The 72,089-nt window shown below is 31.8% G+C and overlaps 1 protein-coding gene and 3 pseudogenes across 1 annotated transcript; 1 reads left to right on the top strand and 3 right to left on the bottom strand.

Annotated features, from left to right (window-relative positions):
* The first annotated feature begins 33,863 nt into the window (after positions 1–33,863).
* LOC111291610 (uncharacterized) lies at positions 33,864–37,816 on the top strand. The gene is made up of 3 exons (XM_089748207.1): positions 33,864–35,640; positions 35,782–36,699; positions 37,136–37,816. Exons 1-3 carry the CDS (start codon positions 34,071–34,073, stop codon positions 37,537–37,539), a joined length of 2,892 nt encoding a protein of 963 aa, XP_089604333.1. The 5' UTR covers positions 33,864–34,070; the 3' UTR covers positions 37,540–37,816.
* Positions 37,817–39,833: 2,017 nt separating this feature from the next.
* Positions 39,834–41,091, bottom strand: LOC111275489 (DNA-directed RNA polymerase V subunit 7 pseudogene; annotated as a pseudogene).
* A 10,826-nt stretch (positions 41,092–51,917) lies between these two features.
* Positions 51,918–68,497, bottom strand: LOC111284096 (adenosylhomocysteinase 1 pseudogene; annotated as a pseudogene).
* A 1,119-nt stretch (positions 68,498–69,616) lies between these two features.
* The window catches only part of LOC111284097 (adenosylhomocysteinase 1 pseudogene), a 5,021-nt pseudogene continuing 2,548 nt past the window's right edge, over positions 69,617–72,089 (bottom strand).

Below are 72,089 nucleotides of genomic sequence, written 5' to 3'. Positions count from 1 at the left end.
TAATCTCCTAAAATTCCTTCAAACACAACTTTCAACTCCTTTGGACATGATTGTCAATGAGTAATTTATTTTCCAAAGTTTCGTTGCCTCTGTTTAGAGGAGCAATTTATTTTTCAAAGTCGTGGTGCATCTATTTAGAGGAGCAATTTACTTTCCAAAGTCATGGTACCTCTGTTTAGGGAGCAATTTACTTTTCCAAAGTTTCATTGCCTCTGTTTAGATGAGCAATTTACTTTCCAAAGTCGTGGTGCCTCTGTTTAGAGGAGCAATTTACTTTCCCAAAGTTTCGTTGCCTCTGTTTAAAGGAGCAATTTACTTTCCAAAGTCGTGGTGCCTTTGTTTAGAGGAGCAATTTATTTTCCAAAGTCATTGAGCCTCTGATTAGAGGAGCCATTTATGTTTTTCAAAGTCGTTGAGCCTCTGCTTAGAGGAGCTTTAGTCAAAAACAAAAAAACAAACAAAAAAAAAACAAAAACAAAAAATGAAAATGTTGAATTGAGTCTTGATTGGGTGTCTACGTCTTTGCGCAATTTCTGTTTCACAGAAAATGTGCAAAGAGGGGCAGCTGTAGACACCCAATTTGGTCTGAGCCCGGATCAATTGGACCTGGTCCAAATGGGTAAGCCCAATTTTATTTTATATTTTTGTTATTTTTATTTTATATTTTATGTATATATTTTCCTTTATATCCTATGTATTTATTATTTATTATTACTATTTATTAATATATATATATTTATTTTATTTTTTTCCTTTTTTCCTTTTATTTTTTATTTTATATGTATTTTTATTTATCTAATTATATATTTATTTATCTGTTATTATTATTATTATTATTATTATTATTATTATTATTATTTTATTTATCTTATAATATTATTGTTGATTTATCTTATTATTATTTTTCTAATTATCTATTATTTTTTTATCTGATTTTTATTTTGGAAGGCTAGGATTGAATTCTGTTGAAGAATCTTATTGAGAATGGGGATTCAATCAGAATCCAGATTGTATTCAAAGATTGAATCCCCATCCAAAGAGGAATTGGGATTGATCAGAAACTCCTGATCAATCCCTATAAAAAGGACCCTCCGGAATAGAAGCAATACATAGATAGAAAACTAGTGAGCAAAAAGCTACTGATTTGAGAGAAAAAAGGCATATAGAAGAGTATAGAAGGCTAAGAAAATGTTTAGAAGTGTACTGGGAGTTAGCAAAAATTTTTTGAAAATTTTTGGTGATTTTTTTTTTGGAAATTTCTGAAAAATTTTAGATTTCGGTTGAATTTTTCGGTGAAAGTTGCATTTTTCGGTGAAGATTCTGGCCAACTTTGAAGTTTTCGACGAGCTGCCCAGTTTTCGATGAAGGATCCAGAAACCGACCAACTTTTCGATGAACTTCCGGTGAACTACTGACGAAAAACTTAGATTTCGGTGAAAAATCTCAGAATCTGGTGAATATTCAATTGGAGTTCTTCGACCGTTTAGAGAGAAGCGAGAGGAAAAAGAAAGAAGAGAGAGAGAAGGGAAGAGCTTTTTGTCAAAAAACAGAGGGAAGAGCCTTATATACCTTCTCAAAATGACGTCGTTTTTGCCTTAAATAACCTAGAGGATCCGCGTGTTTTGCCGAGATCCGACCCGACCCGAGCGTCGACCCGTTTCCTGACCCGCACGTCTCTCCCCCTCTGAGCCGATAGCCAAGCTGAGGTTCCAAGCCGTTTCTCATAGCCGTTTTCTCTTCCTTGAGTCGAGCTGAGCCGAGCCGTACTCCGAGCCGCTCCAGTTTTTTTTTTTTTTTTAATTTATTTATTTATTTATTAGATTGGGTTTATTTAATATTATTTTTATCTTTATTTTATTTTTATTTTTATTTTTATTTACTTTTCTTTTTATTTTTTTTATTTTCACTTTTATTTTGTTTTATTATTCTATTTTCTTTAAATAAAAAAAAATATTTTTGGGGAAAAGTTGAAAGTATCAATTTTTCTTAAAAATAAATTTTTTAAAAAGGATTTTTGAGAAAAAGTTGAAAGTATCAATTTTTCTTAAAAAATAAATTTTCAAAAAAATATATTTTTGAGGAAAAGTTGAAAGTATCAATTTTCCTCGAAATTAAAGCTTCAAAAGAATATTTTTGGGGAAAAGTTGAAAGTATCAATTTTCCCTGTACAAAAACAATCATTCTTTTCTTTCTTTTTATTTTGATTTTGATTTTGATTTTTCTTTAAATAATCCGACGATGGAGCCTCTGTAAGTGAAATAATAGTTTTCCTTGCATACTCTTGAGGTGAGGGAATTTTCTCAATTTTCTGCTAAAAGTATTAGAGTTAATTGAGAATAATTTCCAATAACTAATTACTTGGTAAAATTTTAAGGCTCATTGGATAACATAAATTTCAGCTGGTACTATCTTTTGATGGGCGTTGTGAGGGTGCTATAACCTTCCTCACACGTAACCGAACTCCTGAACCCTGTTCTGGTTAGTAGACCTGAACCTATTCTTTTAGGGACCCTTAAACTTAGGTGTCCCCTGAAAGGATAGATTCTTTAGGTGGCCAATCGCACCTAAATAAAAAAGATTGTTGGCGACTCCCTTAAGTCAATGTCTAGCGATAGATCTTCGGATCTAGACGTTATGACACACCCTGATACTAACTTACTACATATTGAATGTGCATATTTGTATTTATAAGCTAAGCTCATATAAGTAATGATTTTCAGCAGTTGATAATTCATCCATTTCACAAAAATCTTTCACGTATTGTTTATCAAATAAGTCTTCCTCAGACTTAATGGATATGAAGTTTTCGTCGGTACAATTCTTCAGCAAATATTTTGTTAACTCATCCATGAAAGCCTAGGCAAGGGTCAGACTTTGAGTCTGAACATCCTTTTACAATATTTAATGAAATATAAGTATTAAAACCAAATCAATCAATATAATAAACAAATTAATATTCAAATTATAAACAATATCATACTTCTTGGGTGGTAGCGGATGATGGGATGACTTCCTTACTTACAACGAAAGCTTTTCGTACGGGGACAATGCTATTAGGCTGGGGTATTGGCATTACTTGCTGTATTGCTACCAACATGGACTCCAAAGCAGCGAGTTTTTGCTATTGGTCATTAAGGTATTGCTCTTGGTCATTAATTTGTTACCGTTGTTGCTTAATTATTGCTTTATATTGTGCATTTCTTATTTATGGGATTTTTGGTTGTCTACAAAAATAAGTTAATGGTAAGACAAATTTACCAACCTTACGAACTTGACCAAGCCTTTTTTTAGTGCCTAATACTAAAGACAAAGGATCTTCACCATACTGGGTTACTAGTTCACCAGATTTTACTTTAGCAGATAATCATCCTGAAAGACAATAATAAGTTAGGCTATTAGAATAAATCTACACAAGCTAGTATACATTCATGCATACAACCATAATGCCAATCATACATTATATCAAAAAAGTAGTTATACATACAATCTTTTTTGTCATTTCCTCGGTTGTTTTATCTATAAAGGATCCATCATTTCGTAGATGTCCTTGTTTCTAGACATCCCATCTGGAAACTTTTATGTTTAAGCTCACCGATTCCTATTAAATTACCACAATAAAAGAATCAAAATGTATGAAATTAATGTTCATAAATATTCATTAATGAGTATAAAACAAGTGTGCGAATATATACAAGCTCATACTTCACAGTTGCATATCCTTTTCTTGCTATCCGATGGTGATATTGTTGTTTGGCCCGAATGTCCCGATGTTGTTCTTTGATTTTCTAAAAAATCAAGAAATTACGTCAATCACATATGAAGATCAAAAGCTATATTACATAAAGACTTATAAACTTGGACTAATTTGGTAATGGGTTTGCATACCAAAAAATCTTCTAAAAGCTGATATTGAACAAAATTTGTCCAATCTTCAACATTTATGACATCTGTATATGCTGTAGGTGGAACAACCAAAACATCATATTCACCAGCCATCGATAAAATATATTGGATTGTCAATATGCTTTTAAAGTCTCTAAAACCTTTCCTAACAGATTGCAACATAATCTTTTTACACTCAATTGGGATGTCGAACTGTTCTTAAATAAGTTAACACAAATAGTATCAACACATTGAATTTCAATTAAATGACCATATAACAAATTTTACAAAATAGTTATATAAACATATTACAACGGACTGCCATATCTCATTCTTTAGATCATCAGGAACTTGTTGTCAATTGGTGTATGTAATTGAAATCCTTTGACAGACGATGGCTCCAATATGAGTAGCCATCTTGGTATCTCCTTCCGACATAGATTGCCCATTTTGATTGAAGTCAACATGAATTTTTTTGTCAGTCACTTTGATTTATTTATTTGGGCCCTTTCCCTTTCTTTTTTGGCCTACACTTCTTTCTTTTGCATGTTTATTAGAAAGAGAATGATGTTGTTTGGAGTCCATATTACCTGTAATATTGATCATAATTATACGAATTATATAATATGACCATTTAAATTGATCATTGTACTTAATTTAATACAACCAATACCATACTATGTACAAAAATAGCATTTAGCACACCATTCAGCAATGTGCTCATACACACCCTTCAGCAAACCACTCAGAAATACCATTCAGCCCTCATTCAAACCCATTCAGCAAAATAATATCAGACAATAAGTTTCAGCAAGCCATTCAGCATGAAATATTATTTAGACCTCCAATATCATACAATACCATTCGGTAATACAATATCAGTCAACAAGGTTCAACAAACCATAATTTTAATGCATACTACATAGAAATAATATATTTGCAATATGAATAGAATCTTGGATAACTGTATTGACGGTGATGTTAATGAAAATATAAAAACGCATATGTCAATATTAAGGAATTGAAAAAACAAAAATTCTCTATTGAAGGGTAAATAATACGCAAACTAAAAAAAAAAGGACTTACCAGTTAAAATAGAAGTTTGCATCGGTGATTTGTGGAAGGTCGATGGTGAGGAATGGGAGAAAGAAAGCAATGGTCTACTAGAAATGTGTTTAAGGGTTTAGTTTGTTTAGGTGAATAACACAGCTTTTAATCATTCTATGTGCCAGACCTCTGCAAATTCTATGTTCAAGGCAAGGAAATGAATATAAAATTAATCATTAAAGGCATTTCCATGGAATAACGCCTTCAATAATTACCTTAAAATTTTATTAGAGATTATTGAAAATGTTTTTTACAAAAAGATGCCTTTAATTATAAGCCTTTAAAATTGTTCAACCAACTTATTAAAGGCATTTTTATTAAAAAAATGCCTTTTCTATTTCTTAAAAATTATAAAAGGCATTTTTAGTAAAAAATTGGCTTCAATAATTATGGATTTCCAAAGTTTATAACAAATTATTGAAGGTGGTTTATAATAAAAGACGCCTTTAATAATCCGAAAAAAATTTTTTTAGGGAAATTATTAAAGGCGTTGTTATTTGAAATCGCATTCAGTAATTATATACAAACTATGATAAAAATTATTAAAGGCATCTATCTTAAATATACGCCTTCAATAATAGTGTTACAATTTGTGTGGTGGTATATAGAAGGTATTTTACGGTAAAAGACACCTTTAATAACTACCAAAATATTTAGTGGGAAAATTTTGAAGGCATATATTATTAACAAATGCTTTCAGTAATGGATTACTAAGTTTAAACGTATATTGAAAGTGCTTCTTCTAATAAATGCCTTTCATTACCATCGTGGTATATTGAAGGCATGTCATAATAAAAGACACCTTTAATAATCCGAGAAAATTTTTGTAGGGAAATTATTGAAGGCATTGTTTTCTGTAACCGCCTTCAGTAATTAACTACAAACTGTGAAAAGAATTATTAAAGGCATCTTTCTTGGATATACGCCTTCAATAACAGTGTTAGAATTTGTGTGGCAGTATATAGAAAGCATTTTACAATAGAAGACACCTTTAATAATTCCTAAAATATTTAGTGGAAAATTTTTGAAGGCGTTTGTTATTAACAAATGCCTGCAATAATGGATTACTAAGTTTAAAGGTATATTGAAGGTGCCTTTTCTAATAAACGCCTTCCATTACCATTGTGATATATTGAAGGTGTTTTATAATAAAAGATGCCTTTAATAATCTGAAAAATTTTTTTTAGGAAAATTATTGAAGGTGTTGTTTGCCAAAACTGCCTTCAGTAATTATATATAAACTGTGATAAGAATTGTTAAAGGCATCTATCTTAAATATACGCCTTCAATAATAGTGTTACAATTTGTGTAGCGATATATAGAAGACATTTTACAATAAAAGATGCCTTTAATAATTCTCAAACTATTTAGTGAGAAAATTTTGAAGGCGTTTGTTATTAACAAATGCCTTCAGTAATGGATTACTAAGTTTAAAGGTATATTGAAGGCACCTTTTCTAATAAACACCTTCCATTAACATCATGGTATATTGAAGACGCTTTATAATAAAAAACGCCTTCAATAATTCAAAAAAAATTTTTTAGGAAAATTATTAAAGATGTTGTTTTCTAAAATTACCTTCAGTAATTGTATACAAACTGTGATAGGAATTATTAAAGGCATCTATCTTAAATATAGGCCTTCAATAATGGTATTAAAATTTATGTGACGGTATATAGAAAGTATTTTACAATAAAAAATGCTTTTAATAATTCCCAAAATATTTAGTGGGAAAATTTTGAAGGCGTCTATTATTAACAAACGCCTTTAGTAATGATTACTAAGTTTAAAGGTATATTAAAGGCACCTTTTCTAATAAACACCTTTCATTACCATCGTGGTATATTGAGGTGTGTCATAATAAAAGATGCTTTTAATAATCTGAGAAAATTTTTTTAGAGAAATTATTAAAAGCGTTGTTTTTTGCAACTGCCTTCAGTAATTAACTACAAACTGTGATAGGAATTATTAAAGGTGTCTTTCTTGGATAAATGCTTTCAATAATGGTGTTAGAATTTATGTGGCAATATTTTCAAGGTGCCTATAATATATTCAAAAAATATTTATGAGGGAATTATTGTTGGTGTTTATTGTTAGTAGATGCCTTCTATAATCCTATCTGTAGACACCCAATTGGGTCCGGGCCCAGATCAATTGGGCTTGGCCCAAACGGGTAAGGTCCAATTCAATCCTGTATTTTTTTTTTTTCTTCTTTCTTCTTTTTCTTCTTTTGTATTTTATGTATTTTATTATTATTATTATTATGTATATATTTATTTATTTTTTTATTAGATTAGATTTATATGTATATAGTTATATATTTATTATTATTATTATTTTTTTTTTTGTAATATATACTTGGGTTTATCTTATTTTATTATTATTTTTTTTTAAATTATCTGTTCTGATTTTTTCCTGATTATCAGATATTTTTTTTACTATAATATCTTTTTATTTATCTGTTCTAATTATCTATTATTTTTTTATATTTATTTGATTTTTTTTGGAAGGTTGAGATTGAAGCTGAAGAATCCTACTGGGAGTGGGGATTCAATCTAAAGAGTCCAATTGGATTCAAAGACTGAATCCCCATCCAAGGAGGAGTTGGGATTGATCAGAAACTCCTGATCAATCCCTATATAAAGCACCTCCTAGAACAGTTCAAACAGACAAAAAACAGTAAGCTAGAGCTACTGATTTGAGAAGCAAAGGCGTAGGAAAGAGTATAGAAGGCTAGGAAAAGGTTTAGGAGAGTTCCAGAAATTATCAGAAATTTTTTGGGGATTTTTCAAAATTTTTTTTCTGGGAATTTCTGGAAAATTCCAGTTTCCGGTTGAATTTTCCGGCCAATCTTGAAGTTTCCGGCCAAAATTCCGGCCAACATTGAAGTTTCCGGCGACCTGCCCAGTTTCCGGCGAAGAATCCCAGAAACCGGCGAAGAATCCCAGAAACCGTCAAATTTCCGGCCAACTTCCGGCGAAAAAACCCAGATTCCGGCGAAAATTTCCAGAATCCGGTGAATCTTCCACCGGAGTTCTTCGGTTTTTTAGAGAGAAGGGAGAGGAAAAAAGAAGAAGAGAGAGAGAGGGGGAGAGCGATCTGCCGAAAAACAGAGGTTAGTGCCTTTTATACCCTCCCAAAACGACGTCGTTTTGGCTTTAAGTTAATAAGAGGATCCGCGCGTTTTGCCGAACCCGACCCGACCCGAGCGTCGACCCGATTCTGACCCGCGCGTGCCCAGCCCCCCTCCGAGCCGAGCCGAGCCGAGCCGGTCTTCCCAAGCCGCTCCTCCGAGCCGTTTTTTCTTCCTTGAGCCGAGCCGAGCCGAGCCGATAGCCGAGCCGCTCCAGGTTTTTTTTTTTTTTTTTTTTTTTGAATTTTTTTGAATTTTTTTTATTTGACTTTGATTTTGATCTTGATTTTTTTTTCTTTTTTCTTTAATCAATCCGACGACGGAGCCTCTACAAGTAAAAACAGTAGTTTTTCTTGCATACTCCTGAGGTGAGGGAATTTTCTCAATTTTCTGCTAAAAGTATTAGAGTCAATTGAGAATAATTTCTGATAATTAATTACTTTGCTGATTTTGATTTTTTTTTTCTTTAATTAATCCGACGACGGAGCCTCTGCAAGTGAAACAGTAGTTTTTCTTGCATACTCTTGAGGTGAGGGAATTTTCTCAATTTTCTGCTAAAAGTATTAGAGTTAATTGAGAATAATTTCCAATAATTAATTGGATGATTTTGTTTTTTTCTTTAATAAATCCGACGACGGAGCCCCTGCAAGTGAAACAGTAGTTTTTCTTGCATACTCCTGAGGTGAGGGAATTTTCTCAATTTTCTGCTAAAAGTATTAGAGTCAATTGAGAATCATTTCCAACAACTAATTACTTGGTAAAATTTTAAGGCTTTTGGATAACACAAATTTAAGCTGGTACCATCTTTTGATGGGCGTTGTGAGGGTGCTACAACCTTCCTCACACGTAACCGAACTCCCGAACTTTGTTCTGGTTAGCAGACCTGAACCTATTCTTTTAGGGACCCTCAAGCTTAGGTGTTCCCTAAAAGGGCAGATTCTTTAGGTGGCCAATCGCACCTAGATAAAAAAGATTGGTGGCGACTCCCTTAAGTCAATGTCTAGCGATAGATCCCCGGATCTAGACGTTATGACAGCTTGGCGACTCCACTGGGGAATTTGAGAGTCAGGCCAGCAAATAATTTGTGTTATCCAAAAGCCTAATAAAATTGAACCATTTTTGTATATATGTGTATTATTCATTCATGTTTTATTTACCTTGTTAATTATGTCATTCATGTGCATGTGCATAACATGAGCTCTACACCCGAGCTCCGTCCCTCTAGGAGGGAGTAAAGTACCTATTGCTTTCGTGAGGTCTAATGCCTCCGCAGTGGCTAGCGAAATACTCCCACTCAAATTGAACCTTTTCCGCTTGTAGCCTGTAATGGGTGAGGATTAGGGTGCCTTACTAGTCTGTGATGGACAAGGATGTAAGGAACAATTTGAGGACCTTTAGACTCTGACTTTAAAACCACATGTAGTGAACCTTAAGAGTGCCTAACCCTAGGATAGAGCCCTTTCTACCCAATGATAGATATACCCTGAAATTAGGACACAAAAAAGGTGTTTATCTAATCATTTTGATTGCTTAACTTTGTGTATTATTTTTTGTAATGTTATGCATCAGCATCACTTTCATTTCATTCATGAAACTAACTATGTTGTTTGTCTGATTGTATGCATCCGCATTACTTTCATGATCATGTTGTAACACAATCATTTGCATCCATACCATATTAGATTTCATTTAGAAAAATGTACATTTCATTCATGCATCAAAGTATCATACATAAACCATAGCATGACATTTCTAATCATAAGTATGGTACTCAAGGATCAAGGATAGCTCCATCTAGTGAGAACCCTGCTCATCCATACAACACAAGATCCAGAGCAAGGCAAATGGAGGAAGAAAGTTCTCATAGATTTGAAAAGCTAGAAAAAGCACAAGAGAAGATTGAAAGTGAGCTAAGCAAGATTCTGGAGGCTCTAAATAGCATGAATAAGGGGAAAGGAGTTGAAGGAAATACAAGCCAGCAAATTCCCCCATTACAAGAAATGGCTGACCCTTTATACCCCTCAGGTTTTGGCCCACCTCAAGCCCAGTCTGCTCAAGAGGTCCCGCCACAACACTTTGCATATCCCGGAATGCCATCATCCTTCAACCCAGGGCAGTATAACAGCTATATAAATCCTGTCTTCACTGAAAAGGCAGCAGAACCAATTCCTGACCTAGATGCCTTAAAGGAGAAGGAAAAAGAAAAGATGAAAGTGGAAGCTGAGGAGAGTTCCAAGATTAGCATGCTAGAGCAGAGGCTACGGGCTGTGGAAGGATTTAGCTTTTATGGGTCAGTAGATGCTGCTGGGCTCTGCCTAGTCCCTGATGTGGTTATCCCCTATAAGTTCAAAGTACCGAAATTTGAAAAATATGACGGTACAAAGTGCCCCAAAACCCACATCACCATGTATTGCAGAAAGATGGCAGCTCATGCACATGATGAAAAACTCTTGATGCATGTTTTTCAGGACAGTCTTACTGGCTCTGCCGCCAGATGGTATGTTCAGTTGGATAGGACTCGTATTCGCTCTTGGAGTGATATGGCACATGACTTCATCAGTCAATATCGACACATCATCGATTTGGCTCCTGATCGTTTGTCTTTGCAGAATCTGGAGAAAAAGTCAAACGAGTCTTTTAAAGAGTACGCCCAGAGATGGAGAGATATAGCTTCACAGGTACAACCCCCTCTGACAGAAAAAGAGACCACAGTGCTGTTTGTCAGCACTTTGAAACCTCCCTATTATGAAAAGATGATAGGGAATGCAACAAAGAATTTTGCTGACATGGTGATCTCTGGAGAAATTATTGAAAGTGCCATAAAAAATGGCAAATTGAAAGGAGGAGAAACCAAGAAGGTATCAGAAAAGAAAGAAGCTGAAGCTCAAGCTGTGAGCTTTGATAGACAACAATTCAGGGGTTATCAACCCTATCCATCCCAAGGCTACTCTCCATACTATCCTGCTGTGAACAATGCCTCATCCTACCCATACCAGCTAGCTCCTCAACCATCTTATTCATCCACTTATCGCCTTAACATTCAAGCTCCTGTAAGAACCCAAATCCGCCCTACTAACCTAACCAGTGGCTCGCGAGAACAACGGACTGCTCAAGAAAAACCTGTATTTGATCCAATCCCTATGACTTATACAGAGTTATATCGAGAGCTTTATAATAGCCACTTGATTGCCCCCAGCCATGTGGAACCTCTTAAACCACCCTACCCAAAGTGGTATGATCCTACAGCCCACTGCGACTATCACTATGGAATTACTGGCCATTCTACTGAAAATTGCACTGCTTTAAAGTATAAGGTGCAACGGTTGATCAATGATGGAATGGTAAGTTTTGATCAAGAAAAAGCAACAACATCCAATGTCAGTGCCCGGAGTGAAAGTCAAGAACAGAAAGGGTCCGGAGAGTCACAATGAATTGAGGGGCAAGATGTCAATGGGGATTTCTTCACCTGATCATATAGGGGGCTAATTTTTAATGGAGATAAGGCGGGTTGAAGGTTTTTTTTGTCACTTTAAGATTTCTTTTCAAGTAATGTTGGATTTCTTTTTGCAATATGACTTTACTTGTTATCATTTTAATAAAGGCAAGTCAATGCATTTCATTACATTTTTTTCTTTCATTTGACCATTACTCCATGCCCTGTTACCTTTCATAACTTTACATTCCCATTCTTAAATTTCAGATGATGAATATTTAGACAATTATAACAATAATTCTGGGATTTAATTTTGAGAACTCATCCACATTTAATATGAGAAGATGATTTGAGCAAAAGTAAGCTATCACCAGAAGAGAAAGAGATATGTCTTGAAGGTGTGCAATCTTTTATACAAGTTCATGAGCTTTGTTCAATAGATGATGTTCAAGAAAGGTATTCACAATTGAGATGAAAAATGGCCATCTTTCTTTTACCATTTGAAAAACCATTTATTGTTACCCCTTTGAGCTTATCATTTTTTTTTTTTTTTGGAAGAACCCTAACCAAGGATCACCCTCTACACTGGAGGGTAAATTTTGAAAAAAAAAAAAAAAAAAAAAAAGAAAAAAAAAAACACCACAAAAGGTCTCAAAAATGAAAAGAGAAAGAAAAGCAAAAAAAATGCCACACATGACTTGGGGCAAAGTAATGAGAATCCTTTGTGTGAGGAAAGAGAAAAGTAGTGAAACGATGTGGGGGCAAAATGCCAAGTTGTATCAAATGATCCTTTGGTTTTGAACCTTTTTAATACATATTTTGAGCCTATTCTATCCATTTTTTTTATGACCCTTCACCTTGGCCTACATTACAACCTTGAAAAGTCCATTTAGATCAAGTGTGAATACTCAACTTGAATGATCATATGTTGAATGAAGGTATGCTCACGAGAAAGCAATGAAATCATGCTCTAAAGTTGGACGTATGAAAGATATCAACAATGGATGAAAAAAAAGATGATGAAAAAAAAAATGAAAAAAAAAAAAATGAAAAAATGAAAAAAAAAAGAAGGAAAAAATGAGAAAATGAAAAAAAGAGATCCAAATTGAAAACCTGAAAGGGTGATTTTGGTACCCAAAAAAAAAAAAACAAAAAAAAAACAAAAAAAAAAGATTCAGGTCAAATGGCTCACATGAATGAAAGATCAAAGACATCTGAAGATCCCTTAAAGACTGGGGCAGAGTTCGCCAAGCCCAAGATGACTTCAACAGTAAATGAATGAGTTTTTGAAAAAGAATCCGAGATTAATGTTGAAAATTGTCTAAATATTCATCATTTGGACATACCATTTACCTCAATGACATCCAATTTATTTCCTTTCCCATTTATTTTCTACCAAAATAGATCTCCATTGATTATCTTTACCATAATTCACTTTCTGTCCTCTTATTGTTACACCCTTAGAATGAATTGAGAAAATGCTTGATTGCATTGTATTTGTCAAAATTTGAAATGATAATGAATGAATGAATATGTGCTTAAAAGAATCTTACATTCATTTGAAAAGAAATCTAAGATGATGAAGAAATGATAGAAACCTAAAAGAGATGATGGGGCAAATCTTGAAAAGTGATGAATTGATCGATATGACTTGCAAGATATGATTGAATGATGAAGACAATCAGTAGACAAAGTCTGTTTTGGAATTATTGATGCTGAGACAAGGACCCAGTAATGGTGGATGAAATTTGTTTTGAAATTTGCTAGTGCTGAGAAATTCATTGAGTGATGGTCAAGGGATGATCGATTGATGAAGTTTATTCCAGAGTATTGAAAAACAGAACAAGGAAAGAATGTGAGTGGAAAGGACAATTAAGAGCTACACTGGTTCGATCTTAGAAGAGCAGTACAATTGGATCCTTGAGGAATCAAAGGGCTTGACACCCAAGAAAGAAAAAAGAGCTTGAGAAACTTGAGTACCATACATTGAACAGGAATTAATTGACCAACATTTGCACAGCATGCATTGAAATTCATATGCATTTGCATAGCATACACTACTTTCAGGAAAGTATAGTGTACAAATTCAAGAAGCAGGGGTGTTCCAACATCCCACATGAAAAAGACAGATATAAAAAGACTTTGCAAGTTTGAGAAGAAACTTGTCAGGTAAGTTCCTAATCCTCGAAATAAGATGTCTCTTGGTATCAGGGTTGATTTATAAGACCTTTGGGCATAATCTCCTGAAATCCCTTCAAACACAACTTTCAACTCCTTCGGACATGATTGTCTAGGAGTATTTACTTTTCAAAGTTCGTTGCCTCTGTTTAGAGGAGCAATTTACTTTTCCAAGTTCGTTGCCTCTGTTTAGAGGAGCAATTTATTTTTCCAAAGTCGTGGTGCCTCTGTTTAGAGGAGCAATTTACTTTTCAAAGTTCGTTGCCTCTGTTTAGAGGAGCAATTTACTTTCCAAAGTCGTGGTGCCTCTGTTTAGAGGAGCAATTTATTTTTCCAAAGTTCGTTGCCTCTGTTTAGAGGAGCAATTTACTTTTCAAAGTTCGTTGCCTCTGTTTAGAGGAGCAATTTATTTTTCCAAAGTCGTGGTGCCTCTGTTTAGAGGAGCAATTTATTTTTCCAAAGTCGTGGTGCCTCTGTTTAGAGGAGCAATTTACTTTTCAAAGTTCGTTGCCTCTATTTAGAGGAGCAATTTACTTTTCCAAGTTCGTTGCCTCTGTTTAGAGGAGCAGTTTATTTTTCCAAAGTCGTGGTGCCTCTGTTGAGAGGAGCAATTTACTTTCCAAAGTCCGTTGCCTCTGTTTAGAGGAGCAATTTACTTTCAAAAGTCGTTGAGTCTCTGTTTAGAGGAGCTTCGGCCCAAAAAAAAAAAAAAAAAAAAAACAAAAAAACAAAAATAAAAAAAACAAAAAATCAAAACAAAAATAAAAAAAAATCAAAAAAATCAAAAAAAATCAAAAAATGTTGAGTTGAGTCTTGATTGGGTGTCTACGTCTTTGCGCAATTTCTGTTTCACAGAAAATGTGCAAAGAGGGGCAGCTGTAGACACCCAATTGGGTCCGGGCCCAGATCAATTGGGCTTGGCCCAAACGGGTAAGGCCCAATTCAATCCTGTATTTTTTTTTTTTCTTCTTTCTTCTTTTTCTTCTTTTGTATTTTATGTATTTTATTATTATTATTATTATGTATATATTTATTTATTTTTTTATTAGATTAGATTTATATGTATATAGTTATATATTTATTATTATTATTATTTTTTTTTTGTAATATATACTTGGGTTTATCTTATTTTATTATTATTTTTTTTTAAATTATCTGTTCTGATTTTTTCCTGATTATCAGATATTTTTTTTACTATAATATCTTTTTATTTATCTGTTCTAATTATCTATTATTTTTTTATATTTATTTGATTTTTTTTGGAAGGTTGAGATTGAAGCTGAAGAATCCTACTGGGAGTGGGGATTCAATCTAAAGAGTCCAATTGGATTCAAAGACTGAATCCCCATCCAAGGAGGAGTTGGGATTGATCAGAAACTCCTGATCAATCCCTATATAAAGCACCTCCTGGAACAGTTCAAACAGACAAAAAATAGTAAGCTAGAGCTACTGATTTGAGAAGCAAAGGCGTAGGAAAGAGTATAGAAGGCTAGGAAAAGGTTTAGGAGAGTTCCAGAAATTATCAGAAATTTTTTGGGGATTTTTCAAAATTTTTTTTCTGGGAATTTCTGGAAAATTCCAGTTTCCGGTTGAATTTTCCGGCCAATCTTGAAGTTTCCGGCCAAAATTCCGGCCAACATTGAAGTTTCCGGCGACCTGCCCAGTTTCCGGCGAAGAATCCCAGAAACCGGCGAAGAATCCCAGAAACCGTCAAATTTCCGGCCAACTTCCGGCGAAAAAACCCAGATTCCGGCGAAAATTTCCAGAATCCGGTGAATCTTCCACCGGAGTTCTTCGGTTTTTTAGAGAGAAGGGAGAGGAAAAAAGAAGAAGAGAGAGAGAGGGGGAGAGCGATCTGCCGAAAAACAGAGGTTAGTGCCTTTTATACCCTCCCAAAACGACGTCGTTTTGGCTTTAAGTTAATAAGAGGATCCGCGCGTTTTGCCGAACCCGACCCGACCCGAGCGTCGACCCGATTCTGACCCGCGCGTGCCCAGCCCCCCTCCGAGCCGAGCCGAGCCGAGCCGGTCTTCCCAAGCCGCTCCTCCGAGCCGTTTTTTCTTCCTTGAGCCGAGCCGAGCCGAGCCGATAGCCGAGCCGCTCCAGGTTTTTTTTTTTTTTTTTTTTTTTTTTTTTTTTTGAATTTTTTTTATTTGACTTTGATTTTGATCTTGATTTTTTTTTTCTTTTTTCTTTAATCAATCCGACGACGGAGCCTCTACAAGTAAAAACAGTAGTTTTTCTTGCATACTCCTGAGGTGAGGGAATTTTCTCAATTTTCTGCTAAAAGTATTAGAGTCAATTGAGAATAATTTCTGATAATTAATTACTTTGCTGATTTTGATTTTTTTTTTCTTTAATTAATCCGACGACGGAGCCTCTGCAAGTGAAACAGTAGTTTTTCTTGCATACTCTTGAGGTGAGGGAATTTTCTCAATTTTCTGCTAAAAGTATTAGAGTTAATTGAGAATAATTTCCAATAATTAATTGGATGATTTTGTTTTTTTCTTTAATAAATCCGACGACGGAGCCCCTGCAAGTGAAACAGTAGTTTTTCTTGCATACTCCTGAGGTGAGGGAATTTTCTCAATTTTCTGCTAAAAGTATTAGAGTCAATTGAGAATCATTTCCAACAACTAATTACTTGGTAAAATTTTAAGGCTTTTGGATAACACAAATTTAAGCTGGTACCATCTTTTGATGGGCGTTGTGAGGGTGCTACAACCTTCCTCACACGTAACCGAACTCCCGAACTTTGTTCTGGTTAGCAGACCTGAACCTATTCTTTTAGGGACCCTCAAGCTTAGGTGTTCCCTAAAAGGGCAGATTCTTTAGGTGGCCAATCGCACCTAGATAAAAAAGATTGGTGGCGACTCCCTTAAGTCAATGTCTAGCGATAGATCCCCGGATCTAGACGTTATGACACTATCCAATAAAAATCTTCCCAAACTTAGCACATCCAATCACCAACTTCAAGCTTTATCTTCATTATTATACTATTTCTCTTTCCAAACCAAGTACAATTTACTTTCCCTTTCCTTCCGCTTTTAGTATTTGAGCATTGTCTTTTAAAACCCTATTTTGACTATTCATAACTTATTAACTTTAGCTTTTACTTCATTTCACTATTTTTTCAGCTCTTGCAATTCTTGATTTTTTTTTTGGTGAAATTTTTTTTTTATAAAACCCACCTTATTTCACCTTATGTCAACCCTAACTACAAATACTCTTGGGTACTATCTACGTTAGCAGCATAGTTTTAACAATTATAATATCTAGTAGCTAATAAATTACTTCACAACAAGGAGTTATCATTTTGTGTAAGTACTGTTCTTGTTATTATCTTTTGTTTAAAACATAGTAAATTATGCAATTATACATGTTCGTTTTCATATTAATTATTTATATACATTTGGTCTGATAATGTCGCAACTAATAAATGGATAAGAGTTAAATGCAAAAGTCAAGTTTAAGTCAAGAGTATAGAGATGGAGTGGAAAATTTTCTTAATTTTGCATTTGAGAATACAATTGAAGATAACATGATATTATGCCCATGTGTGAAATGTGCTAATATCAAGTGGTAAATGCATAAAGTTGTTTATGAGCATTTAATTTGTATTGGATTTCTATCAGGATATGTTAATTGGTATTTTCATGGAAAGTCTGTACCATCAAGGTCTTCCACTATAGTTCTTTCAACATCAACGGCTCCCTATCACCAACATCATACCTTTATAGTAGATGACATTAAAGGTATGTTGCAAGATGCTTTTAACATTCATAACCAAAATTTTCATAATCTTTCTCCCTAAAATAAAGGATTTAATTAGTCCAATGTTGAAATGCATGAATATGGTGAACCTTGGATAGGTGTACGTGACCAACAACCTAGAGGAAAAGCATCAAAGTTTTATAGGTTACTTGAAGAGATGAACGAAAAACTTTTTAAGGGATCAAAGCATTCAAGGTTATCTTTTTGTGTTCGTCTTTTTCACTTGAAATGCTTATGTGGATGGATGAAAAACTCTCTAACTTTATTATTACAATTTATGAAAAAAATGTTTTCTTTTGCAAAAATCCTTAAATCTTGTAAGGAATCAAAGAAGATGATCAAGGATTTAGGTCTCGGATATGAGAAAATTCATAGTTGTCCCAATGATTGCATGTTGTATTGGGGGGATAGAAAAAATCAAGAATCTTATCATTTGTGTGGTATTTTTCGTTGGGTTAACAAAAACTTGGATAAAAGATTGAATGATGATGATGATGAAATATGTGTCAAAAAAAAGCTTGTTAAGATTTTACGTTATTTTTCATTAATACAATGACTTTAATGACTCTACATGTCTTCCAAAACTACAGATTCAATGAGGTGGCATCATGAGAAGCAGATGGATGATGGATCATTGTGGCATCCTATAGATTCTTTGGCATGAAAGTCATTTCATTCTAGGTTTCTAAACTTTGCATCTGATCCTTGAAATGTTATGCTTGGACTGGCATCTGATGGATTCAACTCGTTTCAAATGATGAGTACTTTTTATAGTACTTGGCCAATTATATTGATTCCTTACAATTTGCCACCATGGATTACTATTAAGCAATAGTCATTTATATTGTCTATGATAATTTCTAGGGAAAAAGGTCTAGGTAATGATATAGACATCTACTTACAATCTCTTATTAAAGAGTTAAAGCAATTATAGAAAGAAGTTGAGACCTATAATGTATCAAAAGTAGAGAACTTTAATATGCATGCTGCTTTATTATGGACTATAAATGATTTTCTTGCTTATGCGAATTTATTTGGTTGGAGTACAAAATGTCATTATGCTTGTCCATGTTGTGCTGCACAGACATGTAAGACGTGGTTACGTAATGGTAGGAAGTTCTGTTATATGAGATATCATCGATGGTTAGATGATAATCATCGATTTAGATTCTAAAAACATCTCTTTGATGGAACTGAAAAGTTGAAGAGATCACCTTTACCCATTAGTGGGTCTAATATCTTGTTAAAGTTAAAAGATATCAATTTCACATATGAAAAAATGACTCCATCAAGGAAAAGAGTGAAGGACATCTTTGAAGGTGTCTGGCCTCGTATTACACAAGTTGGTGATAGTCATACAGAAGTTGGTGATCTTGATGTTCAAAGTGATGAAGAGGATGATGAAGGAGATGACCCCAATGAGTATGAGTTGTGAAAAAAAAAGTATATTTTTTGAGTTGCCTTATTGGGAATATAATTTATTATGTCATAACCTTGATTTGATGTACATAGAGAAAAATATTTGCGAAAATTTTATTGGGACAATTCTCAATGTGAATAGAAGGTCTAAAGATGACTTAAAAAGTCAGCTTGACCTAGTTGATATGGGGATTCGTCTATACCTTCATCCAATATTGCTTCCTAATGGCAAATATCGATTGCCTACTACTTGTTTTGGGATTTCTAAAGTAAAAAAAGATGTGTTTTGCAAGGTTTTAAAAAATGTCAAAGTTTTGGATGGCTATGCATCAAATATATCAAGATGTGTGAATATGAAAGAGCGAAAACTTTCTTCATTGAAGTCACATGATTATCACATTTTGATGTAGGATTTACTTCCAATTGCTTTACACTCATCAATGTCAAAGCAAGTGACTTCTTTAGTAATTGGATTGAGTAACATATTTAAATCTCTATGCTAGAAATGTATGAATGTGGAAGAGCTTGACAAAGTTCAAGATCAAGTCGCGATTACTTTATGCCATTTAAAGAAGATTTTTCCTCCAAACTTCTTCACTATTATGATGCATTTGGTTATCCACCTTCGATGTGAAGCAAAGGTCGATGGGCCAGTTTATTATCGATGGATGTATCCTATTGAAAGGTATTATTTGTTAATAGATTGATTACATTTTTATTGATTATCAAGCCAATCTATTTAAAATAACATATGACTAATGGTTTATGCTATAGGTTTTTGGGGAGGCTAAAGTCTTATTGTTGTAACAAACATTATCCGAAAAGTTCTATTGCTGAAGGATATATAGTAGAACAGAGTATGACATTTTGTTCTTGTTATTTGGAAGATGTTGAAATGAGATTTAATAGACCTTTGAGAAATGTTGGTATGCAACATATAGACTCGGCCTACAATTATTTTTCTCAAAGTTTTGGACAACCCATAAGCAAAGCTGAATTGGTGGAGTTAAATGATAAATCTTGTGCATAAGCACATCAATATGTTCTTTTTCATTATGACTCAATTGAATCATTTTGCATGTAAGTTGTTTAGCAAGAAAATTATTCATTACATTAGGCATAATTTATTGTGTTTTTTTAGTGTTAATACTTTATCATAATGCTTTATAGTGAGTATAGAAATAATTTGAAAGATCCTATACATTATTGACAATCAAACCCTCGAAAGGTTGATAAGTTGTTCATTGAAAATTTCATGAATGGTTAGGAGCAACTGTAAGTAATGCCATACTTTCCATTATTTTTTATCTATATAGAATGCTTACGGTAAAAATAAGATTAATAACATATATATTTATTCCACTTTTATAGGTTTAGAGTGGAAGGCTTGTTAGTGAGAAGGTGAAGTGTCTTAAACACGGTCTAAATTGGATTGTGAAATGATCCAAAGGTTTCATCATCAATGGATTTAGATTTCACACAAAATCCCATGAGAGATTTAAAAGTACACAAAATTCAAGAGTTGTTGTGACTTCATCAATTACTAGCTATGCTAATGTTAGGGATGCAAACCCTTTAGAGGGAAATGTTGACTATTATGGCATGATTAATGACATCATTGAGTTGGATTATTATGGCAAGTGAAAAGTTATCTTATTTTAGTGTGATTGGACAGATGTGAATAGTGCAAAAGGTCTTAAGAAAGATCAGTACGGATTTACACTTGTGAATTTTTCTCGATTAATTCACACTAGACAATAACTCATTGATGAACCTTATGTATTTTCATCTCAAGTCAAATAAGTATTTTACTTTGTAGATCCGAAAGAATTGGGTTGTTTGTTGTTCTTCGAAACACACCTAGAGACTTTTTTGATATGGGGTTAGATACCAAAGATGATGTTGAACATGGAACTGAATGTTATCCTTTTGCTGAACAAAACTTGGATGAGAATATCTCTAGTACCTACACTCAGTAGGTCCATAAAAATATTACTGAAGACATTTACAAACCATGATTTTGTGCACCTATAATTTGTAATTCAAGTGTTTAAGACATAATGTAGTAAATAATAGTATGTAAATAATGTCATATTCGCTATTGTATAATTATTGTCTTCTAAATCATACATTATATTTTGATTTAATTAAATCGATATGTTCTTTATATATCATAGGTTTTGATTTCTTAAATTGAAAATATCTTTATATATCTTCTGAACTAACATTTTTTTATATTCATTAATATGATGTAGGTAAACTATAATGTGGAGAAGTAGGTTGAAAGGAAAACATATCAGACATATTAGTTCAAAACCATCTACGGCATCTGTAGATATTGGCTATGGACTAAATCCTTCAGAGGTAAATGAATGTATTGTTAGATCTAACTCCATCACTTCTAAACCTTCAATTGATATTGGATCTGGCAATACGAGAGGTCCAAGTTTAGATAGTACCCCATCGATTGATTATACTTTAAATTTGAATGCATATATGTTATACTCCAATTTTAGAATTTGCGTATAATGATAAAAGTATTGCAATTTTACAAATATATTTTATATTTGTTGTAGTTGATAACAATGGTCAACGAAGGACCAGAGGCCAGACAACTTTGAAGGAATTGTTTGCACTATGTCCTAATGAGCATATTATAGTGTCTGAAACTCTAATAGGCAACCAATTGGTGAAGAGGCTCAACTATTAGCTGGATTTCTAAACATGCTAGCCCGTAATGGAATGAAATTGCCTATTCATTATAAAACATGGCATAATATTCTAGAAGAAGTTAAGGCCGATGTGTTAAACTTTATTGAGGTATTAGTATAATTAATTAGATACATTCGAATTTTTATTTTACATTTTGTTTACTTATTCAAACTTGTCTTATTGTATTATTATAGTTGAGATTTGTACTTGAAATACCAACTTCATTTGTGCTTAAGTCATTAGGAAAGAAATGGAAAGATTGTAAGCAAAGTTTGAAGAATAAGTATTTCGATCGAAATACTACTATAGAGACGATGATGCAAAATCTACCCCGTAATGTGATTAGGTGGCAATATGAACAACTTGTTAGATTTTGGTTCTCAAGAAAATGAGAGATACTAGTTTATAACTTTGTATAATAAAATGAAATGATGAAAGTGTTTAATGGTTTCAGTTGGTAATATTTATATTTCTATCATATACGCAATTATTTTTTATGACAAGAAAGAGAACGGATTGGGATAGTTGTATATGAAAAATTCACAAGAAAAAGTGAAAGAAAAAATGGCTGCTGAGATTGAAGTAGCATCTGAAGGTTCTCTCAACATGCAAGAAATGAAAAATCGAATATTTATAGAAGTAGTTGGAAAAGAAAGGCATGGACGGGTCCAAGGCCTTGGATTGGGTCCAACACTATTTGCCTACTATGGACATAACTCTCCGTAATTTACACTCTCATCAAGTCAATCTTCATGAGACATTTCAATATTGAGAGGGGAGTTGCAAACTATGCAACGACATTTTCAGCAAATGAAAGCAGAAAGAGAATAGAAGCGTGCCAAAATTGAATAAGAACGTGCTAGAATGGAGCTAGAGCATGCAAAATTTTAGCAGTTGTATGATTGATTCGATCATTTTATGAATTTTGTGCAACAATAATTTCTAGGAAATAATCTTGGTGCTCCATCAACTCAGGTATTGTATTTAGTAAATATTAAAATTTTTAAATAAAAAATAAGCATACAATGAAATGTTAAAAATTGTATGGTATTATTCAATAGATTGTTGAGCATGCTAGTGAATAAGGTGGAAAATTTTCTTCATCAATTGACAGCCAACAAAATGTATGTAGTCATCCATTTCATACATTTTAATTTTTTATTTGGTTAATGTATTTACAATATTTGAATGTTATTATACTAATTATTAAACTTTGTATTAATTAGATGTATATTTAAATGTGAATGAAGTTAATATTAATTTCAGTTTATGAATTTAAGCTCTTTACTGAAAATAAAATTTATTATAAGAAATTAAAAAAAAATACATTTTTACATAATGGCAGTGTTTGCGTTGGGCAATGCCGCTAAATGAATAATTTAGTGGCCTTTGTAGCATAAAATGCCACAATATTAGCTGTGCTCTTTCCAACAAACACTGCTAGTTAGGTGGCGTTTATTACAAAAACGTCACTAAAGCAATGATGTTTTTCTCATAACAACACCACTGAATTAGCATTGCCTAAAAAATACAAACGCTGCAAATATTGAAGCATTTTCAGATTCAAAAACCATGCAAAGTAGCAGCATTTTCTATTATAAACGCCATCAATGCGACGATGTTTTTCTTATAAAAATGCCATTGAAATAGCGGCGACTAAAAGTTACAAACACCACCAATATTAAGCCATTTTCAGATTCAAATGCCTCTAAAAGTAGCGGCATCTCAAAGATATAAATGCCGCTAAAATGACGACGCTTTAGATATAAACGCTACTAATATTGAGGCATTTTTTCTAAAACGTCGCTATTTACTGCGATGCTTATATAGGTGACACTTTGTGTGACGTTTTTTTGCAAATGCCGCAACCTGATAATGGCATCAATAAACGCCGCTAAATGGTAAAAAAAAACGCCACTAAAAACCAAAACCCCTATAGTGCTCCCACATATAATTTAATTAGCACCATGAACACGTTAGAAATGAGAGGCCAAAATCAGAGGCCAAATGAATTGGATAAGACTCCATATTAAATAAAAGATAGGCTTGAACCAAATTAAATGAATAGAAATTTATATAATTATATATTTAAGAATTGTTACTTATAAATTAATTTGACTGTTGGTTTATGGTCCGTAGGGTTGGTATCTTCATTTAATAATTAAATTATTATATATATGTAGATGATAGAGTTTTTTAAAAATTTATTAATTTTTGTAAATATATTATTATAAAATACATGTCAATTTTTTAATTTTGTACATAAAATTTTAAAAATTTATATTAGATAATTTTTAATTCATTATTTGTCTATTTACTTAATTTTTTTAATTATGACCTAATGATATGTATTAATCTTATAAACTCATTTATCTGAGTTTAAAATTTTCAATGATGTATCATATAATTTTCATTTAAAAAAATTATCATGAAAATTTTATAACCCATACTTTTTATTAAAATAAGGATGAATTAAATTAGAATATTATTTTATTACAAAAAAAAGAAAAATACAAATAATCAATATTTATGAGAATTTAAAATTTAATTTACTTAATATAAATATCAGTATTTAAAATTTTTTTATGTTGCAATTTTTTTATAAAAAAATCCAACAAAATTAATTTAAATATAAAAGACCCATCGGTATTAAAGTTGCATTTTGATATGAATGTTTCATAGAAAGTGAAATGATCTAAAATGGAAAGCGAGAGTTGACAACACCACTAAAACTTTGCTACGTTCTTTGTGGGTTGGAGACAGTCATTGCAATTGGGATAGAATTACCTGCAACAAGACTACAAGCATCACCAATCTAAGCCTTCTAGATTATGGGTCCACACACAAAATAATTAAATAAAAATATTTATTAAATTTAAAATAATATTAAATAAAATAATTAAATAAAAATATTCATTAAATTTAAAATAATATTAAATAAAATAAATAAATAAAAAGAGATGAATGCCACGTGGCACCTTAAAGAAAGGCCATACATTATCAAAATTTATTGTTTAGATACTCATTTAAGCTAATCATTTAAAAGTGATTCAAAACTTAAAAATGTATATTGTTGGTTAATTTAGAATTTTTTTAAAGAATTTTTATGCTTTTAAAGGACAATTTTATAAAATTGATCAATAATTGTTTATATGTTCATTTAAATAGTTTAAATTAATCATTTAAAATGACAGCGATTTGATAATATTTGTCACACAAACATACATGTATGAACATAACAAGTAGCAAAAATTAAACATAGAAAATTGAATCCAAAATCGAATCTATTTGTTGTGAACATCATAATTGGTATGCATATGATTTTCAAACATGAGTTTCGTTCATACCTTAAGTTATGGATTAGTATGACGTGATTTCCACCGTTCAATGGAGTTTTGAGTTCTAGTCCTCAATTGTCCCTTTATTTTATTTTATTTTATTTTTTTGTTTTCTCTTTCAAGTTAATCACTTTTTTTTTCTATTTCTTTTTTTTCTTTACTTAAAATTAGAAAATAATTTTGGAAATTTAATATAAAAATTTATTACACAATAAATTAATAAATAACTTTTAATTATTTATTAATGAAATCATTATTTGACATAAAATAATTTTATAATAATTTTATAATTTTATAAATATTAAATAATTTAAATTTTTTATTACATATAGTTTTAGTCCAACGTCTTTAATGATTTTTTTTTAATTATATTTCATTTCATTATCATCATTGGTTTTGTATTCAAATACATTCTACCACTAATTTTAATTTTTTATTATAATAATTTATTTTATATCTATCACTGATTTTAATTTCATTAAAACTAATTTTAACATCCAACCAAATATATCCAAAGTGATTGTAAGATCACGTAAATCATGAACAACGTGAAAGACTTATGAAGTCTTCCTCCAAGTAAGATGTTTCTAATCTTTTTTTTTCTTTTCATTCTTTCCTAATATATTTTAATTTTAAACAATTAAAAAAATTTTATAAATATATGAATATGTTATCATTAATTATTATATTTTATTAAAAAATTCAAATGAAGTAAAAACATATACTCAATAGAAATAAAAACTTAAGTAAAATAAATTACCATAAGTGTAACTAGATGTCCTTTTTTATTACACTTGAATTAATTTTTAATTCTCTACATCTTTTTTAATGCATAATATTATACATATATATTAATTTGCCTCACCAATTATAATTCCTGGATCAGTTATGCAAGACAGTGAGTTTATTTCAGTTTCAAGCACTAATCCTTGTTAAAATTTTATTTTTCCTTTTTTATGGAAGGCAAATTAGCGGTGGCCACGTATTTTGGCAAAACAAATTTATTCATATTCATGTATATTGCGTATTTGGCTATAAAGTGCATTTAAAAAGGCATGCAAAGTAAGAAAAATAAAAATTGTTGAAATATTTTACTAAGTTGATTGATGCATTATTTTTTCTGAAATAAAATTTAAATTTATTTTCTTAAAAAAGGAAAAACAAAGAAATTTAACTATAAGCGTAATTAAGTGTTAAAAGAAATCAATAATTGGAATTTTTTTTGTGTCGATTTAGCATGTAATTTGTTTGATATTGAAGCACTATTTTGGTATTACTGATTATCTTACATTCTCTTTATTCAAAAATATTGTATAACTAAATGTAATAATAAAAATAACAATATATTAAGTCTTATATTCTATAATATGAGATAATAATCTTCTTTCTTTAATCAAAAAACCAAATGTAATGCTAAATATTAGAAATAATTCTTAAGATTCTTTCATCAATCTATTAGAATTTTTAAAAATATTTCTTCATCTCAACAGTATTCAAAAATTTTATTTATTTTTTTGAAGAGGCTCTATCGTCAAAAAAAGATTTAATTACTTTTTTTCTTTGTCTTTATTGAAAATATATCTAATTATTTCACCATTTGGGCTAAATTAGAAATATCTTCTCTTTTTAATTTCTAAATTTTTCACCATTTAGGCCTATTTAAAATTTTTTTTTGGTTTTTTTATTTTTGGAAACAAATAATAGGATAATTATTTTTATTGAAATTTCATTTAAATTCTTGCATTATTTGGGACAAATTTAAAGAAATTTCTCACCTAAACAATGCTTAAGAATTTACCATTTGAAATTTCTAATATTCTCATCCTTGGATAATTGTCAAATATTTTTAACCAAAAATTTTTTTGTTTGGAAAAGAATACAATTACTTTTATTGAAATTTCATCCAAATTATTCCACCATTTGAGACAAATTTAGAGAAATTTCTCACTTGGAGATTTCTTAAAAAAGTTACCATTTGAAATTTCTAAGAATCTCATCTTTGGGTAATTTATATTTAATTCCAAAATTTTTATTAATATTTTTATTTATTATTTTTTAATTGAAAATAAATATTAATTATTATTATTGAAACTTTATCTAAATTATTTCACAATTTGGGATAAATTTTAAAAAAATTTATCACTGAAGAATTTTATTAAAAATTTATCACTTGAAATTTTTAAAAATTTCATCATTTAATAATTATTATTTATTCTAAAAAAATATTTTATTTTATTTTTTTATATTTTTTTTTCTAAAATTTAATCACGTAAAAATACTTTAAAAATAAACTAAAAAAAAAACCAAAATAGGAAAATAATTTGGCTTGGCTACAGATAAGGAAAGGGAAGCCACTAGAATGGTGCAGCTTGTGGCTCAGCTCGACTGGAGCCAAGGACAAAGACAAAGGTCGAAAGTGGTTTAAGTCATCTGCTAGAAAACATGCAGACTTTGGATTTTTTTAGATGCCTAAAACGACTTCGTTTAACAACAGTATAAAAGGCTAAATTCCTTTTTTTCTCAGATTTTTCTTTCCCTTCTCTCTTTCCTCTTCTTTTTCTTTCCCTTTCTTTCTAAAACCCAAAAAACGCAGGCTGAATCTTCACTGGATTCTAAAATATCTCATCAAAATCTAGGTTGGTTCACTAAAAATTCTTCGAAAGTTCATCAGTTTCTAAAAAACTAATGCTGAAAATTGAAAAACTCACCAGAATCTAGAAATCTCACTAAACATTCGTTGAAAATTTCAAATATCATTGAAAAATTCAACTGAAAATTGAAAATTTTCTAGAAAAAACCCAAAAAATCTTCAAAATTTTTTTTTTAACTGGTTTATGCTTTTCTATGTTTATTTCCCCCTCTACTTTTTTTTATCTATGTATCTATCTGATCTTTGTCTTTCTCTCTATCCTTGATTCATTGTGTGTTGAGGCTTGATTAAGGATTGTGTTTATAGGGTTATGATCCAAAGAATCTTATATCAATAGAATTTCAATTCATCTTTTCAATTCCTACTTCAATTCTGATTTTAACCCAGATTTAACAACCACAGAGAAACAATCCTAAACGGATCCAACCTCTTTAAAGTTTTCCTATTTTTTGTTTTTTTTCATTTTTCATTATTTATTTTTTAATTAACAGAAACAAGTAGAACCCTATACAAATTGAGGTGTTTACGTACTTTTAAGCCATGGTTGTTGCCAGAATTGACTCTTTGTAACATGTATTTTATAATCTTCTCAATATTCTTACATAATAGTGTATTGATTAGATATATTTCTTACTTAATAGAGCACATTGATTAGATATATTTTTTTGAGCATAGTTGGCTTATACATGAAGTTTATACATGAAGTTAGATGAAAAATGCAACGCTTATAGTTTTGGGGTTCTAATAATGGAAGTTCTTATGGGCAGGCATCCCAGTGATCTTTTTTTCATGTTTATCATCATCGGCACCAACATTGGTATCAACATCGATACCTAATGACCAACATATTTTACTTAAAAATGTGATAGATCAACGTCTCCCACCACTAGTAAACCAAGTTGTAGAGGATGTAATCTACAAAAGTAGCATTTGCATGCTTGAATGGCAATCCCAAACTTCGGCCAACCATACAACAGGTTGCTTAAGCCCTTACCTATCAATCGTTTCCATTGCCCAATCTTTTCATGATCATCAAATTGGGAGAACTCTTGGTCATGGAGTTTGTTTCTAATTAAATGCTAACAATTTGGATTATAATTCTAGGTACGTGTATAATTTGCTTTCTCAATCTTCTTCTTTCTCTCCTTTGTAATCAAATGTTTAAGCACTCTAATATATACATATATATATATATATATTTGATTCACAAATAATGACACTTTGTTAATAAATAAAATTAAAATTATTTACACCGTTAAAAATAAATTATTTTTATATATATGCAACATTGATAGGTTAATAATAACGAATCACTTATATATAGTAGATGGAGAATTTAATGAGAAACTAACATAAAAAGAAAGAGAGATTAGGGAAATTTTTTTGAGTTTTAGTTTCTCAGTATTATTGGATAGTAACATCGTTGTTTAGAAACTTTTGGTTGAAAGCTTCTTTTCCATTTGTATCAAACATTTTTTATTTTTGTTTTTGTTTTTTTGAATTGGAGGTAGGTCAGTCATTTTAATGTTACTTTTTGACAGAAAAATAGATGCACTTATTATTAACTAAATGTTTATGTTCAAAAGTTTTGTTTTCTTGCAATTATTTATTGAATAAAAAATAATATTTTTATGATTTCATTTGGATAAACATAAGATGACTGAACCTACACAAGCATGAAAAACAACAGGACTTGGAATGATATTAAGAAAGAAGCCATGATTTGGATAGTTTAAATGGAATACATATTTTGTTAATTATTTAAGTATAAATTACATTGGCCAGCATGGATGATCATGCATTTTTTCACCCCTTTCCAGTTAATTTCCATGAAGAGTAGTAAATGAGTCAATGTGGTACATCCACGAGTCAACTCAAGACCGCAAGTCAGGAATGTGATGAAAACATACCGGCATTGATTGAGTGTGATCAAATCATGAATGACGTGAAACACACCCTGAAAGACTTCTCAAGTCTTCCTCCAATTGACATTGGTGTTAATTTTATATGTTTCTACTTTTTCTTCTTTGTCTTTTTTTTTTATGTTTTTTTTTTCTTTATTAAGGTGGAAAATTGATGAACATTTTAGATACAGAGGGTCTGGAAAAGAGAGAAAAAAAATAAAAAATAAAATTGATCATTTTATGGGTCATTCAAAACAACGCACCCGTACGCAGACCCGTGTGTCGACTCATGTATGGCCCGACCTTTATTTAAGTTTTTTTTTTTTAATTTTGATTTTTTTGATTTTATCTATTTTTTATTTTTATTTAATTATTATTTTTTAAATTATAGAAAAAATAAATGATTATTTTTTTCCTTTCTAAAGAAATAAGTAATAATTTTAATAAAATATAAAATCAAACCAAATGGTAATTTTTATCTAAAATAAAAAAATAAAAAAAAAGATTAAATTCCCAAAAAATAATTATTAAGGAAAATAAAAAAATTCTATTTTTACTTAATTTACAAGCAAAATTATTTCCTAAATTTTGCTAAAGTATTGAGATAATTCACGAATTTATTTTTTCATAAAAAATAAAAATGCTACAAATAATAAATAAAATAAATAATTGATTATTTGAATAAATCTATTAAGATGTAATTTAAAAAAAAATTGAAAGAGTTTAGTTTTTCTTAATTATTGTAAGTAAAAGCATTTTTAGATTTCACCAAAGAGAGGAGATAATCTAAAAACTTGTTTTTACTAAATAAAGGTTAATTTAAATAATAAAAAAAATAAAAATAATGATAAAATAGAAATAATAAAAAAACAAAAAATATTAATTATGCATTTAATTCGGTTAAATCTTTTAAGTAAGAATTTTTAAAAAAATTGAAAGAGTCTTATTTTTTAAAATTTTTCTAAGAAAAATAATTTTTTGAAATTTTCCAAATAGTTAAGATAATTTTGAAATTAATTTTAAAAATGAAATATATATATATATATCTTATGATGAAAATTTATGAATTTTGTAAATGGTTAATTTTTTCAAAAATTTAATAAATAAAAATATTTTTTATAGAATCCATCAAAGTGTTGGAAAATTTATAGAAGACAAAAATAATAATTTTTCACAAAATGATAATAAAAACTGCTTTTCATAAATAATTTTTAAGGAATTAACTTTAAATATTAAAAAAACTGCAGTACCAAAATTAAAAGATAATACGTATTTAATTGATACCATTCTTTAAATGGATGATGTGAGGGTATTAATATATTCCTCACTCGTAATAGTACTTTGAGGCTCAATCCTAATTTCACAAACTAAAATCTAATTTAATAAATCTTAATTAACTTTAAGATTTTTTTAATTAAAAAAATGATATTTTAATTAATCAATCATATCTAATTAAAAAAAATTGATAATCACGTTATAAATTTTTATCAAATTTAACAATCGAGTTTTCGCACAAAATATTGTTATTACAGTTGAAATTTTATTAAGTTTTCATGTAAAATAAGGTTTAATTAAAAATAATATTTTATGATACCATTTGGATAAACATAAGATAACTGAACCGACACAAGCATGAGAAATAAAAGGACCTTGGAATTATATGCAGAAAGAAGCCATGGTTTGGAATATTTTGTTGATTATTAGGTATAAATTACATTGGCTAGCATGGATGGTTAGATATTTATTCAGCCCCTCTCCAGTTAAAGACTCGTAAACTAACTTGTTCATGGCAATAATAAATTAGTAAATGTGTTACACGAACGAGTCAACTCGAGATCGCAAGTTATGAATGTGGTGAAAACATGTCGGCATAGATTAAGAACATATTAGGGTGTGATCAAATCATTGCAAATGCACGTCATGAATGACGTAAAACACTCCTTGAAAGACTTCCCAAGTCTTCCTCCAATTGACGTTGGCGTCGATTTTAGATGTTTCTACTTTTTCTTCTCTTTTCCTTCCTTTCGCTTTTTCTTTTTTTTTTTTCCTTTATTAGGGTGGGAAAAGGAGAAAGGCAGTTAACTAGGTGGGCAGGTAGGGTCTGAGTGGTACATATTTTGCTCTTATTCTAATTTTAAATCAGTGCTATGCACAAGATGAATAAATTAATTATAATTTTTATGGCATTTATATAACAATATTTAAAAATTAAATGCAATTTATTAGGACTTAATTCTTCAATAAATAATTTAAATAAACAATTGGTCAATGAAAAATAAAAATAAAAACATATTTCACTTTTATTATTTTGATAAATGAGAAAACTTAAAATATATAATCTTGTATTAACTAGTATATGTCATCGAATTTATTTGCCCAAGAAAGTAAATGAACTTTGAACATGTAGGTATCCTTAATAAAGATACATAAACTCCATTCAAACCTCCATAATTGATGCAGTTGTCATATACTTGCTAATAGAGATGCAGTTGCCATTAAAAATTGTCACCCGTAACTTTGCAATCCAAATAATTTTTTAGTGTGACGTGGTTTCCACCGTTCAATGGAGTTTTGAGTTCTAGTCCTCAATTGTCCCTTTATTTTATATTTTTTTTGTTTTCTCTTTCAAGTTAATCACTTTTTTTTTTATTTCTTTTTTTTTCTTTACTTAAAATTAGAAAATAATTTTGTAAATTTAATATAAAAATTTATTATACAATAAATTAATAAATAACTTTTAATTATTTATTAATGAAATCATTATTTGACATAAAATAATTTTATAATAATTTTATAATTTTATAAATATTAAATAATTTAAATTTTTTATTACATATAGCTTTAATCCGATGTCTTTAATGATTTTTTTTTTCATTATCATCATTGATTTTGTATTCAAATACATTCTACCACTAATTTTAATTTTTTATTATAATAATTTGTTTTATTTTTATCACTAATTTTAACGGCCAACCAAATAGATCCAAAGTGATTGTAAGACCACGTAAATCATGAATAACGTGAAAGACAGATGAAGGGTTCCTCCAATTGAGATGTTTCTAATCTTTTTTTCTTTTCTTTTCATTCTTTTCTAATATATTTTAATTTTAAATAATTAAAAAATTTTATAAATATATAAATATGTTATCATTAATTATTATATTTTATTAAAAAATTCAAGTGAAGTAAAAACATATACTCAGTAGAAATAAAAACTTAAGTAAAATAAATTACCATAAGTGTAACTAGATGTCCATTTTTATTACACTTGAATTAATTTTTAATTCTTTACATCTTTTTTTATGCATAATATTATACATATATATATATATATATTAATTTGCCTCACCAATTATAATTCCTGGATCCGTTATGCATGACAGTGAGTTTATTTCAGTTTCAAGCACTAATCCTCGTTAAAATTTTATTTTTCTTTCTTTATGGAAGGTAAATTAGCGGTGGTCATGTATTTTGGCAAAACAAATTTATTCGGATTCATGCATACTGCATATTTGGTTATAAAGTGCATTTAAAAGGGCATGCAAAGTAAGAAAAATAAAAATTGTCGAAATATTTTATTAAGTTGATTGATGCATTATTCCTTTTCTGAAATAAAATCTGAATTTATTTTTTTAAAAAAAGAAAAACAAAGAAATTTAACTATAAGCGTAATTAGGTGTTAAAAGAGATTCAATGATTTGAATATTTTTTGGCGTCGATTTAGCATGTAATTTGTTTGATATTGAAGCTCTATTTTGGTATTACTGATTATCTTACATTTTCACTATTCAAAAATATTGTATAACTAAATGTAATAATAAAAATAACAACATATTAAGTCTTATATTCTATAATATGAGATAATAATCTTCTTTCTTTAATCAAATAATCAAATGTAATAACCAAATAATCAAAAATAAAAATACTATTAATAATTTTCTTTCTTTCCAATCAAACGCCTTTATAAAAAATATGATTATGATGCAAATTTACTCAAAGTTGGAAAGTTTGCATTTCTTAAAGCAATTGATTCGTTTTTTAGCACCTTTTCTTTTCTTTTGAAAAAGTAGAAAGATCTGCGTCATTTTGTCTGCTTTTTCTTTCTTTTTGAAATGTTGGCTACTTTTTTATTATTGAACCAATGAATGTTAAGCATAAAGTTATGGCTAAAAAATTAAAAGAACCTAAAATGTGAAAACACTAATATTTCTCAGCATGATTTTGGGAAAGCGATATAAGCCTCTGTTTCTTTCTGAAACTGGGATCAAGCCCTTACTAAATTTCTTCTTCTAGGCTATGGTTGGATGAAGTACTTGAAGGGTGTTATGTATTTCAAGCAAGCTTTTCAAAAGTCAAAAAATAAATTCGTTTCCAGGGATAATAATATAAACGTAAAAGTTCCGGTCTTGAAGTTGCATGTTTCCACATGATGTGGATGTTTCATAGTGACTGAAATACTCTAGTTTTTTGCATAAATACCTGACCATGCCAATGTAATTTACAACAACTAACAAACAATCCTTTTTGAACCATCCAAATTATGGCATCTTTCATAATACCATTCAAAGCCCTGTTCTTCCTTATAGTCGTCCTGCATTGGTCTCTCTCTGTTCTTGCTTCTTCATCCTCCTTTGCTGCAAATGAAACAGAAACTCTTCTAAAATGGAAAGCTAGCCTTGCCAACAACACCCAAACTTTGCTCTCTTCTTTGTGGATTGGAGACAAGCATTGCAATTGGGTCGGAATCACTTGCAACAAGGCTGGAAGCATCACCAATCTAAGCCTTCCAGATTATGGGTTCAAAGGTACACTTCATAGTCTGAACTTCTTGTCCTTCCCCAACCTCATGGGTCTTCACCTTCCTAACAACTCACTGTATGGGCCCATTCCCTCACACATTGGAAACCTTTCCAAGCTCACCGAGCTTGACTTGTCCATGAATGGTTTCTCCGGAAATATTCCATCTAACATAGGAAGGTTGTTAAGTTCACTTTCTATTCTCTATCTCCATGAAAACGATCTCACTGGTCCAATACCTATTTCTATTGGAAGCTTGCACAATTTGTCCCGACTTGTCCTCTTTGACAATAGGCTCAGTGGTTCTATACCTAAAGAAGTTGGAATGATGAGGTCACTTGTTATGCTTGATCTTTCAGTGAACTACCTAACTGGTCCTATCCCTGCATCTCTGGGAAACCTAAGTAACTTGGTATGGCTTTATCTGTATCCTAATAACCTCTCTGGTTCTATTCCCAATGAAATAGGACAACTTGGATCTCTTACCACAATGCAACTGTTAAATAATAATCTCACTGGTGTCATCCCTAATTCCATAGGAAACTTAACCAAATTGTCTAGTCTTTACCTTTTTGAGAATAAGCTTTCCGGCTCAATACCTCAAGAGGTAGGGATGCTTGTATCTCTTACCAAACTTCATTTATTTGATAACAGTTTGTCTGGTTTCCTTCCTCCAACACTTGGCAATGTTACTCATTTGGAATCATTACAATTATTTGACAACCATCTTAGTGGTCCATTACCTGAGAATGTATGCCTCGGTGGACAACTCACAAGGCTTACGGTATTCAACAACAATTTAACGGGTCATATCCCACCAACTTTGAAAACTTGCAAAAGTTTATATAGAGTTAGGCTTGAAGGAAACAACTTTACAGGAAATATATCAGAAGCTTTTGCTGTGTATCCGAATTTGAATTATATTTCATTAAGCAACAACAGATTTTATGGTGAACTTTCTCCAAATTGGGGACAATGTCATAATCTAACAAGCCTACAAATCTCCGACAACAACATTTCTGGAAAGATCCCACTAGAGTTGCAACATGCAACTCAATTACGCGAACTCGATGTCTCTTCAAATCATCTCATTGGTGAGATTCCCAAGGAATTGGGACCATTGACATTGATGTACAAACTTTTGCTAAGTGGTAACCAACTTTCAGGCAAAATTCCACCAGAGATTGGAGTTCTTCCAAATCTAGAACATCTTAACTTGGCATCAAACAATTTGAGTGGACCGATTCCTAATCAACTTGGAGAGTGCTCAAAGTTATTGAACTTGAATTTGAGCAAGAATAAACTTGGAGAAAGCATTCCACTTTCAGTAAGCTACATAAATGGCCTTCAAAATCTAGATTTAAGTCAGAATTTACTTATTGGGGAGATACCACAACAGCTTGCAAAATTACATTCCTTGGAAACATTGGACCTTTCTCACAATATGCTCAATGGTTCCATCCCAAATTCTTTTAATAATTTGCAAAGTCTGACTGTTGTGAATATATCTTACAATCAATTAGAAGGCCCTATTCCTAACATTAAGGCATTTCATGAGGCTTCATTTGATGCCTTCAGAAACAATAAGGGACTATGTGGTAATGCCACTGGACTAATGCCTTGTGCTGTCGCTGCTAGAAAAAGCACCAAAGTCATCATTTTCATTGTGCTTCCACTCTTTGGTCTTCTTCTTTTGCTCTTTATCATAGCTGGAAGTTTCCTTATTCTTCGCCGAAAGAACCAAACCAGAAAATCCGAGTCAATCGAGGCAAAACTTGGAGATTTTTTCACATTGTGGGGATATAATGGAAGAATACTCTATGAGAACATTATTGAAGCCACTGAAGATTTCAGCTCCAACAATTGCATTGGTTCAGGAGGCTATGGAGCTGTTTATAAAGCTGCGCTACCCATTGGTGAGGTGGTTGCGGTGAAGAAACTTCACCAATCTGAAGATAGCATGATTTCCAACAACTTGAAAGCCTTTGAAAGCGAGATTTATGCTCTATCAGAAATAAGGCATCGTAACATTGTGAAGCTGTATGGCTTTTGTTCACATCCAAAGAACTCATTTTTGGTTTATGAGTTTGTAGAAAGGGGAAGTTTGAGAATGGTGTTAAGCAACAAGGACGAGGCAATGGAGTTGGATTGGGAGAAGAGGCTAAATACTGTAAAAGGAGTGGCCAATGCCTTGTCTTATATGCATCATGACCATTCACCACCGATAATTCATCGAGACATTTCCAGCAACAATGTTCTTCTGGATTTGGACTATGAGGCTCATGTCTCAGATTTCGGCACAGCCAGGCTTTTAAAACCTGACTCTTCTAATTGGACCTCACTTGCTGGCATTTTCGGGTACATAGCTCCAGGTATTTATTGATATCTTTTTTTTTTTTAAAGATACTTTAAACATGTCATCGTTCAATTAAAAGTATTAGTTTTGTGTGTAAATTGATGTGTTAAAACAAAGTTCAAGTAGTATTATATATGATTGTAATTTTTCAAATTTTAAGTATCAAATTAAGAATTTTACTACAATTCAAGTATCAAATGTATAATTAATCTTTGAAGTTTAACACTTAATTTTTTAATATTTAATATATCAAAACTGATGAACCAAATGTAAAATTTTGTTAGAACCTATGAATGTCAATTTTAAAGTAATCTTCTAAACATTTACAATTGTTTTTCAACATTATTTAATAATCTTCTCAATATTCTTTATTCTTACATAATAGTGTATTATTGATAAGATATATTTCTTGCTTAATAGAGCATATTGATTAGATATATTTTTCTATACAGAGTTGGCTTATACATTGAAAGTAGACGAGAGATGTGATGTTTATAGTTTTGGGGTGCTAATAATGGAAATATTTATGGGGAGGCATCCTGGTGATTTGATTTCATGTTTACCATCATCGTCATCGACATTGGCATCAACATCGACATCAATACCAAATGACAACCAACTGATTTTACTTAAAGATGTGATAGACCAACGCCTCTCACCACCGGTAAGGCAAGTTGCAAAGGATGTTGTCTCTACTACAAAGCTAGCATTTGCATGCTTGAATGGCAGTCCTCAACTTCGGCCAACCATGAGACAAGTTGCTCAAGCCCTTACCCATCAATCGCTTCCATTGCCCAATCCTTTCTCAATCATAAAATTGGGAGAATTGTGGGATCATGAAGTTTGCAGTGACTAATATTAAGGTGCTAACAATTTGAATAATAATTCTAAGCATGTGTATTTGCTTTCCATCTATTTCTTTTTCTCTTATTTGTATTGAAATGTTTAAGCACTTTATAATAAAGCTTTTGTAGTGAATCAGCTATGACATAGAATAGTTGTGTTTAAGCACTCAATTTGTATGTTCAAAATTTCTTATTTTTGAAATGTAACTAATGGCCAGACTTAGAATTTCGACTTGCAATATCAGTTGTAATATTCTACTGTAGTACCGATTTGCTACAGTACTTTCATTTTGGAATACTATTGCAATTCTAATATGACTTTTTTATTTGTTTGAACAAACAAAGAATACAATTGATGAGCATACCAAATTACAATAAACACAACTTCACACAATAATCTTTTGATTTTATTATTTATTCACCATTTATTCTTATACATACTCATACACATTATTTCTCACAATTTCATCTTTTTAACCTTTAATCATTCACTACCTTTGAAATCATTCAAAATTTAATTGTAATTATATTGAGTACACTTGAAATGGATTTGAGTGACGATTTTGAAGAATATACTTTTAACTTGTACTATTTTTACTAAAATGCTAAAAATGTTGTACTTTTCTTTCTCAAATAAACTTTTATCTATTTTTTATCCAATTGAAAGCATAAAACATTATTTTTATTTAATTAAGTCTTATTTTACATGAAAATCACTAAAATTTATTATTTTTACCATATCAATGGCAATAATTATCTTTGTTACATCAATTTATGCATTTCAAAACATAAAAATTTAAGTTGAACTGTCATTTACATAATATATAATGAATGGCTTATGTAATAGGCCACGTTAGCATCTAAAGAGTTTTTTTATTTTTAATATATGTTATGTAGATGTTGGCATCATAAAAAGAAATATGGCATATATGTTGATTTAGCTAGAAATAATATTATTTTTTTCAATTTTCATCCTAGACAAAGAGCTTAATGAAACCAAATTATACTCAAATTGAATTAGACAAATATAATTTTTTTAAAGACTTAATTAGATATAATAGAAGGATGGAGGCTTATATGAAAAATTCATGTGATTGACGAGTCATTGATGACATTGAATTTCAAGCCTGCTAGTTAGTCTTCTATTCAGATTTTGAAAAAAATAAAATTTGGTGATACGATAAGATAGTCTTTTACTCATGAAGAAAAGGAGAAGACTTGAGGATTTGAGTTCCAAGAAACAATGTACCATTTGTTTGGAGGAGTTCTTGGTTGGAGACAAAGTTGCCTTTGATGCCTTGTAGGCATGTTTTCCATAATGATTGCATTGTTAGGGGGAATTTTCAAAAATTTTGCAAACTTCTTTATAGTGTTTAAAATGAGGAGATAATACAATAACAATCTTGCTTTGATATAATTGCATAAAATCCATGGCAATCGATGGATGAATACATTTTACCCAAATTTCTTGGAATGTTGCCAGTTATCTCTACGTTAATTAGTCACACATCAGAATTGACATTTTTTGAAATATTGAATTTATTTGTATAAATAATTTTTGGAAAAGATTTATAGATATGGTGGTGGCAATTTTATGTGTTATTTTACTTCATATTGAAGTATTAGAGTAAAAAATTTTTTGGATGATTGTGGGTACAGATCATTCGGATGATACTCATATTATTTGAAATTAAGATTATTGGATTTGTATTATTTTGAGTTTAAATTATTATATTTTAAAATCAAATCAATTTATTTTAAATAATAATTTCAAATCAATTTTCGAATTATTTGAGTTCGAATCATTTCAAAGTCATATTAATTCAAGTTTAAATAATTTTGAGTTTGAGTTGAACAAATTTAAATTGTTAATTTTTTTTTTAACCAAATTACATAGAATTAAGTCCATATCTAGACAGATTTAATGTTATATATTATTATAATTATTATTGTAAAATAAAAATATTAATTTTATTTTGAAAAATTATTAAAATTTTATTTATTGATTGCTATCCAAATTGAATTAACTAAATATAGAAAGAAGTTTGATTGAGAAACAAAGAATGATCTTAGAAGCAGAAGTACTAAAACGTGAGAAATAAAATGGATTCTACAAACAATTAACTAAATCATAGCAATTACTTCCATTAATTCTTCTCTTTAACAAATGTAGAAATGTGAAACCAATTTGATTTTGATTCTAAATAAATAAATATAGTTACCTTCACTACTTTATATTCACAGCTTACATCTATAGCTGTGTGTGCAACAAAGCCTTTTCGATCAATCTAATAATGGTATCATCTCTTCTATGTCCCAACTTTTCTTCTTTCTCATCCTTGCATTGCTTCAATCTACACTAGTCTTTGCCTTTGGTATCCTTTCAAATTACTTCTTTAGCTACTGCTCCATCCATTGAAACAAAAACCCTTCGAAATGGAAAGCTAGACTTGCCTAGGGGTGAGCAATTGTTCAGTTGTCGATTCAAATCAGTTTTAAAAAACTTCAAAATCCAGAAACCAATTTAACCGAACCAAGTTATACAAAGCTAACATCATAAGTAAGCTCTAGAATTCAACATCTTTGTCCAATCGAATTTACAACAACTAGAATAGTTCAACATCCAACACTCTTACTGTCCACTACTTCCTAAGAAAGCAGTAACAAGTACATCCGAATCATACAAAGATGAAACAAAAGTTATATTCAGGAAACTGGTCCTAAGTAGTCACCTTCCAAACTTACCAATGCCTGAAATTCCCTCTCTGCTTCCTTCCACTTTGTTCCAATAAATCAGATGACAACATCCTTCTCAATCTTTGAGTGCTTGTCATTCATGAAGATAGCGTTCTTTCCAGGCACATAATTGTAGTCGGGCATTTTTACGTGAGACAGATAGATGTTTTGGATTGGTCCACACTTAAAGAATACTCCATGTTTTAGTACCTTGTGTACAGCTCCTTCCAAAATCTATCCTCTGAACATCTTGAAGGTGATTCCACTGAAGACAACAGGGAAAAGCACATCCCCAGTGTTCTGTCTAACTCTGCCCTCTCCAATGCTCTCCAGAGTTGTTACAGCCATGACATATCCAAGATCCTTGGTGGCCTTCTTCCGAGCAAATTCATCCAAATGGCGGACCACTATAGCCTTTTGGAGCATCAAACCTTTGGCATCCAAGCTGTCAGCAAGAATTATGACATTCCATGGCAACTGCACCTTGAGAAATATTCTGCAACTGCAATTAACATGGAAATGTAAAAAAAAAAAGAAAAAGAAAAAAGGTAATTTGCAATGAAACGAATGTCCTTAGAGTAAAACGGAAACAGTATATTAATCTTGAAGAACTCAAAAATTGATTTAGTCCTATCCCAATATCAAGTATGTTAAAGCCAAATTTCAACAATCCAAACATAAAAGATTGAAAAAGATTAGTTTTTAACTTTTGAAAATTTACCAGATTGTAATGAAATAGAACCATACAATGCCCATTTCACATGATCAGCAATGCATAGCAGCAAACCCAGAATCAAAATAAAGCAATAATAAACAGATAGTACCATAGGAAAACTGTAGCATTTCCTTCAAGAACAGTCAAAACATTTCTGTCATCTTATTCAATACAAGCCGGTCAAACAAAATCCAATTGAAAATCATATCTTTTAAACTACAAATGCATACTAGTTTAAACCAACCAATTTCATAACGTCTAGATCCAGGGATCTATCGCTAGACATTGACTTTAAGGAGTTGCCACCAATCTTTTTATCTAGGTGCGATTGGCCACCTAAGGAATTTATCCTTTTAAAGAACACTTAAGCTTAAAGGTCCCTAAAAGAATAGGTTCAGGTCTACTAATCAGAACAGGGTTCGGGAGTTCGGTTACGTGTGAGGAAGGTTATAACACCCTCACAACGCCCATCGAAAGATGGTACCAACTTAATTTTTTGTTATCCAATAAGCCTTAAAAATTTACCAAGTAATTAATTATTGGAAATTATTCTCAATTGACTCTAATACTTTTAGCAGAAAATTGAGAAAATTCCCTCACCTCAAGAGAATGCAAGAAAACTACTGTTTCACTTGCAGAGGCTCCATCGTCGGATTATTTAACATTAAAGAAAATCCAAGAAAATAAAAAGGAAAAAAAATGATTGCTTTAAATATAAATCCTTTCCTCTTAAAAAATTCATTGCTTTTGTTACAAGGAAAATTGATACTTTCAACTTTTCCCCAAAATATTTTTTAGAAACTTATTTTTAAGGAAAATTGATACTTTCAACTTTTCCCCAAATATTTTTTTGAAACTTATTTTTAAGGAAAATTGATACTTTCAACTTTTCCCCAAATATTTTTTTGAAACTTATTTTTAAGGAAAATTGATACTTTCAACTTTTTCTCAAAAATATTTTTTTTGAAAAACTTATTTTCAAGGAAAATTGATACTTTCAATTTTTCCTCAAAAATATATATTTTTTTAATTTTATTTAAAGAAAATAAAATTAATAAAATTAAAAAAAATTAAAAATAAAAATAAAGAAAAATAAAATAAAAATAAAAAGTATTAAACAATTCTAATCTAATAAATAAATAATAATAATAATAATAAATAAATAAATAATAAAAAAATGAAAAAAAAAACCTAGGAACGGCTCGACTCGGCTTGGCTTTGCACTGGGGTCACACGCGGGTTGCACGCGGGTTGGCGCTTAGGTCGGATCTTGGCAAAACGCGCGGATCCTATAGGTTTACTAATGCAAAAACGATATCGTTTTTGGGAGGGTATATAAGGCTGAAGGTCGGTTATATAAGGCTAAAGGTAGGTTTTTTTTCAGAATTTCCTTATCTTCTTCTCTCTCTTCCCTTCTTTTCCTCTCCCCTCTCTCTAAACAAACAAAGAACTCCGGTTGAATCTCGTTGAATTTTAGAAATTTTCATCAGAATCTGAGTTTTTTTGTCGGAAGTTCACCAAAAAGCTGATCGGTTTTTGGAAATAGTGGTCGAAAACTGGGTAGCTGGCCGAAAAATTCAAACTTTGCTGAAAAAGTCATCGAAAAATTCAAACTTCGCCAGAAAATTCAACCGAAATCTGAAAAATTTTCAGAAATTTCCAAAAACAAATTCACCAAAATTTCTAAAAAATCCTGAAATTGCCTCTGACCCTTCTGGACGCCTTTTTCTTTCTCTTTTCACTCTTTCTCAATTAGTGTCTACGTTTCTATGTTCTGGTCCTTTGATTCGTGGATCTATTTATAGGGATTGATTAGAAGAGTTTCTGATCAATCCCAACTCCTCCTTGGATTAGGATTCAATCCTTGAATCCAATATGGACTCTGATTGAATCCCAAATCCACAATAGAATTCTCAAATTCCATCCCAATCTCAGCCGAATAAAAAGAAAAAGAAAATCAAATCAAATAAAAAATGTTAATAGATAATTAAAAGAAAATAATTAGATAAATAAAATATTAATAGATAAATAATAATAATAGGTAAATAATAATATATAAATAGATAAATAATAATAAATACATACATATACTAACAGATAAATAACAAAAATAAATAAATAAATATAGATATATTAATAAATAGTAATAATAAATAAATACATAAGATACAAAAAATATATAAATAAATAAATAAAAATATAAAATACAAAAATAAAAAAATAAAATGGGCCTACCCATTTGGACCAAGCCCAATTGATCCGAGCTTGGACCAAATTGGGTGTCTACAACTGCCCCTTTTTGCACATTTTCTGTGAAACAAAAATTACGCAAAGACGTCGACACCCATTCAAGGCTTCACTCGACCCTTTTTTTTTTCATTTTTTTCATTTTTTTCGTTAAAATTCTGATCAAAGCTCTTCTAAGCAGAGGCTTAATGACTTTGAAAAACATATACAAAGCTCCTCTAAGCAGAGGCTTAATGACTTTGAAAAACATAAGCAAAGCTTCTCTAATTAGAGGCTCAAAAACTTTGGAAAATAAATAAAACTCCTCTAAACAGAGGCTCAATGACTTTGAAAATAAATAAAGCTCCTCTAATAAAAGGCTCAACGACTTTGAAAATAAATAAACAAAGCTTCTCTAATCAGAGGCTCAACGACTTTGAAAATAAATAAAGCTCCTCTAAATAGAGGCTCAACAACTTTTGGAAAGTAAATTGCTCCTCTAATAAGAGGCATCACAACTTTGAAAATAAATGGCTCCTCTAAACAGAGGCATCACAACTTCAAAAAATAGATTGCCCCTTGACAAACATGTCCAAAGGAGTTGAAAATCATGTTTGCAGGAATTTCAAGAGATTATGCCCAAAGGTCTTACAAATCAGCCTTGATACCGAGAGACATCCTATTTCAAGGATTAGAAACTTACCTGATAAGCTTTTTCTCAAATTTGAAAATTTCTTCACATCTGTCTTCTTTATGTGGGATGTTGGAATACCCCTACTTTTTGAATTTATGCACTATATTTTCTTGAATGTAGTATATGCTATGCAATGCATATGAAATTCAATGCATGCTATGCAAATGTTGGCTAACTAATTCCTATTCAATTGTGGTACTCAAGTTTCTCAAGCTCTTTTCTTGGGCATCGAACCCTTTGATTCTTCAAAAACCAAGTTACGTTATTCTTTCAAGATCGAGCTAGTGAAACTCTAAACTATCTCTTCCATCTCTTTCCAAATTCAATGTCTTTATCAAGAAATGAACATCTCGATTTTGCCTTTATCACTATTGACTTATTCAATGTAATGTAAAAATCTTTCATGCCATTATTCATTCATCAATCATTATTTCAAACTCAAAAAGTAAGAACGCTTTTGCACATTTCTTCTATTGTAGGGTATTAAGAAGAAAAGAATAAGAATGGTTGAGAAACAATCACCAGAAGAAGCACACAAAGAGTGAAATATAATGTCTTTTATTAGTAAAATATTGGCAAACTTTGGCCAAGGAAGAATTACAAGGATAAGTGTCATAACGTCTAGATCCGGGGATCTATTGCTAGACATTGACTTAAGGGAGTCACCACCAATCTTTTTTATCTAGGTACGATTGGCCACTTAAAGAATCTATCTATGATTGGCCACTTAAAGAATCTATCCTTTCAGGGAACACCTAAGCTTAAGGGTCTTTAAAAGAATAGGTTCAGGTCTGCTAACCAGAACACGGTTCGGGAGTTCGGTTACGTGTGAGGAAGGTTATAACACCCTCACAACGCCCATCAAAAGATGGTACCAGCTTAAATTTGTGTTATCCAATAAGCCTTAAAATTTTACCAAGTAATTAATTATTGGAAATTATTCTCAATTGACTCTAATACTTTTAGCAAAAAACTGAGAAAATTCCCTCACCTCAAGAGTATGCAAGAAAAACTACTGTTTCACTTGCAGAGGGTTCGTCATCAGATTATTTAAAGAAAAATCAAAATCAAAATCAAAATAAAAAAGAAGGAAAGGATGATTGTTCTTGTGCAGGGAAAATTGATACTTTCAACTTTTCCCCAAAAATATTTTTTGGAAACTTTGATTTTCGAAGAAAATTGATACTTTCAACTTTTCCTCAAAAACCTTTTTTGAAAATTTATTTTTAAGGAAAATTGATACTTTCAACTTTTCCCTAAAAATATTTTTTGGAAATTTTGATTTTCAAGGAAAATTGATACTTTCAACTTTTCCTCAAAAACCCTTTTTTTGAAAATTTATTTTTAAGAAAAATTGATACTTTCAACTTTTCCCTAAAAATATTTTTTGGAAATTTTGATTTTCAAGGAAAATTGATACCTTCAACTTTTCCTCAAAAACCCCTTTTTTTGGAATTTTATTTTTAAAAGGAAAAAAATAAAACAAAATAAAAGTGAAAAGAAAAAAATAAAATAAAATAAAATAAATAAAGGAAAGTACAAAAAAATAAAATAAAGATAAAAAGAATATTAAATAAACCTAATCTAATAAATAAAATAAACAAATAAAATAAACAAATAAATAAATAAATTCAAAAAAAAAAAAACCTGGAGCGACTCGGAGGGCGGCTTGGCTCGGCTCGACTCAAGGAAGAGAAAACGGCTCGGAGAAGTGGCTTGGGACCTCGGCTCGGCTCGACTATCGACTCGGAGGGGGGAAGACACGCACGGGTCAGGAAGCGGGTCGACGCTCGGGTCGGGTCGGATCTCGACAAAACGCGCGGATCCTCTAGGTCACTTAAGGCAAAAACAACATTATTTTGGGAAGGTATATAAGGCTCTTCCTTCTGTTTTTTGGCAGAAAGCTCCTCCCCTTTCTCTCTCTTTTTCCTTTTTCCTCTTGCTTCTCTCTAAACGGCCGAAGAACTTCGGTGGAATGTTTGCCGGATTCTGAAAAATTTCATCGGAATCTGGATTTTTCATCGAAAGTTCACTGGTTTCTGGGATCCTTTGCTGGAAACTGGGCAGCTCGTCGAAAACTTCAAAGTTGGCCGAAATCTTCGCCGGAAGATGCAAATTTCGTTGAAAAATTCAACCGAAATCTGAAATTTTCCACAAATTCCCAAAAACAAAATCACCAAAAATCTTCAAAAAATTTTTGCTAATTTTCAGAACACTTCTAAACCTTTCTTCGCCTTTTATGCGACCCTTTTCTCTCAAATCAGTAGCTTTGCTCACTGTTTTTTCTGTGTTCTTCATTCTGTTCCAGAGGGTCCCTTTTATAAGGATTGATCAGGAGTTTCTGATCAATCCCAATTTCTCTTTGGACGGGATTCAATCTTTGAATCCAATCTGGACTCTTCTGATTGAATCCCAATCCAATCTCCAGCCAGATAAATCAAAAAAATAAAAAAAATAAAAAAATTAAATAAAAATAAACCAGATAAATCAAGAAAATCAACAGATAAATTAAAATTAAATAATACATAATACATAATCTGATATACATAAATATTAACAGGATAAAAAATAAAAAAATAAAAAAAATAAAGATATATACATATTAATAAATAAGTAAATAGCTAAAATAAAAATAAAAGAAAAAAATATATAACATAATAATAATAAAAATAAAATAAAAATAGGATAAAAATAAAAATAAGATAAAATAAAATAAAATAAAAAATAAAAAATGAAAATAAAAAAAATAGCATAGACTTACCTATTTGGGCCAAGCCCAATTGATCCGGGCCTGGACCAAATTGGGTGTCTACAATAAGTATGGGGAACAAAGCCCAAAAATGAACAATCGGATAATCATGATAACACATCTCAATGTTTTTCTAAAAACCCAACCATTTGATATATTTAACAACTTAGAGCTCCTCCGAATTTGCTAGTCTCCATGCCAATGAATTTTCAAATTTGATACTGTATTCTCTTTATCTAAGCTACCTTTCAGGTTTTCAACTTAGATAAACCCCCTATGACTTAAACCACCCTTTTAGGGTTTTCGCCTTAAGTCCTCCTTTTTCATTCATTTTTTTTTCATTTTTCCTTTTTTTTCCTTTTTTTTCATTTTTTTTTCTTTTTTCATTTTTTTCTTTTTTCATTTTTTTCTTTTTCATTTTTTTCATTTTTTTTCAAGCATAGTATTTCTTTACAGCATCAAAATTTATAGGATGGGGTAAATCATTTCCATCCATCTCAGTAAGAGAAAGCCAGTTTCACCACATATAGTCTTTTCCAATTCGGAGTCCATTTTTCTCTATTATCGTGCTGGATTGATAGAATTTTCTTCAAGACCAACTCTTCTTCTCGAAAGCAACGGGGTCGAATCTTTTTGTCATGAGCCCTCACCATTCTTTTTTGATATAGCTGACCATGGCACAATGTAGTCAATTTCTTTTCTTCTATGAAACTTAACTGTTCATAGCGTTCTCGAATCCATTCAGCTTCTTTCAACTCAACTTCTTTTAGGACCCTCAAGGATGGGATCTCCACTTCCATTGGTAGTACAGCTTTCATCCCATAAACTAAAAAAAATGGGGTTACCCCAATAGAGGTGCGCATTGATGTTCGATATGCATGCAGTGCAAATGGTAACTTCTTATGCCAATCTTTATAAGTCTTGATCATCTTCTCAAGAATTCTTTTTATGTTTTTGTTGGCTGCCTCAACTGCCCCATTTATTTTTGGACGGTATGGTGCTGAGTTATGATGCTTGATTTTGTATTGAGCACATATTTCTTGCATCATCTTACTATTTAGATTCTTGGCATTATTTGAAATAATTCTCTCTGAAAATCCATATCTACAGATGATCTCTCTCTTTATGAACTTGCAAACCACAGATCGTGTTACATTTGCATATGATGCTGCCTCCATCCACTTTGTGAAGTAATCTATCATCACAAAAATAAATCTATGCCCATTAGAAGCCTTTGGGGTAATAAGACCAATGACATCCATGCCCCACATTGAGAATGGCCAAGGTGGTGCCATAACATGTAAAGCAGATGGCAGAGCATGGATCTTATTAGCATATATTTGGCATTTATGGCATTTACGAGCGTAGTCAATGCAATCATTCTTCATTGTCAACTACTAATATCTTGCTCTCATGATCTATCTCATCATCATATGTCCATTGGTATGTGCCCCACATATTCCATCATGCATCTCTTTAATGATTTTCCTCGCTTTAGCCTTAGTTATGCATCTTAGTAATACCTGATCATGACTTCTTTTGTACAGAACACCCCCATCCAGGAAAAAGCTTATAGTCAATCTTTGGATGACCCTTTTATCATTTTTTATTGCTTGAACTGGGTATTGCTGATCCTTAATATACTGTGAGATATCATAATACTAGGGCTTCCTATCTTCCTTCTCTTCTACATTGGAACAATAAGCTGGCATATCCTTAACATCTAGCCTGATGGGTTGAATGTCAGTATTGTTATTAATTCGAATCATTGCAACCAGAGTAGCCAATGCATCGATAATCAGATTCTCTTCTCGAGGTAAATGGTCAAACTGGATATCTTCAAATTATTTTATCAACTTTAAAATATACTCATGATATGGAATAAGTTTTGAATCTCTCGTCTCACATTCTCTTTTCAACTAATATATAACTAGAGCTAAGTCTCTAAACACTTTTAATGCTTTCACTCTTCTATCTATAACAGCTTGTAAGCCCATGACACATGCCTCATATTCAGCAATGTTATTCGTGCAATTAAAATTTAACCTAGCCGTTACATAATAGTATTGTTCTTTTGGAGAGATCAGAATTGCCCTAATTCCATGTCTCAAGGCATTGGCAGCTCCATCAAAATACATTCTCCAACACTTTTCTTCATGCTCCCCTTTTTCCAGTTGAGAAATAGTCATTAGATCTTCATCAGGGAATTTTAATGTCATTGGTTCATATTCTTCAGTAGCACGATCTGCAAGAAACTTTGCTATAGTGCCTCTTTTTATTGCCTTTTGGCTTACATATATAATATCATATTTCGAGAGAATTACTTGTCATCTAGTAATTCTTCTAGACAAAGAAGGCTTCTTGAAGATATATTTAATTGGATCCAGTTTTGCTATGAGCCATGTTGTATGATAGAACATATATTGTCTGAGTCTTTTGGTAGTCCATGCTAATGCACAACACATTTTCTTCAATGAGCAATACTTGGATTCGTATTCTGTGAACTTTTTATTCAGATAGTAAATAGCTCTCTCTTTTCGACTAGATTCATCTTGCTGCCCCAGCACATATCTTATTGAATTTTCACATACTGTCAAGTATAGAATTTTCACATACTGTCACACTGGATTGTTTGACAAGTATTGCTTAATTTTATCAAAAACCACTTGACATTTCTCATTCCATTTTTCAGGATTATTCTTATGGAGAAGCTTAAATATGGGATCACATTTGTAGGTAAGCTGAGAGATAAACCGAGAAATGTAATTCAATCTTCCCAAAAAACCTCAAACTTCTTTTGGTGTACTAGGAGGTGACAAGTTCTGAATGGCCTGTATCTTGTCTGGATCGACTTCAATTCCTCTTTCACTGATCACAAAGCCTAGTAACTTCCCTGACTTTACCCTAAAGGTGCACTTGGCTAGGTTTAACTTGAGCTGAAACCTTCTTAATCTCTTAAATAGCTTTCTGAGGCTGGGGACATGATCTTCATTCTCGTAAGATTTTACAATCATATCGTCTACATACACCTCGATCTCTTTGTGCATCATGTCATGGAAGAGTGTTACCATGGTCCTTTGATATGTCGCCCCAGCATTCTTTAACCCAAAAGACATGACTTTGTAACAAAAAGTTCTCCACATGGTCACGAAAGTGGTTTTTTTCATATCATATGCAGCCATTTTTATCTAATTATATCTTGAGAAACCATCCATAAAAGAAAAAATTGAATGCTGTGTTATCTATCAGTGTGTCGATATGAGGCAAAGAAAAGTTATCCTTTGGACTAGCTTTATTCAAATCATGATAGTCTACACATATTTGTACCTTTCTATCTTTCTTAGGAATGGGTACTATATTAGCTACCCACTCTGGATACTTAGCCACTTGTAGAAAATCTGCATCAAACTGTTTCTTCACCTCTTCTTTGATCTTTAGTAGCATTTCAGGCTTCATTCTTCTTAGTTTTTGCTAGACTGGCTTACATTCTGGCTTTAGAGGTAATCTGTGCTCTACTATCTCTATGCTCAGCCCTGGCATATCCTGGTAAGACCAAACAAATACATCTATGAATTCTCGAAGTAGATCTGCCAAACGTTGTCTATCTCTTGATGAAAGTGAAGTGCCAATTTTAACATCTTTCTTATTCTCTTCATCTTCTAGATTCATTAAGTCAACTATCTCCTGATGAGGCTCAATTGGCTTATTTTCTTGTTCAATCAATCTCATTAGGTCCGAAGTCATAACATATTCCTCAGAATTCTCTTCATTGTCAAGTTTATCAGTGTTAATTGAATTCTCAAAACTAACCTCTTAATTGTTATCATAATTATCTTCATGTTCATTTAAAGACCTGAAATTGAATGAAATGGGATATGTTGGCAAGATGTGTTTGGAAAAATGGCAATAATGAAGACACAAGAAGAAATGAATGAAAATGCATCCTTCCTAATTTTTATTAAAATAATAAAAGATAAATGGCCCAAACAAGAAAGATCACCCCAATGCCTTGGGTAATAGCTATTGGGATGTTACAATTACATTATATTAGTTTAAAAATTCACAGGCACTTTAATGGCACTCCAATTGTTCAGCTCATAATCTGGTGGACAAAAGCGGACCCACCTCTCTTAATTAAGCCATATTTCATCTTCAATAGCATTAATGGTTAACTGGGCAAAAGCTCTTTTCATGCTTTTTCTTGTATCTGGGTACATGAATCCTCAAGGTTTGAAAGTCTCGTACAAGTGTGGGATAACCATTAGTCTTGCTATTTTTCCTGCTGGCCTTCTCTTGATCTCCCATTCTACTACCTTATAGCCTAGGCCTAACCTTTCACTATTGTCTATCACTATCGGGGGTTCCTTTATTCTCTACAAGTTCTTGCCCAGGCCTAATCCTAGATACCAGCCCTTATTGATGACTTGACTCATCACTATTCTTAAAAAAGGTTGATTTTTAAGTCCTTCACCTACAAAATTAACTAGCTCAAAAGATCGATAAGAGCATTCTACAGCTTCTTCGATAGCCTCTACATACGGAGCATCAACAATTGGGTCACTAGCATGTCTTTTTCCTCAACTACCACTACTAATTGACCTTCTATATTAAACTTGATCTTTTGGTGCAAGGTAGAGGGCACAACTCCTGTCATGTAAATTCGTGGCCTTCCTAATAGATAGCTATAGGATGAAAAGATATCCATCACTTGAAACTTCACATTAAAAATGCATGGCCCAATTTGCAAGGGCATCTCGATATCCCTCAGGACTTCCCTTTTGGTCCCATCAAAAGCTCTCATGATCATCTGACTATCTTTCATATGAAAGTAGTCAATGGGTAACCTTGCCAAAGTTGACGTAGGCATGACGTTGATAGCAGAGCCATTATCAATAAGGATTTTGGCTATGATATGGCTCTTGCACTTGACTGTGATATGTAAAGCCTTGGCATTTCCCTTTCCTTTCAAGAGAATCTCATCATCGTTGAATGAAATATGATTCGGCATGACTAGATTTCTAGCCAAGTGGTTCAGATATTCAATAGATACATTATGTGCCACACATGCCTAGTTCAATACTTTTAGCAGGGCGTTTCGATGTGGCTCTGAGTTTAACAGTAGTGATAATAATGAGATTCGTGCTGGCATTTTGTTCAACTGTTCAACCACTAAATACTCACCATGTTTTACCAATTTCAAGAATTCACAAGCCTCTTTTTTTGACACCAACTTCGGGCGATCCTTATCAGGTTCTACTTCAGGGTTATTTCATTCTTCTCCATCCTTGGCTTTCTCTTTTCTAGCCTTCTCCAATATTTTTGGAGTGTAACACCTTTCACTTTGGGTAATGCCTCCTACACCAGTTATATTGGAGGTGTCAGTTTTAGAGACATCCCCTTCTTGCCCCCGAACTACTGTATCGTAGCCATATTTCCAGGGTACAACTTTATCATCCTTATATGGGAAGAGAATTAGAACTTTAAAAGTTATCGACCTGGGAATGAGCTTGTCTATGATTGACTTGGGCTTGTTCCCATAATGAATTGTCACTAGCTTTGGAAACAGCTTTGCAAGCTTATCAGTCATGGACACTTCAACACTTTCTAAGCCTTTTCCTTTTTTGTAGACCTCTATCTGGTAAAAATCCAAGAGCTTTTACACCTCTTGGTGAAACTTTTCACAAGTTTCGATAGAGTGACCCATTGCTCCACTATGATATTTACAACTAGTGCTGGCTATATATACTCCATAATAGCTATGTGGACTCACTGATTGTATCATGTCAACTTTTCATAAAATATCAAATAGCTGACTAATAGGTGTCTTAATATCTGCCACTTTTTTTTCAAATGGCGCTCTTGTTCTTCACTTAAAGCATTCACATTATGATTAGGCAAAGGATTGCCACTATCATTTGGTGCAGTCACCCCTCATGTATCAAAGCTAATCATTTCATCCTTGATCAATCATTGCACTTTGTGTTTTAGGACGGTGCAATTTTCGGTGGAGTGACCAGCAATCCCATAGTGATAGTCACAATGGGCTATGGGATCGTACCACTTAACGTAAGGCGGCTTAAGGGGTTCTAACTTACTATGAGCAATCAAATGACTATTGTAAAGCTCTCGATATAATTCTGTATAAGTCATTGGGATTGGGTCAAATACAAGTTTTTCACGAGTAGTTCGTTGCTCCCGCGAACCACTCATTGGGTTAGCTGGACAAGTTTAGGGTCTTGGGGTAGGTTGAGTGTTAGGACTATATGTGGTATTCTGAGGCCTAAGAGGAGGTTGATATGTTTGGGGATAAGGTGACTGTAGAAATGGTTGGTATGGGTAAGGGGAAATGTTATTTACAGTAGGGTAATATGAAAGGTATCCTTGTGGTGAATAGGGTTGATAACCCCCAAATTACTATCTATCAAAGCTCACAGCCTAAGCTTCAATCTCTTTCTTCTTCGGGACTCTTTTGCTAGATGCTTCACTTCCTTCTAACTTGCCATTCTTGATGGCACTCTTGATAATTTCTCTCGAAATTACCATATCAGTAAAATTTTTGGTTGCATTCTCTATCATCTTTTCATAATAGGGAGGTTTCAAGGTGCTAACAAACAGCACTGTAGTCTCTTTCTCAGTCAAAAGAGGTTGTACTGAAAAAGCTACATCTCTCTATCTCTAGGCGTATTCTTTAAAAGACTCATTTGCCTTTTTCTCCAGGTTTTATAAAGACAAACAATCAGGAGGCAAATCGATAATATGTCGATATTGCTTGATAAAGTCATGAGCCATATCGCTCTAAGAGCAAATGCGGGTTTTGTCTAGCTGGACATACCATTTGGCAGCAGAGCTTGTAAGGCTATCTTGAAAAACATGCATTAAGAGTTTTTCATTATGGGCATGAGCTGCCATCTTCCGACAATACATGGTGATATGAGTTTTTGGGCACTTCGTACCATCATATTTCTCAAATTCTAGTACTTTGAACTTTAGTGAAATGACTACATCTGGGACTAAGCACAGCCCAGTAGCATCAACAGAACCATAAAATCCAATCCCTTCTACGGCCCATAATCTTTGTTCAGGCATACTAATCTTTGGATCTTCCTGAGACTCCGTTACTTTTGCTTTCTTTTTATTTTTCAAGTCATCTAGATTAAGAACCGGTTCTACTATCTTTTCAGTGAAGACATGATTTACATAGCTATGGTAAGCGAGTAGTCCACCGCAGCATACATTCTCAGGTCAAGTCCTAATCATTAGTATTGTTTATCAATTGTTGTAAATTACATTGGCTAACCTGGCATGGCTAGGTATTTATGCAAAATACTAGAGTGTTTCGGTTGTCATAACATTTAGATTTGGGGATCTATCGCTAGACATTGACCTGAAAGAGTCGCCACCAATCTTTTTTATCTAGGTGCGATTGATCACCTAAGGAATCTATCCTTTTAAGGAACACCCAAGCTTAAGGGTCCCTAAAAGAATAGGTTCAAGTCTAATAACCAGAACAGGGTTCAAAAATTCAATTACATGTGAGGAAGGTTATAGCACCGTCACAACACCTATTGAAAGATGGTACCAGCTTAATTTTGTATTATCCAATAAGCCTTAAAAATTTACCAAGTAATTAATTATTGGAAATTATTCTCAATTGACTCTAATACTTTTAGCAAAAAATTGAAAAAATTCCCTCACCTCAAGAGAATGCAAGAAAACTACTGTTTCACTTCAGAAGCTACATCGTCGAATTATTTAACATTAAAGAAAATCCAAGAAAATAAAAAGGAAAAAGAAAAAAAAAAAAAAACATGATTGCTTTAAATATAAATCCTTTCCTCTTCAAAAATTCATTGCTTTTGTTACAAGGAAAATTGATACTTTCAACTTTTCCTCAAAATATTTTTTTGAAACTTATTTTTAAGAAAAATTTATATTTTCAACTTTTCCTCAAAAATATTTTTTAGAAACTTATTTTTAAGAAACTTATTTTTAAGAAAAATTGATACTTTCAACTTTTCCTCAAAAATACTTTTTTTGAAAAACTTATTTTCAAGGAAAATTGATACTTTCAACTTTTCCTCAAAAATATTTTTTTTGAAAAACTTATTTTCATGAAAAATTGATACTTTCAACTTTTTCTCAAAAATATATATTTTTTTAATTTTATTTAAAGAAAATAAAATTAAAAAAATAAAATAAAAATTGAAAATAAAAATAAAGAAAAATAAAATAAAAAGTATTAAAAAATTATAATCTAATCAATAAATAATAATAACAACAACAATAATAATAATAAAAAAATAAATAATAAAAAAATGAAAAAAAAACCTAGGAATGGCTCGGCTTAGCGGCTCGGCTCGACTTGATGAAGAAAGGACAGCTCGAAGATGCAGCTCGGGTGTAGGCAGCTCGGCTCGGCTCAGCTTTACACTCGGGTCACATGCGGGTTGCCGCTCAGGTCGGGTTGGATCTTGGCAAAACGCGTGGATCCTGTGGGTTTACTAACGTAAAAATAACGTTATTTTGGGGAGGGTATATAAGGTTGAAGGTCAATTTTTTTTTCAGAATTCCCTTCTCCTCTTCTCTCTCTTCCCTTCTTTTCCTCTCTCCTTTCTCTAAACAGATGAAGAACTTTGGTTGAATCTCGCCGGATTCTAAAAAGTTTTGTTGGAATCTGGGTTTTTTATCAGAAGTTCATCGAAAAGCAGATCAGTTTTTGAAAATAGTCGTCTAAAACTGGGTAACTGGTTGAAAAATTCAAACTTGGCCGTGTGGACATCAATTTTGTCCCAAAAAAATAAAAATAATAATATTATTAAATACAATACGAAATACACAAAAAAATATACCAAAAATAATACAAAATACATAAAAAAATATAAAACAAAAAATACAAAAAAAAAGAATAAAAAACAGAAAAAATCAAGGATGGCAGTGATGCCATCCCTGGCACCACTGCCACCATGCCCTACCCCCCACCCCTCTGATCACCTAACCCTATCACTGCTAGATGTGGCCAAAAAAAAATAAAAGAGGCATGGGGCTCGTGCTTACACCCCATGCTCGTCCCTCAAACACGCATGGTTGGAGCTCTATAAATAGAGCTCCTAGCCAAACCAAAAAAAAAAGAGAGAAACAAAAAGAAGGAGATGTTGCCAAAGGGCTAAAAAAATTAAAAAAATCAAACAGTCGTCCTTGTAGGGAAGAACCCAACGTCGAGCTTTCTATACGAAGAAGAAAAAAAAAGGGTCAGTTTCATAAAAAAAAAGAAGGAATGAGTCAGAATACAAAAAAAAAAAAAAGAAAAAAGTTTCACCGAAACTTTGAAAACAGATCTAGAGAAGTGGGGACTCTTTTTAATGAAAAGGACCTCGGATCTGAACTCAGGAGACCGAGAGAAACATTTTGGTGTTTTTTAGGAATTTTTTGACTACCGACGACGGAGGCGGTGGCCAATCACACCCTAACAAAGATTGGTGGTGACTCCCCCATTTACTTCGATTTTGAAACTCTTTTACGTCTGGCGATCCCAAAACCGTAACAACAGGCCGAAAAAGTTACAAAAAAATTCAAACTTCGCTTGAAAATTCTATCGAAATTTGGAAATTTCAAATGATAAATTCCTAAGAAATCTCTAGGTGAGAAATTTCCTCTAAATTTGGCCCAAATGGTGGAATGATTTAGATGAAATTTCAATACAAGTAATTGTATTCTTTTCCAAATAAAAATTTGGATTGATAATATTTGATGATTATCTAAAGATGAGATTCTTAGAAATTCTAATGGTAAATTTTTAAGAAATCTCTAAGGGAGAAATTTTCTCTAAATTTGACCCAAATGGTGGAATAATTTAGATGAAATTTCAATAAAAATAATTGTCATATTATTTTCTTTCCAAGAAAAAAAAAGGAATTTCTAAATAGACTCAAATGGTGGAAATTTTAGAAATTCAAAAGAAAAAATATTTCTAATTTAGCCTAAATGGTAAAATAATTAGATTTATTTTCAACAAAAATGGTAATAATAAAAAATAATAAATAAATCTTTTTTCGACAATGGAGCCTCTTCAAGAAATCAAATGGGATTCTTGAATTCTCTTGAAGTGAGGAAGAATTTTTTTAAGAGTACTACCAGATTGATGGAGAATCTTAAAAATTGTTTCCAATATTTAACATAAAATTTGAAGCCATAAGATTCTAAATCTTAGGATAAATTCGAAATAATATGGTACCATCCTTTGAATGGGCATGTGGAGATGCTATAACCTTCCCCACATGTAACCGAACTCCTGAACCCTGTTCTGGTTCGTATACCTGAACCTATTCTTTTAGAGACCCATAGTCAAGCTTAGGAGTTCCTTAAAAGGATAGATTCCCTAGGTGACCAATCACACCTAGTAAACGATTGGTGGTGACTCCTTCAAGTCAATGTCTAACGATAGATCCCCGGATCTAGACGTTATGATAGTAAGGTTGCACTTTGTTTTGGCTTTTCCATTAGTAACAACTACTTATGTATCTTTCTGCATTTATTGAAATTGATAATAATTTTACATGTCATAAAATCAATTATAAATCATATCATTGTTATAATTTAAAAAATTCTAACCAATATTATTATAAAATTATGTCATAAAATTCATACTATATATTTTTTATCTAGTTGCTATTGTTGTTTTTATTGATACCACATACTATAATAAATTATTTTATTATAAAAAAACTCTTTATTTAAGGTCAATTATTTTTAAAATGGATGCCTTACAAAAATTTCTTTATTTTATGCCTTTACACTTTTATTTTAGATGCTTAATTTAAATTATGTAACATGATTTTTTTAATTCATCAATTTAAATTTTTAATATAAATTTTTATATAATATTTTTAATTAAAAAATCACAAATTTGACTTACAAAAGTTCATCTAAAACCTCATTCAAAATGAATTGGTGTCATTATTTAATGTCTTTAAGCACTTTTTGATACAATTGCACTGTGCTTAACCGTTTGGATCACGAAGGCACAATCTGATTACATTTACGTGGCTTCAATGGAATACTTAAACTCAATTGATGGAAAAAAGGTGTGGTGGCGATTGACATTTTTGCTTTTTTTTTTTTTAATTTTTAATTAATAAATTATGAAATAATTTTTTAATTTAATAAAATGCAAAATTTTATTATATAATGAGCTTATAAATAAATAAAATTATTATTATATTATGAATTAAAAATGATTATTTTATAAATTTTATTATTATATAAAAAATTAATATCTAAATATAATATTATAAACTAAAAATAAATTTTAGTATTATATTATATTATATTATTATTTTAACTAAAATAGATAACTAAATCATTAATAAAAAATTAAGGAAAAAAATCATTTGGTATATTATTATTTTTATTAGTTTTTAACTATTTATCAATAAAATTATTATTTGATATAAAAATAATTTAATGAATTTTCAATTATTTATTAATTTTATAAATATTAAATATTTTAAAATTTTTATTGCATACAAATTTTAATTTAATATCCTTAATAATTATTTCTTTTCTAATTATAATTCAACTTTTACCATTTATTTGCATCGAACTAAATGTATTCACAATTGATTTTAATCTAGCAGATATAGTATGCAATCTCATTACTATTTTTAATCTCACCTAAATCAATCTTATTATCCATTTAAATTGATGCTAAATCATTCTCATTGCACTAAAGATGTCAATTTTATTCCAATTTGATAAAAAAATCTAATTTTTTATTTGAATAAAATTAAAATAGATATTAAAATTTTAAAAATTGAGACTGAAACGTGTATAATTTTAAAACTTCACTTATAAAATTTCATTTATTTCATTTAATTCATTTAAGTCTTTTCAAATGCACCACAATGTTGACAATTCTTACTTATCTTTCTACTTATAATTTAATTGGTACCATGAACATATAAGAAATGGATGACGAAAAGATTTCGATAAGACTCCATATTTGATAAAAGATTTGCTTGAGCCAAATTAAATGAATAAAAATTTACACATATTTTAGAATTATTATTTTATAAATTGGCTTGACTGTTGATTTATGAACGTTTATAGCATTGGTATCCTCATTTAATAATTCAATTATTATTTTATATAGATATATGTAGAGACCATAGACTTTTAAAATTTTATTAATTTTAAAAAATATATTATTATAAAATACATGTTAATTTTTTAATTTTTTATAAAATTAAAAAAATTTACATTAGATAATTTTTAATTTGTCAATTTCTCTATATATGTACTTATTTTTTTAATTATGACCTAATGATATGTAGTAATCTTATAAATTCATTTATCAAGTTTACAATTGGATTGATGTATCAGATAATTTTCATTTAAATTAATTATCATGAGATTTTTTTTAACCTCTACTTTTGATTAAAATAAGTGCTAGTTAACTAAACTAAAATCATCTTTTATTTACTTTATAAAATAAAAATAAAAATATCAATAACCAATATCTACGAAAAAATTTAAAATTTGATTCAATTAATTTATTCTATCACAATAAATTAGATATGTATTTATAATTTTTTTCATTAGACGTGGATGTTTCATAGTGACTAATGTAGACACCAAATTTGATCTAGGCTAGGATCAATCGGGCCTGATCCAAATGGGTAAGTCCATTTGTTTATTTTTATTTTTATTTTTTATTTTTATCTATTTATAAACATATATTTATTATTATTTATCTATTAATCTTTTTTTATTTATCTATTAATATATATATGTTTTTATTATTTATTAATATATATTTTTTATTATCAATGTATATTTATCTATTATTTTTTTTTGAGCTTATTTGTTCTGAATTTTGTTTGAATTATTATTTGATAGATATAATTTTTGGTTCTAGAAGGAAGTTCTGCCATGAATCAGGGGATTGAAAGAGTTTGGATTGGATTCAAAGAATGAATCCTAATCCTAGAAGGAATTGGGATTGATCAGAAACTCTTCTGATCAATTCCTATAAATGGTTGTTGGAACATACGGGAAAGAATAGACATAGATAGGGAGAAAAACACAACAGAGAGGAAACAGAAACAAAAGGTGTTTAGAGGCAGTTTAAGATTTTTAGAAGATTTTTTTGATTTTTTTTTTAAAGTTGTTTTTTGGAAAATTTTCAGAATCCGGTGAAATTTTCAACGAACCTTGAATTTTCTGATGAGTTTTTCGGCAAACTTTGAAGTTTTCAGCATTATTTTCCATAATCCGGTGAAAATTCAACCAGATTCTAGGTTGGTTCTTCAGGTAGAGAGAAGGAGGAGAAAGTTGAGGGGAAGAGAGAGAAGGGGAAGGCGCATCTAAAGAAAAAAACCCATTCTTTGCCTTTTATACCTGCGTAAAACAACGTCGTTTTAGTGTTAATACATTACCAAGATCTGTGTGTTTTTGTTTGGGTTGACTCGACCCAATCGCGACCCGATTCATTAACCTACGTGCTAGCCAATCCCTGGAGCCAAGCCGAGTCATCTTTTCTGTCTTGGACCGAGCCGTTCCAAAGGTTATTATTTATTTATTTATTTATTATTATTATTATTTATTGATTAGATTAAAATTATTTAGTATTCATTATTTTATTTTATTTTTTTAAATGATTTTCTTTAAATAAAATTTTAAAAAAATATATTTTTGAGGAAAAGTTGAAAGTATAAATTTTCCTTGAAATTAAAGTTTCAAGGAAAAACATTTTGAGGGAAAAGTTGAAAGTATTAATTTTCCTTATACAAAAGCAATGAGTTTTTGAAGAGAAAATGATTTATATCTAAAGCTGAATCATTATTCCTTTTTTTTCATTTTATTTTTTTCCCTTTTGAATTTTCTTTAATGTTAAATAATCCGATGATAGAGCCTCTGCAAGTGAAATAGTAGTTTCCTTGCATACTCTTGAGATGAGGGAATTTTCTTAATTTTCTACTAAAAGTATTAGAGTTAATTGAGAATAATTTCTTATAATTAATTACTTAGTAAATTTTTAAGACTCATTGGATAACACAAAATTAAGCTGGTACCATCTTTTGATAGGCGTTGTGAGGGTGCTACAACCTTCCCACACGTAACCGTACTCTCAAACTCTGTTCTGGTTAGTAGACCTGAACCTATTCTTTTAGGGACCCTTAAGCTTGGGTGTTCCTTAAAAGGATAGATTCCTTAGGTGACCAATCGCACCTAGATAAAAAAGATTGGTGGCGACTCCTTCCAGTCAATGTCTAGCGATAGATCCCCAAATCTAAATGCTATGACAACTGAAACACTCTAGTATTTTGCATAAATACCTGGCCATGCCAGGTTAGCCAATGTAATTTACAACAATTGACAAACAACACTAATGATTAGGACTTAACCTGAGAATGTATGCCGCGGTGGACTACTCGCTTACCTTTTGATTATCAACAACAATTTAACGGGTCATATTCCTCCAAGTTTGAAAAACTGCAAAAGTTTATACAAAGTTAGGCTTGAAGGAAACCACTTCACAGGAAATATATCAGAAGCTTTTGGTGTGTATCCGAATTTGTATTATATTGCATTAAGAAACAACAGATTTTAAGGTGAGCTTTCTCCAAAGTGGGGGCAATGCCATAATCTAACATGGCCACAAATCTCCAATAACAACATTTTTGGAAAGACACCACCTAAGTTGAAATGTACAACTTAGTTAGAGGAACTCGATCTCTCTTCAAATCATCTTGTAGGTGAGATTCCCAAGGAATTGGGTGCATTGACATTGATGTTCCGTCGTTTGCTAAGTGGTAACCAGCTTTCAAGCAAAATTCCACCCGAGATTGGAGTTCTTTCAAATCTACGGCATCTTAACTTGGCATCAAACAATTTAAGTGGGACGATTCCTTATCAACTTGGAGAGTGCTCAAAGTTATTGAATTTGAATTTGAGCAAAAACAAACTTGGAGAAAGCATTCCATTTTCAATAGCTTCATATATGGTCTTCAAATTCTAGATTTGAGTCATAATTTAATTATTGGAGCGATACCACAACAGCTTCGAAAATTACAAATCTTAGAAATATGGGATCTTTCTCACAATATGCTTAACGGTTCTATCCCAATTTCTTTCAATGATTTGTAAAGCTTGATGGTTGTCAAATATCTTTTACAATCAATTGGAAGGCCCGATTCTTAACATTAAGGCATTTCATGAGGCTTCAGTTGATGCCTTAAGAAACAATAAGGGCTTATGTGGTAATGCCATAGGATTAATGCCTTGTGTTCCTATCCTAGCAACAAAAAGGCTCATAGAGAAAGAACCAGGTTCAGCATTTTAATTGTGATTCCACTCTTTGGTATTTTGCTTTTGTTATTTATCATGGCTGGAAGTTTCCTTATTCTTTGCCAAAAGAATCGCACCAGAAATCTGAGTCAGGGGAGGCACAACTTTGAGATATTTTCAAAGTATGGGGATATAATGGAAGAATACTCTATGAGAACATTATTGAAGTCACTGAAGATTTCAACTCCAATTATTGTATTGGTTCAGGAGGAGATGAAATGTTTATAAAGCTGTGCTACCCATTGGTCAGGTGGTTGCTGTGAACAAACTTCACCAATCTGAAGATAGCATGATTTCCAACAACTTGAAAGTCTTTGAAAGCGAGATTCATGCTTTATCAGAAATAAGGCATCGTAACATTGTGAAGTTGTATGGCTTTTGTTCATAGCCAAAGAATTCATTTTTGGTTTATGAGTTTGTAGAAAGAGGAAGTTTGAAAATGGTGTTAAGCAACAAGGACGAGGCAATGGAATTGGATTGGAAGAAGAGGCTAAATGTTGTAAAAGGAGTAGCCAATGCCTTATCTTATATGCATCACGAGCATTCAGAACCTATAATTCATCGAGACATTTCCAGCAATAATGTTTTCTTGGATTTGGACTATGAGGCTCATGTCTCAGATTTTGGCACAGCTAGGCTTTAAAGCCTGACTCCTCAAATTGGATCACATTTGCTGGCTCTTTTAGATACATTGCTCCAGGTATCATTTCTTTACTACTATATGTTAATTTTGAAATATTGACAAGTGGTTAAATTCTTAATTTGAAGTAAGTTTAGATAATATAATATATTTTAACATATAAAAGTCTTAATAATAAAAATTTAATACCCATTTATTTCTAGTAATAATATTTTCGTTTTATCAAATATTAATATTTTTGAATCCGGATAACTTAGTTGATTAATGTCACTATTTTTAAGTGGTGGCAACAGTATCTACTATCCCTTATCTTATCTTTAGGTTGTGGCTTCTTTTTTAAAAATAATAATATTTCTATTCAAAACTCTTTGAGTTTCATGTAAATCGTTAATTTTGGTTGAAATTGAATGCACGCTATGGTTGTTTTTTTTTTCCCTCTCTCTCTCTCTTTCTTTTTCTAACCATAAAACTTAGGATATTGGATGCTAACAGTATGTGAATATTATAATATTCTAACCTTTATACTTCTTAATTATTTCTAGCATGTTTTTTGTGCCTAAATAAATTATAATTATTAGATTGAGGTTTTTCACGCAAAGTTAGCCTATACAATGAAAATAGAAGAGAGATGTGATGTTTACAAGTTTAGGGTGCTAAGAATGGAAATACTTATGATGAGCCATCCTGGTGATTTGATTTCGTTTTTGTCATCGTCATTGGTATCAACACCAACATCAATGCCAAATGACAACCAACAAATATTACCTAAAGATGTGATAAACCAACATCTCTCACCACCAGTAAAGCAAGTTGCAAAGGATATTGTCTCTACTACAAAGATAACATTTGCATGCTTAAATGGCAATCCTCAAATTCGACCAACTATGCAGTAGGTTGCGCATGCCCTTGGTCGTCAATCGCTTCCATTGATTGGGAGAACTGTGGGATCATGGGTCTGCAGTGGCTAATATTAAGGTGCTAGCAACTTGAAAAATAATTCTAGGCACGTGTATTTGTATTTGCTTTCAATCTATTTCTTTTTCACTACTTTGTATTGAGCATGTTCAAGTACTCAAATAATAAAGCTTTTGTAGTGAATTAGCTATGATATAGAACAGTTGTGCTAAGCACTCAATTTGTATTTCAAGATTTCTTATTTCTAAAATATAACTAATGACTATATGTAAAATTTTAACTTTCAGTATCAATTGTAATATTCTACTATAGCATGGATTTGCTACAATACTTTCGAAAGTGAATGCTAAAGCAATTCTAATATCACTTTTTTATTTATTTGAACAAACAAAAAATACGATTGGTGAGTATACCAAATTACAATAAATACTATTTCACACAATAACTTTTTGATTTTACTATTTACTCATCGTTTATTCTTATACACACTCGTACATACTGTCATAACGTCTAGATCCAGGGATCTATCGCTAGACATTGACTTTTAGGAGTCGCCACCAATCTTTCTTTATCTAGGTGCGATTGGCCACCTAAAGAATCTGTCCTTTCAGGGAACACCTAAGTTTAAGGGTCCCTAAAAGAATAGGTTCAGGTCTACTAACCAGAACAGGGTTCGGGAGTTCGGTTACGTGTGAGAAAGGTTATAGCACCCTCACAACGCCCATCAAAAGATGGTACCAGCTTAAATTTGTGTTATCCAATGAGCCTTAAAATTTTACCAAGTAATTAATTATTGAAAATTATTCTCAATTGACTCTAATACTTTTAGCAGAAAATTGAGAAAATTCCCTCACCTCAAGAGTATGCAAGAAAAACTATTGTTTCACTTGCAGAGGCTCCGTCGTCGGATTATTTAACATTAAAAAAAATAAAAAAATAAAAAAAAGGAAGAAAAGAATGATTGTTTTTGTGCAGGGAAAATTGATACTTTCAACTTTTCCCCAAAATATTTTTTAGAAATTTTAATCTCGAGGAAAATTGATACTTTCAACTTTTCCTCAAAAACCATTTTTTTTAAAAATTTATTTTTAAGGAACATTGATACTTTCAACTTTTCCCCAAAAATATTTTTTGGAAACCTTAATTTCGAGGAAAATTGATACTTTTAGCTTTTCCTCAAAAACCTTCTAAAAAATTTATTTTTAAGAAAAATTGATACTTTCAACTTTTCCTCAAAACATTTGAAAAAAAAATTTTTTTAAGGGAAATTGATACTTTCAACTTTCCCTAAACTGTTTGTTTTTTTTTTTTCTCGTTTGCTTCTCTCTTTCTTGGACTTGCAGTCAGGGCACTTTTTTTTCCTGCTTTTTCCCACCAGCCGACGCCCATTAGAAAACACAATGATGCCTAAGTTGGTTTCAGGAAAAAAAACACTTATCAGTTCGAGTCTTGATAGTGATGCTCTTGCACCGGGATAGTTCTCAAGACTTAATACGTCAATTTCATTATCGAAATGAACAATGTTGTAAACAATGGCATTATTCTTCATCTTCTTCATGTGATCAACCATGACGATGTCCTTGTTACCGGTTGTAGTTACAAAGATATCAGCCTGAGAGACAACATCTTCAAGTGTCAGAACCTGAAGTCCTTCCATAAGAGCCTGAAGGGTACAGATGGGATCAATCTCAGTGACAACGACACGAGCACCAGCTTGCTTCAAGGCAGCAGCACAGCTCTTACCAACATCACTATAATCACATACAACAGCAATCTTGCCAGCAATCATGACATTGGTAGCTTTCATCAAACTATCAAGAAGAGAGTGACGGCACCCGTACAAGTTATCAAACTTGCTCTTGGTGACAGGGTCATTGACATTAATAGTAGGGAACAACAAGGTTCCATTCGCCTGCATCTGATAAAGCCTCTTAACGCCAGTTGTAGTTTCCTGAGAAACACCAACTAATCTCTCTTCATCTTCATGTACTTCTTAGGATCTATCTTCAACCCATCTTTAATTATCATCAAAACAATCTGAAACTCAACGTTATCGGTAGAATACGAATTTGGGAACTGCCCAGTTTTCTCATAAACCTTCTCGGCTTTAACTCCTTCATGGATCAACAAAGTAGCATCCCCACCATCATCCACGATCAGATCAGGTCCACCAGTGGGACCCCAGTCGAGAGCTCTCTCAGTACACCACCAGTATTCTGGAGAGTCTCACCTGTCCAGGCGAATACAGAGGCAGATTCACGAGCAATGGCGGCGGCGGCGTGGTCTTGGGTTGAGAAAATGTTGAAAGAGCACCAACAGACTTCGGCTCCAAGGGCAGTTAGTGTTTCGAAAAGAACAGCAGTTTGGATCGTCATGTGGAAAGAACCAGTGATTTTGGCTCCTTTGAAAGGCTGGGCAGGGCCGAACTCAGCTCTGCATGCCATGAGACCGGGCATTTTCACCTCAGCCAACTCAATCTCGAGACAACCGAAGTCGGCCTGGGACATGTCCTTGACCTTGTACTCACGGTCGCTAGAAGTTTTCTTCGACTAAAAGAGCCATAGCTATCAAGAAACGAAGTAATGAGGAAATACAAAAAGCAGTCTCCGAACGAAGTGATAATGAGGAGAGAGTGGCGGAGTGGCGAGGAGGAAGATAATGGCATCGGTTTGGTTGAGTAAAAGGTGTAAAGGAGGCGACGAACTGTGGATCTTGAGAATCACGCCATGATGGAATAGTGGTAGCGGTAGCTGGTGGGGGGTAAAACCCTAAACCCAAGATTAAAGGATTTTCAGTTTTCTTGGGGTTTTGACTTGTTGCCTATGTTTTTTGTGTTTCTCCCCCTTTTATTCGGATTCTTCTTCTCTCTTTTTTCCTTCTTCCCCTCAAACTGTGAATCCCCCTACCGATTTATAAAACCATGCTGTTTTTTATAGAATTTCAGTTCCATTCCACTTAGTCATCCAATGCTAAAGATTAGCCACTAATCATGCTTTCTGATCATCATCCAACTTAATCTCAATCTTTCTTTTTTTTTTTAAATAATCAGATAATAAAAAAATGATAAATATGAAATAAAAAAAATCTAAAATAAAAATGAATAAAAATCCCTGCAACTGAGCTTGGACTAATCTCAATTGACAAAGAATCTCGGACAAAATGGGGTGTCTACAGCTGCCCCTCTTTGCACATTTTTTGTGAAACAGAAATTGTACAAAGACATAGACACCCCTTCAAGACTCAACTGGATTTTTTTTTTGCCCATTTTTTTGCTTTTTTTTAAAATTTTGATCAAAGCTTCTCTAAGCAGAGGCTCAATGACTTTGAGAAACATAAACAAAGCTACTCTAAATAGAGGCAACTTTTTTTTTGTTTTTTTATTTTTTTTGTTTTTTTTGTTTTATTGTTTTTTTTTTGTTTTTTTTATCAAAGCTCCTCTAAACAGAGGCTCAACGACTTTGGAAAGTAAATTGCTCCTCTAAATAGAGGCACCACGACTTTGAAAAGTAAATTGCTCCTCTAAACAGAGGCACCACGACTTTGAGAAAGTAAATTGCTCCTCTAAACAGAGGCACCACGACTTTGAGAAAGTAAATTGCTCCTCGACTTTGAGAAAGTAAATTGCTCCTCTAAACAGAGGCACCACGACTTTGAGAAAATAAATTGCTCCTTTAAACAGAGGCACCATGACTTTGAAAAGTAAATTGCTCCTCTAAACAGAGGCACCACGACTTTGAGAAAGTAAATTGCTCCTTGACAATCATGTCCAAAGGAGTTGAAAGTTGTGTTTGAAGGAATTTCAGGAGATTATGCCTAAAGGTCTTATAAATTAACCCTGATACCAAAAGACATCCTATTTCAAAGATTAGGAACTTACCTGACAAGTTTCTTCTCAAACTTGTAAAATATCTTCATATCTGTCTTCTCTATGTGGGATGTTGGAGCACCCCTGCTTCTTGAATTTATACACTATACTTTCCTGAAAGTAGTGTATGCTGTGCAAATGCATATGAATTTCAATGCATGTTATGCAAATGTTGGCCAATTAATTCCTATTTAATGCATGGTATTCAAATTTATCAAGCTCTTTTCTTAGGCATCAAGCCCTTTGATTCTTCAGAGATCCAATTACATTACTCTTCTAAGATCGAACCAGTGTAGCTCTCAATTGTCTTTTCCACTCACATTCTTCCTTGTTCAGTTTCTCAATACTTTGGAATAAGCTTCATCAATCTATCATCACTTGACCATCATTCAATGAATTTCTCAGCATTAACAAATTTCAAAACAAGTTTCATCCACCATCACTAGGTCATTACTCATAGGTGTCTCAGCATTAACCATTCCAAAATAGACTTTGTCCACTAATTGTTCTCATCATTCAATCATAACTTGCAAGTCATATCGACCAATTCATCTTTGTACTCATCACTTGGTTGTATCACTTTTCAAGATTTGCCCCATTATATTCTTCATTTGATCACCTCATATATCTTTTCAAATCATCTCTTTTAGGTTTCTACCATTTCTTCATTTTGTTACTACCATCATCTTAGATTTCTTTTCAAATGAATGCAAGACTCTTTTAAGCACATATTCATTCATTCATTATCATTTCAATTCTTGACAAATACAATGCAATCAAACATTTTCTCAATTCATTCTAGGGGTGAAACAATAAAAGAACACAAGGTGAATTATGGTAAAGATAAATAATGAAGGTCTATTTTGGTACAAAACAAATGGGAAAGGAAATAAATTGGATATATGTCATTGGGATGGATGGTACGTCCAAATGATGAATATTCAGACAATCCTCAACATTAATCTAGGATTCTTTTTCAAAAACTCATTTTATTTACTGTTGAACTCATCTTGAGCTTGACGAACTTTGCCCCAATCTTTGAGGGATCTTCAAATGTTTTTGATCTTCCGTTCATGTGAACCATTTGACCTGGATCACCCTTTCAGGTTTTCAATTTGAATCTCTTTTTTTATTTTCTCATTTTTTTCTTTTTTCTTTCTTTTTTTTCTTTTTTTTTTTATTTTTTCATCATCTTCTTTTCTTTTTACTCATTTTTCATCCATTGTTGATATCTTTCATACATCAAACTTTAGATCAATGTAGCATGATTCCATTGCTTCATCATGAGCATACCTTCGCTCAACATATGATCATTCAAGTTGAGTATTCACACTCGATCCAAATGGACTTTTCAAGGTTGTAACGTAGGCCAAGGTGAAGGGTCATAAAAAAATGGATATAATAGGTTCAAAACATGTATTAAAAAGGTTCAAAACCAAAGGATCATTTGATACAACTTGGTAATTTTGCCCCCACATCGTTTCACTATTTTTTCTTTTTTCACACAAAGGATTCTCATTACTTTGTCCCAAATCATGTGTGGCATTTATTTTTCTTTTGCTTTTCTTTCTCTTTTCATCTTTAAGACCTTTTGTGATTTTTTTTTTCAAAAAATACCCTCCAGTGTAGAGGGTGATCCTTGGTTGGGGTTCTTTAGAAAAAGAAATCATAATAGGCTCAAAGGGGTAGCAATAAATGGTTTTTCAAATGGTAAAAGAAAGATGGCCATTTTTCATCTCAATTGTGAAAACTTTTCTTGAACATCATCTATTGAACAAAGCTCATAAACTTGTATAAAAGATTGCACATCTTCAAGACATATCTATTTCACCTCCAATAACAGCTTACTTTTTGCTCAAATCATCTCCTCATATTAATGTGGATAAGTTCTCAAAATTAAATCCCAGAATTATTATTATCATTTTCTAAATATTCATCATCTGAAATTTAAGAATGGGAATGTAAAGTTATGAAAGGTAACAGGGCATGGAATAATGGTCGAGTGAAAGAGAAAATGTAATGAAATGCATTAACTTGCCCTTATTAAGATGATAACAAGTGAAATCATATTGCAAAAAAAAATCCTAACATTACTTTAAAAGAACTCTTAGAATGACAAGTAGCATTCAACCAGTTTTAACATCTTCTTTAAAATCATGCCCCTTAGCAACCAGGTGAAGGATTTTTATCTCACCCTATTGATTCATTGTGACTTTTCATATTCTTGATCCTCAAACAAAATGATTGGGCTTTTTCTACCGAGTTCTAAAGATATAGGCTTGACCATTTGAGCGACTGTTTCCATTATCATGCTCCTTGTTGTATTACTTCTGGTAAAGGCAATCTTATCAACATTGGGATGATATGCCAAAGGAATCGCAACTTTCAGGCCCAATCCAGTCAGAATATTCAAGACATCTGGAGGAAAACCAACCTTCCTACATACGTTAGCCAGCTCCAAACAGGTGATAGGTACCAACTTGAAAGGTTTCAATATTGCAGCACAATCTTTCACTTAACATCTAAACCTTCAACAAGGTACATATAGTACTCAAAACATCCAACAACATCATCAATGTCCCAAGTTGCTTCATCAAGTAGTTTTCCACAATCAATTGCTCAAGCTTTGCTAATTCAGATTTTCTCTCTGTTATCTTGGGAACGATGGCCCATAAATACTTGGCACAAACAGTGCCAGAAGCTGAAGCTCATTCCATCCTTGATTAATCATTGCACCTCTTGCTTTAGAGTAGTATAATTTTCAGTGCAATGGCCAATAATTTTATAGTGGTAGTCATAATGAGCTGTAGGATCATACCACTTAGGATGAGGTGGTTTAAAAGGGTCCACATGGCTTGGGGGCAATCAGGTGGCTATTATAGAGTTCTCAATATAACTCCATATAAGTCATGAGGATTGGATCAAATACAAGTTTTTCTCGAATAGTCCATTGCTCTCGTGAACCACTTTCCAAGCGAATAGGATGAATTTAGGGTCTTGCAAGAGTTTGACTGTTAAGGCTGTATATGGGAGCTTGGGGGATAAAAAATGGGCTGGTATATGGATGAATTAGGTGGTTATGGGGGCTAGTTGGTATGGATAAGATGAAGCATTGTTCACAGTAGGATAGTATGGAGAGTAATCTGAAGATAGATAGGGTTGATATCCCCTGAACTATCTGTCCAAGCCTACAGTTTGAGCTTCAGTCTCTTTCTTATTGGGTGCCTTCTTGGTTTCTTCTTCTTTCAGCTTGCCATTCTCAATGATTTCGTCTAAGATCACCATGTCAACGAAATTCTTTATGGCATTTTCTATCATCTTTTCATAATAGAGGAACTTCAAAGTACTAACAAACAATACGGTGGCCTCTTTTTCAGTCAAAGAAGATTGCACTTGAGAAGCAATATCCCTCCACCATTGGCTTTGAATGATTCAGTTGCTTTCTTATTCATATTCTGTAAAGAAAGATAATCAAGGGCCAAGTCTATTACATGCTAGTATTGACTAATGAAAGTATAAGCCATATCGTTCCCAGAACCAATATGATTCTTGTCCGACTAGACATATCACCTAGTAGTAGAGCCAGTGAGGCTGTCTTAGAATGCATGCATCAAGAGCTTTTCATTATTGGCATGGGCAGTCATTTTTCGACAATACATAGTAATGTGAATTTTTGGACACTTTGTACCGTCGTATTTCTTGAACTTCAGTACCTTAAATTTTAGAAGAATAACCACATCAGGAACCAAACAGGGCCCAGCAGCATCAACTGAGCCATAAAAACTAACTCCCTCCACTGCTCACAGCGTTTTCTCTAACATGTTCATCTTCTGTTCAGCTTTTGAGGCTTCTAAAGTCCCCTTCTCCTTAGGTTTCAACTTTTCTTCTAGATCATCCAAATTAGGGACTGATATTGGTTCTACTGCCTTTTTAGTAAAGACAAGAATTGTCCTAATTTGAAGTTGATGGCATTCTGGGATACATGTACCCTACAGGATAGTTGAACCGCTGTAGTGGTAGACCTTGTGCAGATTAAGCTTGATGTGGCTCGAAACCAGGAGGGCACAATAGGTCATCCTCCTTCTATTGGCTAGCATTCTCCTCTATTGCCTTTCCTTTGGTTAGCTTGTTCAAAGCCTCTAATATCTTATTCAACTCTCTTTCTAACCTCTCTGGAGCTTTCTCTAATCTCTCAAAATGATTGGAATTTTCTTGTTCCATTTGCCTGGCTCGAGCTCTTGTGTTGTATTGGTGAGTAGAGTTGCTTGGTGGAGCTATCCTTGAACCTCTAGCACCACAATTATGATTAAAAATGCTATGCTATGCTTTATGTATGATGCTTTGATGCACGAATGAAATGTACATTTTTTTGAATGAAATCTAATATGAAATGGATGCAAATGATTGTGTTAAAACATGATCATGAAAGTAATGTAGATGCATACAATCAGACAAACAACATAGTTAGTTCCATGGATGAAATGAAAGTGATGCTGATGCATAATGTTACATATGATAATGAAAATGATGCATAAAGTTAAACAATCAAAATGATTAGATAAGCACCCTTTTGTGTCTTAATTTTAGGGTGTATCTATCATTGGGTAGAAAGGGCTCTATCCTAGGTTTAAGCACTCTTAAGGTTCACTATATGCGGTTTTAAGGTCAAAATCTAA

Source organism: Durio zibethinus, chromosome 19 (assembly GCF_047325235.1).
Source record: "Durio zibethinus cultivar Kanyao isolate XHJ-2024 chromosome 19, ASM4732523v1, whole genome shotgun sequence".
NCBI classification, from domain to species: domain Eukaryota; kingdom Viridiplantae; phylum Streptophyta; class Magnoliopsida; order Malvales; family Malvaceae; genus Durio; species Durio zibethinus.
The sequence above is the reverse complement of the archived record's forward strand: the minus strand, read 5'-3'. Positions and strand labels throughout refer to the sequence as shown.

Excerpts from the sequence above, each read along its gene's own strand:
- LOC111291610 (XM_089748207.1), top strand. The coding sequence starts at position 34,071 with ATGGCATCTTTCATAATACCATTCAAAGCCCTGTTCTTCCTTATAGTC. Across the intron at positions 35,641-35,781 it reads CAAGAATAAACTTGGAGAAA|GTTCCATCCCAAATTCTTTT; the intron begins GCATTCCACTTT and ends ATATGCTCAATG. Across the intron at positions 36,700-37,135 it reads TTTCGGGTACATAGCTCCAG|AGTTGGCTTATACATTGAAA; the intron begins GTATTTATTGAT and ends TTTTCTATACAG.